The sequence below is a fragment of the Aythya fuligula genome, chromosome 23, assembly GCF_009819795.1.
Source record: "Aythya fuligula isolate bAytFul2 chromosome 23, bAytFul2.pri, whole genome shotgun sequence".
Taxonomy (NCBI): domain Eukaryota; kingdom Metazoa; phylum Chordata; class Aves; order Anseriformes; family Anatidae; genus Aythya; species Aythya fuligula.
This window is the reverse complement of record NC_045581.1, coordinates 979,978-1,049,556: the sequence shown is the minus strand read 5'-3', so window position 1 is coordinate 1,049,556 and position 69,579 is coordinate 979,978. Positions and strand designations below refer to the sequence as shown.

Sequence of the window (69,579 nt, the reverse complement as noted above, 5' to 3'; positions counted from 1 at the left end):
GGGCTAGCATGCTACTGCCTGGCTCTGTGGTCACAGCGAGCCCAGCCCCAGTGCCAAGGCCATCCCTCTGCCATCAGTTCCCATGATGCAGATACCCTGGGTGGGACTGAGGGCTGAGAACGCAGTGCTTCCCACCCGAAAATGATCCCGGGCAGTGACTCTGGCCAGGCCGCGTGGGAAGGCACGGCGTGGGAAAGGCTTGGGGCACCGGTGTGACCCCGGGGATGGGGACCCAGACGGGATGTGAGCAGCCTCCCTAGCACCGGCTGCAGTGACAGCAAGAAGAAATGACAGCGCCAATTTGCAGCAGGGCTGCTGAATGCTGTCACTGCCAATCGCCATCACCACGCAGCCTCCGAGACCTCACCTGGGCGGTGGAGAAGCTCGTGGTCTCCTCACCTCATTAGGAATGTTTCCATCGTTATCACCGCCTTTGCTCCCCCCAGTTCTGTGCAGGGCTGCTGTGGGGATGAGGTGCTGGAGGAGATGAGCTGCAGGGTGCTGGGGTGTCCAGGGGTGTCCTGCCATGCCCAGGGTGCTCGGGTGGACAGGACCAGTGATCTGGGAACACCACATTCTGCTCCTTTCCACCCCAGCTCCTGGCATGTCAGTTCTGTGGTGCACAGCCTGGATCCCCCCTGTCTTCTGGAGGACAGTGCCACCACCACCCTTGTCCCACGGAGCACAGCCAAGGCTGCCTGGTGTCCCTGGGGGTGCAGCACGTGTCCCTGCCACCAGCACTGGTGTCCTGCCATGCTGCCCTGCTGTGTGCCCGCGGTGGGAGATGAGCATCTTGCTCCTGGCATTTCCCAGGACCTGTGGAGCTTGTTGGGGCCCTGCTCATGGTCAGAATGGTCTGGGACAGGCTCTCCCCACGGACCAGCAGCCTGCCTGTCCCCAGGGGCTGGTTCTGGTGTTCCTGTGCCCTAGAAAAGGGCCCATCTCCCCTGACACCCCCTGCCCTGCTGGCACCCTGGATATGCAGGGGACACAAGGATCTCAGTTCATTGTCCTTCCGCTCTGAGCGCATTGTCTCTCCTTCACCTCCACTTTACCCTTCCTAGGGCAGGGCTTTTAATTTCCTTTTAAGACCAGAGCAGCAACCACTACGTGACGCCAGATCCCTTGGTGCGAAGCCAGGGGATCCCCCAGCCTGTGCCTAAGCCCTGTGTGAGCGACAGCCCAGTACCTGCAGGTCGCAGACCTCCCTGGTGCTGCTGACAGCTCTGCTAAAAGCTCTTTGTTCCTCAGCCCCCAAGGCCCCTCTAAATGGCAAACAGCATGGAGAGCATCTGCGGCGCCCATGAGGAGCGTGCCCTGGAAGGGGGATGCTCTCTGGGCAGTTTTCCTTGCTCCTCTGAGCAGCATCGTGGCTCACCCGTCCTGGCTGGGGGCAGGAAAGAGATTTGTCCACCAGCAGGCTCAGCCCATAGCTGTGTGCTGTGCTGAGCGCAAGCACTGGACCTGTTGATTGCAGCTGAGAGCCCTGCACATCGCTCCCCACCACCGCCCGCCTCGAGCTGCCCCTGGCTGGGGGGAGCCGTGACCCACCACCCAGGCAGGGCTCCTTCGGTGGGCGCCTGCACCTTTAAATCAGGGAGAAAAAAAAATAAATCCTTCGCCTAGAGGGCAGTGGAACAATTTTGACTTTAAAAAGAGAGCGAGACAGAGAGAGCGAAGTGAGCGTTAACAACTCCTGATCCAGTCCCTGGGCATTCATTAATGTTTCATGGCGCTTTCAATTATTGCCTCCTCTGCCACTGCCGTCATCTGTCTCTTCAAATCGACGGTATAATAACCACTCAAGCAGAAATCCACTCTGCTGTCTGCCCGCCGCTCCCTCCCAGCCTCCACAACTCCCTGTCTCCCAGATTTTCAGCTGCATCTTGCACTGCTTGCCCTGGCGATGCCTTCGCCCTGTCCCCATGCAGCACAGGTGGCCTCAGCTGGGGACAACACTGCCAGGGCCAGGGGCTGTCTTGGACCCACCCTGTTTTGGAGCAGGTTTTGCTGGCCCCATGCTGTGGGGCTTCTGCAGGTGGTTTGGGCAGCTCAGTCCTTGCAGCCCGGGCAGGCGGGTGGGGGATGCAGAGACCCCTGTGTGCACCCTGCAGTGCACTCGGCATGCAGGGCACAAACCTCCCTCAGCCCACAGGCCCTTTATTGTTGGGCAGGGGATGCAGGAGGGCTGCAGGCACCGTGCACCACTCACCCATGCAGACGCCCAGCTCTTCACCCACCTGCATGCCAACACATCACCCCAAAGCAAGCCCCCAGCCTATGCTCACACTCCCATGGATGTGTCCCCCAGCCCTCCCTCCCCTGCAAACCACCAGCACGACTCCTTGAGGGTGTGGGAGATCCCCAAGCCAAGCGTGGGCTCTATGGGTGCCCAGGAGTGATAGCCTCGGATGCTGTGAGGGGAGCAGGAGGTGCCTCTCTGCCACCACCACCAGCAGTGGAGGAGCTTGGCAGAGGCCACGAGGCCATGCATGTCACTGCAAGGCATCCTGGCTCAGCAAAGGGAAGCCTGCAGAAGGTGGGAGATGGGTCAGGAGCAGCTGAAGCACCTACAGCTCCCTGCAGGTTGCATCTGTGTTGCACCCAGCTGTGAAACAGCACAGCTCAGCTCTGCCTCTCCCTGCCTGGGGAGTCTCAGACCTGCTGGCATCATGGCTGCAGCCTTCTCACAAACCTCCATAATCTTATGCTTGCCTTGACGAGCCTTCAGTGCTTGCAAACACAGCATCCCTGGGCCCTAGCACCTCAGGGTGAAGGAGCCAAAGCCTTCAGTTCAGGGCAAGGATCCAGGAAAGACCTAGCAGTGGGCTCCCAACTGCTCTGCTCGGCTCCCCCCAGCCTGTCTGCACACATCGTCACCATCCGGCGTGGGAAGAAGAGCTTGCGTCTTCCACCGCAAACTATGATGAACTCAAAGCACCCCGTTTTGATGTCAAAGTGTTCCTGCTCAGGAGGACAAAAGCATTTTGTTTAGATGAACTCGTGTCCTGCAGTCCCACCCCTGCAGTCACACCTTATGGAGGTGTTGGGACTCTGAGCTTTTTAACTTTTATTAATTTCTCAGAATGGAAATAGTGTTGAAATTCCCTACTTAACTGTCCTCTCTGGGCCAGGATTTATTGCTGGCAAGTGAATCACCCACATCTTGTTGCTATTACCATAAAACCCTTCTCACCCCGGGGAACCTCCCCAGCTCTGACGCCCCAGTGCTCTCCAAGAGAATGAGGATGCTCAGCGAAGTACCGAGGCCACCTGAGTGGTCAGATGGGTGTCCAGAGGCTGGTCAGTGTGAGGACATGTCAGCACCTCAAAAAGGGCTGTTTTGGACCAACTCTGTAGCCCAAAACTTGCTGGCAGAGATGTTTTGTGGTGCTGTTCCTCCCCAGGACTGGCTGGCGAGGTGAGCTGCCTGCCCCGTTGCTCATCTCCTGCCCCAGCAGCTCCCAGCAGCTTCCAGCAGCTCCAGCTCTGCCTGCTGCAGGAAGGCTGCAAACACAGAGCTCCCCGCAGCCTGTCCTGCTCCTCCCTTCCTCCCCCCGGCCCCACTGTGCTGGTGTTCCCGTTGAATTGCGCTTCTGCCTTTCCTGGAACTCCTCTGGCTGGAGGATGGCAGGGAGGAGGCGAGCGGGGACGTGGCCCTGGGGTCATGGCTGGACACAGTACGGGGTGCTGGGATGCTCAGAAACGCCCCAGCAGGAGCTTTACTCTCTCTTTTCTGTCCCTTCTTCTTCTAAGGATATTTTGGAGTCCCTCTGATGGGAGCCAGATGTGCTCCAGCTGTTTCTGCTTAGCAGAGCGCTGCCTTCCGCGCACTCCTGGAGGATGCACCCGTGTTTCGGTGACGCCACCGCAGCCCCGCTCACCACGGCGCGCCCACGCTCTCGCGCCGCTCCCCTTGAGCGTGCAGGGAGCTGCTGGCCGTGCCGCACGCACAAGCACACCCAAACGCCCTGGGACAAGCGCTGGCACAAGGGCACACATGCCTTTCCCTAGCTCAGCTCTGCACATGCTCTTACACGCACTTGGAGCTGGGATCACACCAGTGCACTCGTGTGCACATGTGCACGCACACTTTGGGTATGCAAGTGCACCCCTGTGCCCTGGGTTTGCACTCCCAGCGTGCCTGTCTGGGTGGCCCAGTGATGGCTCTGGTGGTGCAGCTTGCCCAGGATCAGCACTCACCGGGATGCAGGAGGCTGGTGGAGAGGGGTGAGGGTGGGTTTTGGCGTACCCCGCACCTCGGGCTCTGCGTCTGCCTGGGGCTGGTTCCTGCACGGAGCCACAGTGTGGCAGGAGGGGGTGCTCAGTGCCCAGCAGCCAGCACCCAGACCAGGACTGGTCTCCAGTTTTCTTTCCCATTTATGGCCTTGTGCTGCTGTTCATTGTGCAGCATAAATCTCAGTGACGCCGGGTGACATTTAAGAGCAGGCAGTGGGGTGGGAGGGGACAGCAGTGCAGTGGGGACTGAGCCCATCCCATCCGAGGACACCAAACCTCGGGTGAGCCTGGAGCAAGGTGTCCCATACCAGAGCTCAGAAGTGCCCCCACCTGTGCCAAGCAGGAGACCCAGGGCCGGTACTCGCTGGGCACCCAGGCACTGAGCTGTGAGCAGGGGCTTGGCTCTGCCTCCCCCATCTCTCCCTCCTCTGTTTCCCCCTGCTCACACTCCCCCTCTCTCTCCTAATCCCCACAAATGCTAAGATATTTAAATGTGGTATTTTCAAATCTAATCAGCGTTCCAAAGCTGTGCTGCCGCCACTCAAATTTAATTTGATCCATTTACCAGCTTTGTGGTGCATCTAATCAAAGAGAGGGAACAATTAGGTTAATGTCAGGGGTCACCCCGCAGCCTCCTGAGCCGCTCAGCAACAGGAGGCATCCGCGGCGAGGCTGGCCCCAGGGAACAAAGCAGGAGCCAGGGGTCTTGGGGGCTGGGGCTGGGGGTGGCCACAGAGGCGAAGGGCGTCCCAGGTCATACACATCACAGGGACGGCTCGGAGGGGGGCACCCAGCCAGTGAGGGTGGGATGCTGCGTCCTGCTCAGCTTCAGATGGGGCTGTACAGGCCAGTCTGGCATGAAGGTATGCGTCCTGCTCCAGCCATCACTTGACCCCATCCATCACTGGAACAGGCCATCCTGTGTTGTGCGTGACCCAGGACTGCTGCAGCTACTATTACAGCTCAGTGCCTCTTGGCACAATAATCTGGATAAAATGAGCTTCGGGCATCTCACAGCATCCACATCTGGGGCCTGGTCAGGGCTGGGAGAGGTCCAAGTAGCAAAAGCTCAGCCCAGCTATCTCCTAGCTTCACCAAAGCACTAGTATCCACGTCATGCATGGGGTGAGACCACTTTGGATCAGGCTGGCTATCACGTTTGCCAGCTGGTGTTGGGCAAACCAAGTTTAATGAGGACTGGAAAGGATGTCAGTGCAAATAAATCAGACACGCCTGATGGACGAGCAGTCCCCCGACACTGGGGCAGAGCTGCACAAGTGTGCCAGAGTCAGGGACTGGCAGCCACACCCCGAGGATGCCGGGCCATCAGTCCTTTGAACAAGACGAGCAGCCACAGCTTGGCCAAAGCTGGTCTCTCCCCCAGCCATGGAGCTGGTGAGGCAGAGCTGGACCTCTAGAGCCCTTGGTGGGGCAGGCAGCACCGGGCGCCTTTCCTCCTGCCCTGTGGGGGGTGCATAGCTCTGAAAATGAAGCTGCTCCATGCTGATGTTGTCCGTCTCTGGGGCTCTCTGTGCTCTTTCCTTGTGCCAGGGTAAGGATCAGCCCCACCGGGAAGGGCACTGGAAGGAGCGAGGGATGTGGCGTTTGTCCCCAGGGGTATGGTCTCTGGGATGATGCTGAGTGCCTGTGAAGTGCTGCCTGATCTGGGCTCAGACACAGTCAGGAGAAGGTAGCGATGAAAGGCAAGCATCTCTGGTGTCCCAATGTATAGCCCCAGTGAGGGCAGAGCAAGGAATACCGCCCGTCCTCCTCCTCCTCTCCATTCTGCCTTGCTCCTCTGCCTCATCCCAGCCCCTCAATGTCTCTTCTTTTAATAAATTCTTTCAAATTCTGGGAGAAGAAGTGAAGAGGAGGAAGGTGTGGGGAGACATTACACTTGATGCCTCTTGTCCCCTCTCCCTGCCACCAACCTGAGCCCACAGGGACACAATAAGGGTGGGAGCAGCTCCAGAGATGTTGGGTGGGCCAAGGGTGCTATCGCAGTGGGATTCCTGCCCCTGCGGTCCCTCAGCACCCAAGGGATGAGCGTCACCCTCCCGCTGCAGTGCTGGTGATGTGCCTGGTGCAAGCCAGGACAGAGGCTTAGGAGTATCAGGGATTGGGTTAGAAATGGGCTGAACTGAAAAACAAGCTGTTATTTTCCCCACCATCCATGAAATTCCTAACCCAAACTTTAATTTGTGTTGGAGAAAAACACGGATCGTTCGAAACCACAAGGAAAAAAAAAATGGAGCAAATGCAAGAACAGAGGCTGTGAAAAAGCTGGAGGAGAAAACAAAACAAACCTACAGAAAATGAAAGTAAAAAACCACCCAACTTACATGATTTTTCCAGGGTTTTCAGGCAGGGAAGCATCAATTTTCAATCAGGAAGCTCCCCAGGGACCACAAGCACAAAAGTCAGCGTGAGGCTCAGACTTTAGCACCGTCTCCCACGAATTTCCAATCCCCTCATGTCCTGAGGACACCTCCAGGCCTGAAGCTTCCCCACGTCCCCTCCGTACGCCATCCCCCAGCATGAACACCACCAGGGCAGCGCCGTGGCCCCTCGCTTATCCGTGTCCCTGCCTGCCGCGGCGTTTCGCTCCCCAAACTGTTTGCGAGGATGTTTCTGCACTGTGTGATTTAAATACACATGCTCTGCAATCTGTCGCAGAGTCGGGGTGCTTGGCACGGCTCCCCTGCCCAGGCTGTTCAGGGACTCTTGGGCTCAGGCACAGCTGGGGTTTCCCAGCCCAGCCCAGCCCCAGCACAAGCAGAGATGTTTGTCCCACGTCCCCTGCGTGCTCAGCAGGCTGAGGTCCCCTCCACAGCCCCCTGCCTCTTCCCAGTTTGGGGTGCCCGGAGAGCTCTGGTGCCCCCTCTGCACCCTGGGGAAGGGGGTGTGAGGCAGTGCCCTGGGAGGAGGTTTTTGATGGAAGCAGGGGAACACTCACCTGCTCCCCCCTCCATCCGATGCCATCCCAACCCATGGGCCTGCCCTGAGCACCCCCATCCCCAGTGGGCTGTGGCAGGGACCTGGGGTGTTGCGTTCAGTGCTGGGGGTGCTGCATTTAGCAGCCTCCCTGCTCTGGAGAACATCCCCTTTGAGCTGAGCTGCCACTCTGCTCCACTGAGCCCCGTGCAGCACAGACACAGGCTGACAACAAAAGCTGGATCTTGAGCCCATTCTCCTGCACTTCAGCATTTGAGCACGCGCTGGGCATGGGAGCACTGAGCTGCCTGTCTTCTTACGGACCACAATGGGGCTGGAATCTCTTCTCCACAAGGAACAAGGAAAGAAGAAGATTAAAAACCTGCCAACTGTGCTGGGTCCACCTGCATCTGGGACAGGTGCTTTCTCCTTCCTTGTTGCCTCCTTCCATCTCCATGGGGCTCCCTCCACCTCCCCTTCACCCATGACCTGTGCCCGGACCACAGCTGCAGCCCCCTCCCCTTCCCTGCCCCTCTCCCACCACCACGTTGGGGATGTCACAGCCTGAACCAGTGGGTGCCTGGTAGCTCCATCCAGCCTGGCTTGCAGCTTCAGGGAGCAGGATGAGAAGGGAAAAAGAGACATGAATATGTGGGCTTGGAGAAACCTTCTGGAGTAGGAAACCACTGGGGTGAACTCCCTACCTTCACAGAGCTGGGTAGCTGGGAGAAGGTGACGTGTACTGATGGTGGGGAGCCCATTTCCTCTGGCATCTCAACCCTCTCTTCATCTTCCACACCTCCTCCCCATTGCTTCTCCTACACGCAGCTCTATCATCCTTTTCCATCCCCTGTTCCCTCTCCATCACCCCTTCCCTCTCCCACCCCTCTGCCTGTCCCCCTTTCCCTGCCCTGTCCCACCTGGTTTCCCCCCGAGCCCAGTCCCCGCGGGGAGGAAGGCAACACCGAACGTGTGCGGGAGCACGCTGGGGACATGAGAACAACATCAGAGAGATGGATCCAGGGAAGCAAGGAACACAGCAAGAGTTTAAAAAGCCTGCCCCCCTGTTTGGTTGCAAGGAGTTAATACTGTGATCTGTTGCGTGAGTTCTGATGAGAAGCTAGTTGACATGCAGTGCTGGAATAATGAAACGTAATACACATTAATAGGACCTCCCTCTGTGTGATTGCTTCTGCTCCACTAGCCCCATTGAAGATTTCACTTTTCTTTTAACAGTCAGAATAACAGAATGTGACATTAAGTCTTTTACATGCAGCAATTTATTTTAAAATATTGGGGCACTCAAAACAGTATCCAGAATGTTAAATAAGATATGCATGAGATGGAAATCAGAGCAGCACTGCAGTAAGGAGACAGGAGTCAGACAGAGCCTTTCGCAGGCAAAAGCAGCTCCACTTTTATTCTTAATTGCTGTTTAAGGCACAGAGAAATAGCCAAGTTGGAGAGAGCACTGAGCGGATCCTCCCAGATCACAGGTCCAGGTGGGACGTCGATGGATGTGGGTCACAGCCAGCGCAAAGCCAGCCCAGTGCCACAGTGGCACAGCGTGGCACCCGGCAGTCCTGGGATGCTCCTGGCTGCTGGGAGCCCACATTTTGGCTCTGCCTCCCCTGGCAGATGATCCCTCCTGCTCTGCAAGCAGAAACCTCATGCTTCATCCAGGGAATGCTTCTTGGGTGGAGCACATCGTGGCCGGTGCCACCAGGGAGCTTGGAGCCTCTAGGACCTGCAGGGTACCCGCAGCATCCCCTCGCGTGCTGGGTCACTCGGAGCCTTCACCCAGCCCATCGCAGGGCCACATGGAAGACATGGCTCAGCCCAGCAGGAAGGAGTTGTGCCCCTGTGGCTCTTTGTAGCCTGGTTTTATCCTCATCAGCCACCACTGAGGACACTCTCATTAAGGATTCTGCCGCTGCCTTGGCCTGGATGCTCTCATAGCCCATTTTGTTGACCCATGGCAGCTGCTGGAGCAAGTTTTGCATTTGCCCTCGCTTGGGCTGAGCCGTGCTTTGGAGGCAGGGTGTTTTTCCAAGGAAAGGGCTTGGGCTCCACAGTCTCCCCCAGGTGCCGGGTCCCTGCTGTGCTCAGCAGCAGCGCGGGGTGCGCAGCTCCTGCCTGGCAGCGCATCCCCAGCACCCAGGGGTGTCCCCAGGTGTCCCCACCACCACGCTGTGCCCATGGCCGGGCTTTGAGGGCACAGGGACACTGCTCACCCTGCTGCAAGTGGCCTGGCACTGTCACAAGTGCCCCGTGCAGTAACAGGGAGGTGATGACAGGGTGACGGCCACCGTTCTTGGGGCATGGTGTGGGTCCAAGCAGGATGCCCAGGAAGCAGCAGGAAAGGGTCGGAGGGCAGGGACACAGCTCTGGGTGGAGCACGTCCTCCTTCACAGTGCACACAGGGTGACAGGGGGGAGACCTGCTTGGCTCCAAATCCCACAGGTCCCAATGCCAGGGGGCACAACCCCACTCCCATGCACCATGAGCTGTCCCCATGTGCCCTTGGCTGTCTTGAAGCACCACCTGGGATGTGGATTGGCCCCGCGAGTGTCCCACAGGGCAGTGATGATCTCTGAGCCCCCTCTCCAGCCATGCAGCAGGACCATCCCCGCCCTGAAGCCTTCTCCTGCAGACATTGAAGGGGGTCGGTGGGGTGTTGGACACGGGCCTGCTGCCGTGGTGCCTGGAGGACAGGCCTACCCCATGCACACCAGCCTTCAGCACTTGATTCCCTGCTCTGCAGCTCGCAGTGCTAAAAAAGAACAAGCATCCTGCAGGAGAGGCACAGCAATGCTCCCCAGCACACGTGTGTGCAGGCTCAGGCCCCGCAGCCCTCACGTCCAGCCCCGCTGACTCTTGGGGGGCAGCCCCAGAGAAAGCCGGAGCCACCACCACGGCAGGGGCCTGGGAATGGCTCACTGTCCTTCCTGCCTCCCTGTCCGCATGCCAGCTTCACTTCAGTTTTATTCTAATTTAGGGAACTGATGCAAAAGGCTGTCCTGGCAATTCAGCTTGGCTTGGACTGGGGTTATTTTGGTTTAGCTTCAGTCGTCTGAGGACAGGTCACGCTCCATCCAAGCCTGTCTCTGCACGGCCAGGGTGTGCAGGGGGTCACAGCCATCTGCAGAGCGGGTTTCAGGGAAGCTCTCTGCCTGAGCCCCACAGTGCTGGGACACACAGAGTCCCCAGGGTGCAGTGCAGGATAATTGCAGAGCTTTATCTGCGGTTTTGGAACAGCCTCAGTCCTAAATGGCCACCCGTGCTCCCCTGGGATGCTCTAGAGCCTGTCCCTGAGCTGGGAACAGGCTGACACCAGCCCAGCCGGCTGGCACCGGCGCGTCTGCTCCCCTCTGCTGCCACCCACTCATCCCCTGGGACATGCTCAGCCCTGGGTCGAGCAGAGGAGTGCTGGGGTGGGATAAAGCCTGCGGCATCCGGGGGCTTGGCACAGAGGCGGCAACAGTCCCCTATGGTACAGAGCTGCCCCAAAGTGTTTGCATGGCAGATTCGGTGTGCTGGGGGTGTAGCTGCAGGCTGAGGGCAGGAACACACAGCACAAGTCCCTGCGGTGCCCAGGAAAGTCACAGGCTGGGAACCTGTCCCCTGGGGGTGGGAAGCAGCTGGGCCAGGCAGGCACAAACTGGGGCTGCCCAGAGCCACGGCGCAGTGGCTGAGGGGCCGGTGGGGACACACTGCTCTGCTCCCAAGTGTGGTGTGCTGCTACTGGGAGACCGGGTGGCCGCAAGGGAATCAGCACTCAGACCCAAGAAACATGCTTTTCCCCAGGATTTCAGCACGAGGATGCTTCCTTCACACACTGTCATGTTGTCACGTTGGAGCAGGCAGCCGTGCTGAGCCCTGGTTTCTATTTATCCGAAGCCACAGATCCCTGCTGCTCCTGGGTCCTCAGGCACGTGTGTGCAGCAGAAAGGGAAAGGAGCCACGGGGTCTTGGCACCCGCAGCCACCCATTTGGTGCGGGGAGACACTGGAGGAGGTGCAACAACAAGACAAGTTTGATGGCTGTGGGAAGGAGCAATAGCAGTGCCATCACGCACTGCTCTGCAACGAGGCTGCAAAGCCCCCGGGAGCTGTGCACGCTGCGGTCTCCTGCAGAGCAGAATTGGACCTGCGCCTGCAGGCCTCCAAGCAGGAGCTGATACTGAATGGGTTCAGCCCATGGAAAGCAAAGGCCACAGCTGCCCGGGGGGCAGAGATATCCCTGCACCATCCTGCTGGGACCCAGCACTGGCCAGGGATGATCCTGAACAGGGTGAAGAGGGATCTGTTTCAGGGTGCTGCCCGGGGCGATTCAGTTTAACAGCACCACATTCCTTCCACCCTAAGGACTGCAGAGCCCAGGGCTGCTCCCTGGGTTAACAGTGCCCACATGCATGCAGTGCATTTTGCAAAGCTCTCCTCTAACACCCTGGGAAAACTGGGACTGAATGTTAGCAAGCACCCCATGAGAATAGGGAACCTTTCTTGCCTGGGAGCAACAGGGAGCTGGGGAGGGCACGGGGTGATGCAGGTGTCCCCTGGGGGCAGTGACCTGGTGCTCACACTGACGTCTGGCACGTGGCGTCCCTGTCCGTGTCCCAGGCAGGAGCACAGCCAGTGGTGCTCATAGGCACAGGCACGATGAGCTCCCCATGCACTAAACCCCAGTCCCCTCCCAGTGTCCCAGCAGGTGCTGATGGGGCACAGGCAGCACACAGGAACCCCAACCTAGCTCAGGGTGTTTCACAGAGATGGGTGATGGCAGGGCTCCGTAGCTCCAAGCCTGCACAGGGCAGTCCTGGCTAGCCCTGCTTGGCTGTGCACCACAGAAAGGAGTTTTGGAATGTGATTAAGCAGCGTGCAGCCATCACAGCTCTGTGGGGATAGCTGACAGTAAGGAACAAGATCAGATAGGTGCTGTGTCCCCTCCACCTGCCCAGCTTCCTAGCCTGGATTCTGGATTCAGCCATCAGCCTGGTCTGGCAGCAGTTCCTCCTGCCCTCTGTGCGGGAACGTGCTGCCCGAAGGACTCAGGTGGCTGGTGGGAAGCACCACACTGCATGTGTGTGTGTGTCCTGCCTGCTATAAATGCTTGCTCTATGCAGTCATTAGATGATATTTATGGCCCTTATTAAGCTGGAGGGGGGAAGGAAAAAACTCTGATACGTGCAGCGAGAACTTGAACTCGCTCGGATGTGCAGACAGCAGGCGCCATCCGCGCACGGAGCCTCGACTCCAGCAGCAGCCCCGCGAGGGCCGAGCTCCGTGCCTGCAGCAGCCGCACAGGCCGGGGGTGTTCCCGGCAGACACGGCACCATCCTGGGCAGCTGGAAGGGAAAATTCCTCTTTCTGTGCCTACTGACCATGTCCGGTGTCGGCATCCACAGTGGGGGACGAGTGCGTGGTGCCATCCCAAAGGGCCCCTCTTGGTGTGCTGGGCCCCTCCAGTGCCACGGGAGCAATGCTCAGCTCCTAGAGCATGAGCTCTCTGTGCCCGCAGCACACGCAATTGATTGTCCCGGCGTGCCGTGCCTTGCCTGGCTGTAACACGAGCGCTGTGGTGCGTAGGCCACCTCCCTGCAGGAGCCCTCCTGGGGGGCATGCTCAGCCCCCCTGTGCCCTCGGTGCCGGCCGTGCTGCCCCCAGCGCCGCATCAGAGCCGGGAGCGGAGATGCCCGCGTGTGCGGGAGACCTCCCTGTGCGGCTGCGACTTTGTAGCTGTGGATTTGTAGCCTGGCTGCTTCCGAGCTCAGCATGGAATACACTCTACAATTTTTAATTTGCCAAAAAAGCCCTCTTTTTAGTTTACAGGGACAGAAGGGGGACTTTTATGTGCAATCTGTACAGCTCTCCAGAAAGCACTTACATTTATGATGTTCATGAAATTTATAGCCAGTTGGCAGTGCTGCTCTCTCCTCTCCTCTCCACCAGCCACCCTGGCAGGATGGCAGACTATAATAAGCAAGCCACACATTCAAGTGGCATAAAAGGCATTTCTACAAGTTAGCCTCCTGCCCAGTCTTATAAACTCTAACAAGTCTCTAACAAGTAGGCAGGATCTCTTTATACCCAGGGAGAAAAACCCTTTTCAGAAATGGCCTTTTCACAAAGCCCACACCTTTCTTCTAATTAAGGTTAAATAGCTCCATGTTTTCTGGCCAATTTCATTCTTTCCCCTTATTCCCCTCTTAACAAGGCAGCCTTTAAAAAGACATCACTAATTGGTGTCTGCTTCTCACATACCATGCGTGCTTTGATAGTCAGTTAGAAAGCCTTCCCCATCGATCAAACTTCCCCTGAAAGGCTGCTAATGTACTCCATGTGTCTGCCGCAGGACAAAGCCAAGCGGCGGGTCCCCGGCTCCCCGCTCCTCCCGGCCCCGTTCCCACCCCCCGGCACCGGGGGTGCTCGGCCGGGGCCGCCCCCGGCACCCCCAGCCCGGCCGCCCTGGGAACCGCCCGGCCCCGGCGCGGCTCCGCGACGTGTGTGGCAATTCGGAAATTAATGGGGAGTGGTTAAATGTTAAGGGTAGGATCTGAAACGGAGCGGGTGAGAGAGCAATTGGCATGCTGATGAGGCTGGAGCGCGGCCAGCCAGCGTGCCTGCGAATCCCAGTCTCCCCAGTGCCTTCTGGGCTGTAAAGTGGGAGCTTTCCGGGGAGGGGGACGCTGCCCTTGCTGGGGGCAGAGCTCCTCTTCGGCCCCGGCTGGCTCCGGGGGAAGGCAGCGGGGCTCCTGGGCACTGCTGATTCACCCACACGGGCTGTGTCCACCGCTGGTGCGATCCGCTGCTGGCCGGTCCCGGAGGAGGTGGGGGGCAGCAGGCAGAACCCCCCCGCCCCGCTCCTCCAGCCCTGACTCCCCTGCCATGAGGCTGCTCTTTCAGCCCGTGTCCCAGGGAAGGTGCCCTGCCATGGGGTCACAGAATGGCATGGGTTGGAAGGGACCTTAAATAACATTCAATTCCATACCCCCTGCCATGGGCAGGGACCCCTCCCACCAGCCCAGGCTGCCCCCAGCCCCATCCAGCCTGGCCTTGGGCACTGCCAGGGATGGGGCACCCACAGCTCCTCTGGGCAGCCTGGGCCAGGGCCTCACCACTGTCATAGTGAAGAATTTCCTCCTTATGTCTAATCTAAACCTACCCTCTTTTAGTTTGAAGCCATTACCCCTTGCCCTACCCCTACACCCCCAACACAGAGCCTCAGCTCCCTTTAGGCCCTGTCAGGCCACTGAGAGGTCTCCCCAGAGCCTTCTCTTCTCCAGGCTGAACAACCCCAACTCCCTCAGCCTGCCTTCACATGCAAGATGCTCCAGCCCCTTGATCATCTTGGTGGCCTCCTCTAGACCTGCTCCAACAGCTCCATGCCCCTGGCCCAATGTGGCTGTCACCCACGCTGACGTGTACCAGGCTGTCCCCCAGGAGCTGTGCCCAGCCCCATTGTGCCTCCGAGCCATGGGCAGGACAAAGCTCCTGTCCTGTGCTGCTCCACAGCGTCCCATGGCACTGAGGGCTTACTTTTGGGTGTCTGGAGGAGATGCACCCCCCGCTGGGTTCCTGAGCTTGTGGGCTTGTGTCTGGGGTGGGAGAGACCCAGTGTCTTTCCAGAGGGGGTGGCATCAGCGTGCGCTGGACAGGAGCCCTGGGCAGGATCTCCTGTGCAGGAGGCCAGAGAAGCAGGCAGGGGAGACCAGCTGGGAGCAGGCTGGGCATGCAGGGTCACCCCAGGGCTTTGCCACACTGCTGTTGTGCCTGCAAACATCCCTCCAGTCCCCTGTGCCCAATAAATGCCAGGTCACTTAGGACGAGTTACCTTTCCCAGCTGTAACTCACTGCACGGCTGCCAGACCCTAGCTGAAGGCTTCACTCTGCAGGTCTGGAGGTCCCTGGTGGGGCTGTTAAGCTCAGCCTTGTCTTCCAGCCTGGGCACAGGGGCTTTTCCTGGGGCAGGAGCCAAGGATTCCCAGAGGAGGCTTCTGCGGGTGCCAGCCAAAACCAGGCATCTCGCCGGCATCGCTGCGTGACAGGCACGGGCTTGGCCCGAGGCACTCTGCAGAGCAGCAACCCATGGCTGTGCCGCAGTGACAAGGTGACGGGGTGTCCCCTGAGAACAGACACAGGGACACACACACACACACACACACACACACTCACACTCACCAAGGATTTCTCTCTGGTGATTTGTGCTACTGAAGCCAAGGAGGAGGGAGATGGTTGGCGGCCAGACGCTGGCTCCTTCCCAATGCTCAGTGGGGCTTGTCAACACCATAGGTTGTGCAGATGGAGGCTTGCCAGGCAACATTGTCCCCAAGCCTCGCAGGCAGGCTGCAGGTGTCTTTCTGCCTCTGTAGCCAGAGACATCAGCAGGTGAGACGGGCAGCGAAGTGCCGTGGTTTTGGAAAGCCTCCTGCATGCCTGCAGCCCTGCCGTTCTTCCCCAGCCCCTTGTGAGCTGGGCAAAGTGAGGGATTACCTGGCTTCTTACAGCTTCATCCCCGTTCTTCTGCCATGATACAGCCCAGGAGCAGAAGATGTTCCAGGACTTTGCTGCCCTTCCCCTTGGTGGTGTGCCAGCACCAAGGGCATCTCCCCGCTGCCCTCCTCGGCCAGCTGGAACATGGCACGGCCACTGCCTCGGGAAGCCTGCCAGGGCCTCTGCCCCTGGCCATGGCATGTGTGCTGGTGCAAAGCTCGCTGCAACAGCACTGCTGGCAGCCCCTCACAGTGGTTAAGAGGTGTGCAGGGTTATCTGTGTGTGTTTTCCACCCTGCAGCCCTTTGTTCAGTTCCCGCTGCTTCCCCGGCTCCGCTCAGGCTGCTGAGCGCACAGGTCTGCCCCTAGCAGGGCATGTTCAGCTTCCCGGCATTCAGCTCCCCCACCCAGCACAGACCTGTGGCTTGGACCAGCCCTTCTGTATCAGCTGGGATGTCTGGTGGCATGAAGTGGGGCTGGCATATTGCTACCATGCTGCTCTGTCCCCCAAAGCATGCAGAGCCCTACGAGCCATGTCAGCCCCTCGGGTCTCTGGGGATGGATGTGCCCCCTTTTGCCAGTGCTGCAGGGCACGGAGGGTGAGCACGCATCGGGAAAGCCTGGGGTGCGGGGTCCCCTGATTGCACAGCACAGGGTGACCCCTGGCACGGGGACAGTGATGGGATGCTGATGCAGACAGGCAGGGTGTCTGTGCTGCCAGCCCCAGCCAGATGGCCTGGTCGTGGTCCAGCGCTGTAGAGGACAGGAGCAGCCAAGTCCCTTGCTCCTTGGGGACATGCGGGTTGGCTGAGCCGCACAAGGGGCTGTTTGGGGGTTGCCTGTCACCCTCACGCAGACGGACAGCTCTTCCAAAGCCAGGTCCTGCTCATCAGGAAAACCAGCTTCCCAACCAGCTGTGAGGATGCTGGCAGGACATCTGACATCGGGTCTGGGGATGCCTTTTCTCCTTAATCTCTCCTGAGGCATCGATGGATCCCAACTTTCACCCCGCCAACTCCATTTTCACAGAAGAACCTGGCCAGTGGGACCCTGCAGGGCTTAGACCCCCAAGTAACTCAGGTAATGGGGCTATCTGAGCACCTACACACCTCATTGCACAACGGGCTGATCCCCCGGTATCAGCCACGCTGCCTGAACATCTGTGCTTCAGCACAGAGCCGCCACACTTGGGATGCAGGCACCACACGGCACCAGGTCCCTGGGGACTGGAGCTGGCAGGGCTTGGGATCGGAGATGTCCTCATGTTGGGCTGTTGTAATGAAGTGTCTGGGGACAGGGACGCGAAGGCGTCACCCACCTGGGTGGCGCTGGGGTTGTTGAGACAAAGTAATTACGCTGCTGATAGCAGGGGTTGCAAATGAGAGGTGCGACTCAGCCGCTCAGCGAAGGCACCTGGTGCAATTCAAGAAGCTCAGGGGGCCCCGAGCTGCCTCCTCGGGGCTGGCAGAGGTGACACAGGATCCACGGGAAACCTGCGTCCTTCTGGCGTGACAGATGGCGTCCAGGTGGGTGACACCAGGGTGCCTGGGGGTGTCACCAGCACGGCGCTACGGGGAGCACCAGAGCTCATAGGTGCTTGGGATGTGTGGCACGTAGCCAGCCCTCCCGAACCTGCACATGTGTATTTCAGACAGCTGCCCCTCCATGCCTCAGTTTCCCCAGTTGTATTAGGGGACCACGTGGCCTTGTTGTCACTGGTCTGACTGTCCCTGCAGGCAGAGCTTGCCCTTGCCTTGCTGGGGCTCCTTGCTGGGTCTCCTTGCCCCAGCGGTGTCCAGCCTCGGACTGAATCGCCCCCAGGCACCCATTCCCTCCCAGCCTGTGCTAACGATGTGCCTCCTTTCTAAATATATCTCCTGCAGCTTCTGCTTCCAGTTGCCGGCCCTTAGTCTGTCTTTCACAGCAAGATTAAGGAGCCCTTAGTATCTGGGACTGGGTTGCTCCCGGCCACTATGTGGATGGGGAAAGTGTGGCAGGGGGTGACCAAAAGGCAGCCAGAAAGCTTCTTGCAAGCTGGGAAGAGCCCCTGGTGCTCCTTTGGAGAGAGGGCAGGCTGCTCTCTCCATGTGTCCAAGCTGTCTGCACAAGCAGAAGTGGCCTCACCATGCTCGAGCCCTGCGTGGCAGCCTACCAAGAGCCCCTCGGGCAGTGCCCCCAGCCCCGAGCCAAGAGGGGCAGAAACACTGCTGGGCCAGCACTGGGCACATGGAAAGGCAACATGGGAGAAAAATGCAAAAATCCATCAATGGCAGTAAACAAAATGGGAGAGACATTCGCCTGAAGTGCAGCACTTGGAGCTAGGCTGGGCCTGAAGCCCCCTTCTGGCCCCCAGCCCCTCTCTGCCAAGCCCTGCGCAGCAGCTGTTGACCCCCAGCTCCTGCAGCACTCCCTGGCCCCAGTGCTCACTGGCCCCAGCCAAGGAAGGCAGGGACATTGATGCCACCCTTCACCTTCATCTTCCTTCCCTCCTGCTGGTCCCCCTTTTGCTGAGCCTCACCCCATTTGATCACCACATCACCACCAGTGATAAGGGGCACAGCTGACAGCCGACACTGGGGTCTGGGAGCATCGGCACCAGGAGGTGGGGGCTGGACAGGGTCCCCCTGGGGCTGCTGTCGGCCCTGACAAGGAGCCCCCAGGGCCAGGGAAGGGCCAGCTGAGGGGAGGAGAGCTGGGACTTCCCTACCAGCCAGCATAAAGCTGATTCCCCGAAAAGCACTGGAACAATTAATCAAACAAGCTATTGCAAGCAAGTGGCAGATAACAAGGAAATGGCTAACAACCAGCCCAGGTTTATCACGAGCAGCGTGTCGCACAACCTCATCTCCTCGTACAAGGGAGCAGCAGGTGGGGAGAGGCTGGGTGCCAGAGCCTGCGCTCGGGTGGCTTGGCCTGGGAGAGCCCAGGCTCACTTCAGCATGACTCAGGGCTGCCGGGCTAAAGCAAGGCTCCTGTACCGAGGTCCAGACACTCCCCAGATACCATTTTTCTCTGCCTGGACACCTTTATTCCCAAGCTGTGGGTGCACAGGGTGGAAAGGATTGCATCCCTACCCCACCACAGTGTTACAGAGTTGGGGTTTCAGCTCTCCCATGGAGAACACAAGGCAGTGCAGAGAATGAAGCGCATGCAGTTCTGCCACTGTCCCAGGGAGTGAAATGTTCAAACACAAATCTCACCGAGCAGTGCAGCCTCTCCAGGGAACGTCCATGTCTGTCTGAGCGAGGGGACCAGCGGTGACGGGCAGGCTTTTGGGCAGAAGGAGGGGGAGGACATGTTTGTGCCACCCCAGGTCGCTGCTTCACAGAGAAGGGAGGGCAGCCTGCAGGCACTGCCCATGGTGAGCCGCATTTGGTGATGCCAGGGGCTGCGGCACAGGGACAGGGAGGCAGGGGGAAGCCAGGGCATGTCATCAGTGAGCCCTCTGCTCCTTGAAATGAGGGAGGTTTCCTTCAGCCCCATGGTGCTGTCCTGGCTCTGCCCATGGGCCACGGTGACACAGCTGGGGTTGCATGGGCAGTCACCCATCAGAGCAGGGCCACGCTCGCAGTGATGGGAGAAAGCCACAGGGGAGCCGTGGGGCCAGACAGATATTCCTCGAGCATGTCTGTGCCATGTCACACCTATGGGGGTCTGATGTCCCCCAGCACGAGCGTGGTGGTCCTCGGAGAGAGCTGATGGTCTGCAAAGAGCTGATGGGCATCTTTGGGCTTCCACATGCTGCTGGAGCACCCGGCTCCTGCGGGGTGCTTTTGGAGCAAATGAGCTCCTGGTGGCCCACCCAGGCCAAGCTGAGAACCCAGTGTCCACCGAGAGCAGGACATGGACAAGATGCTGGGTGAGAAGTTTCTGCAGGAACAGGGAGGATCCACAGCTGCTGTCCGCAGACAGAAGGGCCTCAGGGTCTCCTGCACTATCAGCAGTGGCCACCCAGGAGGTCTGGCAAGCACAGGCCCTCACAGGGTGTTTGTACGGAGGGCTGTGGGTCATAGAATCATAGAATCATAGAATATCCTGAGTTGGAAGGGACCCTTAAGGATCATCAAGTCCAACTCTTGACACCGCACAGGTCTACCCAAAAGTTCAGACCATGTGCCTAAGTGCACAGTCCAATCTCTTCTTAAATTCAGACAGGCTCGGTGCAGTGACCACTTCCCTGGGGAGCCTGTTCCAGTGTGCAACCACCCTCTCTGTGAAGAACCCCCTCCTGACGTCAAGCCTAAATTTCCCCTGCCTCAGCTTAACCCCGTTCCCACGGGTCCTGTCACTAGTGTTAATGGAGAAAAGGTCTCCTGCCTCTCGACACCCCCTTACGAGGAAGTTGTAGACTGTGATGAGGTCTCCCCTCAGCCTCCTCTTCTCCAGGCTGAACAGGCCCAGTGACCTCAGCCGTTCTTCGTACGTCTTCCCCTCCAGGCCTTTCACCATCTTCGTAGCCCTCCTCTGGACACTCTCCAACAGTTTCATGTCCTTTTTATACTGTGGTGCCCAGAACTGCACACAGTACTCGAGGTGAGGCCGCACCAGCGCAGAGTAGAGCGGGACAATCACCTCCCTTGACCTACTAGCGATGCCGTGCTTGATGCACCCCAGGACACGATTGGCCCTCCTGGCTGCCAGGGCACACTGCTGGCTCATATTCAACTTGCTGTCTACCACGACCCCCAGATCCCTCTCTTCTAGGCTGCTCTCCAGCGTCTCATCGCCCAGTCTGTACATGCAGCCAGGGTTTCCCCGTCCCAGGTGCAGGACCCGGCACTTGCTCTTATTGAACTTCATGCGGTTGGTGATCGCCCAGCTCTCCAACCTGTCCAGATCCCTCTGCAAGGCCTTTCCACCCTCATTCGAGTCCACAACTCCTCCAAGTTTGGTGTCATCAGCAAACCTGCTCAAAATACCTTCTATTCCTACATCCAGATCGTTTATAAAAATATTGAAAAGTACCGGCCCTAAAATGGAGCCTTGAGGGACCCCACTGGTGACCGCCCGCCAGCCTGACGCAGCCCCATTTACCATAACCCTTTGGGCCCTGCCCGTTAGCCAATTGCTCACCCATCGTATGATGTTTTTATTTAGCTGTATGGTGGACATTTTGTCCAGTAGGATCCTATGGGAAACCGTGTCAAAAACCTTGCTGAAGTCCAAAAAAATCACATCAGCTGGTTTCCCTTGGTCCACCATACGGGTGATCTTATCATAAAAGGAAATCAGGTTAGTTAGGCAGGACCTACCCTTCACAAACCCATGCTGGCTGGGACCAATGACTGCTTTGTCCCCCAGGTGCGCCTCAATAAGTTCGAGAACCATCTTCTCCATGATTTTACCAGGCACTGACGTGAGGCTGACAGGCCTGTAATTGCTAGGGTCTTCTTTCTGACCCTTCTTGAAAATCGGCACAACATTTGCCAGCTTCCAGTCTACCGGGACCTCTCCAAATTCCCAGGATCGTTGAAAAATAATTGAGAGAGGTTCCGTGATGATGTCCGCCAGCTCTTTCAGCACCCGGGGATGAATCCCATCCGGACCCATGGACTTGTAGGGATCCAGGTGGAGTAGCAAATCCCGCACACGTTCAGGGTCAGTTGGGAGTTTGTCATCCCCACCGTCCCGGTCCTCCAGCTCAGGGTACCCTGGGTCCCGAAGCCCATCATCGGCATTGAAGACAGAGGCAAAGAAGGCGTCATTCCTATCTCAAGCACTTTCAGGTTAGGCTGCAGAAATAATGGCAGAGCAGTTACTGTGAGGAGACACCTACCAGCCAGGCAAGGACCCGCGTGTTCGGTATGGCCCAAAGAAACTGGGGCAAATGAAGGAGCAGCTATTTATGGTAGGTTTTAAAGAAAAGTTCATGTGTCCTGGAGTAGGGATGGAAGCTTCTCCATTAAGAGTCATTTATGGTGGGCCTAGGTCAGCCATGGCATGGGGGTGTCAAGCAGAGGGCAACTGTCCCAAAGGGTGCCCATGGTACAGAGTGCCTCCTGAAGGCACAGAGCCAGCAACAGCATCTTCAGAGAGCCACGAGAGCAAAGAGCACTCGGCCCTGCTAGCACGGTGCCCCAGGCAGAGGGCTTTGAGAGCTTTGCACAGGGCCATGCTCTGGGACCCTCCAGCCTCACCCCATCCCTGGCAGATGGCGTGAGAAGAATGCAGCTGTGGAGAGACAACCAAAGCCACACGAGGCCCTGCTGAGGGAAACATTCAGTGTTTGCCTGCCCTATGGCATCAGTACGGCTTTTAGCTGGGAAACTCTTTGCAGATCAGGCAGCCTCGTCATCAGGACAGGGAGGTCCCTGCCCCCAGTGATGGACCCCATCCAGGTGGAACTGGGCCTGGACACGATGAGCTCTGTGTGTGCCCAAGCAGCAAGGATGGGGAGGCAGCCTGCTCTCCTGGCCCCCAGCTTGCTGCTCCACAAAGCCGTGTCCTGGGCCAGCTCCTCTTCTTTCTGATCATGCCTGAGCGCAGCAGGAGGACAAGACTCAGGTGGTAACTCGGGGAGTGGGAAATGCTCAGGGCTGGTGAGGGAGGGATTTCTGATCTGCTCAGGTACAGGTGATGGAGCCAACACCCTGAAAAGGCTCGTTGGCTTTGGCTGGCAGGGGTTTACTACTTCATATGCATGTGTGCATAAAGCGAATGTCAGTGCAAGGAGGCACTGAAAGACTGAAGTGCTGCTGATACCAGTGTCCGTGATAACGCTGCCACCATGGGCGGACACAAGCCCTGCCAGCAGGCAGCGACCCCGCTCCCCTGTGGGTCTGGAGAGGCTCAGCCTGAGCCTGCCTTCCTGCTGCAGCTGCCCAGCCACGAACACCACAGCCACACAGCTCCCAGAGCGCTTTTGGAAGGCAGAAATTGTGTCAGCACCCCAAGAAATCCCTGGCATCAGTGAGCGCAGTGCTGTCCACGTGCACTGGTGGGGGCGAAGTCAGCCCTTGGTGCTCCTGCTCCCATCCCTCTGGCCGTGTACTCCCCTCCTGCCCCCCGCTCGCTGCCACCAGCGCAGGAGGTGGAGGCTCCTCGCTGCCGCCCGGAGCAGCGCGCTCCGAAGTTTCTTCCAAGACTCACACCAGGGCTGCTTCTCTGCATGTGTGGTCCCTTGGACTGCGCCGCGCTCATAAATAAATAAGGGGAAAAGTTCTTAATCTTCATTCGAAAGCTCCCGGTATCACAATGCTGCTGCACAAAAGCCATCTTATTAGCCCCAAGTGCAAAATGCTGCCTTTTCTTGCAGAAGCTCATTAATTGCAGGTCACCATTCAACAAGAAAGATGAGGCACTTGAGTTCTTCAGGCTCTCATTAGCCACAGAGCTGAACAGTATGTGTGAAATTAACAGTCACCTGAGTACCTCTATAATTTCATAATTATTAGGCCTAATGGGTTAGTCTCTGCCAAATGGCTTTAACTCCTTCCTAACCAAAGCAGGGAATTGCGTGAGGAGCCAAGGTTGGCGTATTTCACGAGTTTTATAACCATTTAACAGCTTTCTTGTGGAAATAATAATAAGGAGGGGAAGTTTCCAGGATCATGTACTGTTTGCATTTTTTAACATATGTTTAGCTTTTAATTATTCATATACAGTGCGCCAAGGAAGCAGATAGCCTGTATCCCGGAGAGTGGGTGAAAGAGCTTTCTCTGCAAAGGGATTTTAATTGGTTTTAAAATGTGTTCTGCGTGTGTGTTTATATTTGCGTGTGTGAGAGAGAGTTGAGCCTTTGGTTTCTCCTCTCCTTGATGATTACATTACATTATTTCCCATCTCTTACATTTTTATTTATCTTAGGCTTAAAAAGCAAAATCAGAGCCGAGATTCTGTCTCTGCATTTGAACTCAAGGATCTTGGAAATGGCACTGCCTTTTCATGGGGATTTTCTCCTACTTGAAACCGGCTTAGAGGAGAAGCCGGAGGGAAGGCTGCTCTCACCTCCACCTCGCTAATTGTTTTCCTTGCTTTCCACCTCACAGGCAGGAGTGTGGGCACCTCGTGCCTGGCACAGCACAGCCCCCCACGCTTGGGGTGAGCTGGTGGGGGCTCTGCTCCCTGTGGGAACCCCCCAGCCCTCCCCAGCACCACAGGATTTGGTTCTGGTGAACCACATGGCACCTTCCAACACCCCTGCACCCAGCGCCAGATGGGTCACACTGGGAATGTCGCGGTCTCCTCCGGCACCCTGCATATAGTTCCCTTTCAGCCTCGACAGGACTCAGCAGTGATGTGGGGCACAGGCCACATGTGGCCAGGAAACCCAGGAACCACGGAGTAGTTTAAAATCCCCTTTAGTCCCTTTTCTTTGCATGAGATGACTCAGCTCTGGAGACAGAGGGCTGTGCTGGTGCCCACCCATATTTCTCACCGTGTGGCCAGGACCAAAGGTAGAAAACAATGATGGGGCACTTGGGCTGGCAGGGACTCATACAGCTGAGCTCAGGCAATGGACTCAGCTGTTAGCCCCTGAGAAATCTGGTAACAACCTGTGGGCCAGATGTTACTGTGCTGGCAGGAGGTGGTCGAGACCTGGGGGGAACGATGGGGGACAGCCCCTCACGTGCACCTCCCCATCTCCGGGGGATTCCTGGGGTCACCCCAAAGCAACACAGGACCCCGCTGGGCACAGAGGCAGAGGACAGCCTCCCCCTGCTGGGAGGGGATGCTCCAGCCCCGACCCTCTCGTCGGGAGGTTTGGGGCTCTTCTGACTCTCACTGTTCGTTTTGCAGGAGCTGAGGGAGCCTCGAGGCTCCCCTGGGACTGGTGTGGGACCTCATGATGCCTGTGAGCAGGGGTGGGTTTCTCAGGACCCCTTTCAAGCTGGGAACCAGCTGGAACAGCCGCAGCCCATCAGAAGAGGCAGAGGCTGGGAGGGGAGCGGGGCTGGGGGCTCAGGTGGGTGCCAGCCCCAGCCCCCCGGCCAACCCCTCCATCCTGGTGCTCGATTTCTTGAGCTGCTGGCGCTGGAGATGAAGGCTGGGAGGAGGGAGGGTCCCTCTTCACTCAGGTGCTGCAGAAACGTCTCCTTCGATGATATTTCACCTTACCTCTCCTTGCCACATCTGTCAACTTCTGCTAATTACCGAGTTTGCTATCACCCTCCGCACTGATGTGAAGGGTAGGAAAAAGAGAAAAAGGAGGTTAAGGGATTCTACAATTATAAATGATGTCTGGCAGGCTAAGGTACCATATAATGCATTATAAGCACTTAAAAAGCTAACCCATTCTGTCTTCTTTCTTTGGCATAAATAATGGCTTTTTTATGAATAAATCATGCAGCCAAGGTCTCTGAAAATAGCAGGAACCTGGAGCAGAATGTCTCCATCCTCATTTTTGCTAGGACAGCAGAGAAGTCAGCAATCCACTCCATCACCGCTGATAAACTGGGGCGAGCGCAACTCCCAGTAATGAAATAGTGAGATAAAGTTTCGGGAGGGTGAGCGGGGCAGGGGGATTTTTCTGCCAAAGCACCGATCGCACCCGGGCTCCAAATGAAGCATAATGGACTCTTAGGAGATAAGCATTTTTTCCTGCCCCATGAATAAAGCAAGACCTCATAACTCATAGACAGGCAAAGCTGCCAGCAACTTAAAAGTGCTTCCTTCTGCTTCTGGTTTGTGTTTCCTTTTAATGAAGCTCCTCCGAGCCGAGGGGGGGCTTAGAAGTGGGGCTGGAAGCGCGCCCTGCCTTTGCGTGTGTGCAGTCCGGCTGGCGGCCGGCACCACCCGGCCCTCGGCACCATGGCTCGCGGCCGCGGCGGGGGGCTGCCAGCCTCCAGGGGGGCAGTGGGGCACGGGGGGGGGCTGCGGACCCCTGGCTCTCCAGGGGTGGGCACGCACGTGTCCCCCTTGCCAAGCCCTGCCTGGCTCCCTGGCTGGGGGTGTCCCTCTCCGGCCACCCGCAGGGACGGGGGCACGGCACGGTGCTGGGGAGGTCTTGTGGCCCCCTCCTGAGCCCCAGCTCGGGTGCCCAAGAGCACGCAGCCCACGAGGAGCCCCCGGGCAGGGGGACACTGGTGTGGGTCCTGCCCTGTGCCTGGAGGAAGGTGGCACAGTGAGGAGTGGTCACTACCCCCAGGATGCCGGGGGGGTGGGGACATGGGTGTCACCCTTCAGCTTGCACCCAGACAGGAGCAGCCCGCGCTCCCTTTGGGGACATTTTTACTGCTGGCTTCACCACCCCAGGACTGGGGACGTGTGTGCAATCGAGCCCTTGCCATGCAGGGCAGGGCAGCTGGCCAGGAGGAGCAGTGGGAGGGGCTGGTGCTCGCCGTGCAGAGCAGATTTGCTCCTACTGCAGGTGCTCTGCAGCTGCCAGGTGTGTTCGTGGCCAGGGGCTGTGCACCAGAGCTGCACACACACAGGGGCTGAGCACCTGGACACAAAGCTGAATGCCAGCAGAGGCCTCTGCCTCGTCCACCTGGCTTTGCCCCCCCCCGGCTTTGGAAAAGGCAATGCACTGCCACAGCAAAAGGCACATCACCAGCACTGCTCCCCAGCCCTGTGCAGGCAGCGCTCTGTGGCTCCGCATTAAAGTCTGCACCACGGCAGCAGCACAGGGCAGCCAGGAAGGCCATGAGCCCGCAGACTCACTGGCTATTAATCAGCTGGCCACAAGCCCCGAAGCCCTGCTCTCAGGTCTGTGGATTAAATTACGGCGTGGTGAGGAGCCGGAGGGCACTGGCCCCGCTGCTGTGGGAGCTGGGGCTGCGCTCGGGGCAGCGCTGAGCAACGCTGCCGCAGCCAGCACGGGCAAAGCTGCCCTGAGAGGAGGATTTGGGGTCGATGGAGGGAAGAAGCGGTGGAAAAAAAAAAAAAAAACTGTTAGGAAAATGGGTAGGGCTGTACTTAGCAGGGACAAAGCCTGGCCTGTGTCCTTGGAGGGGGATGGAGATGCAGCACCGCAAGCTGACGCTCCCCGGGGATAGCGTGGTGGGGACAGCAGAAGCCCGGCAGGGACAGCAAATGGGCACCGAGCGGCCAGACCTGACCCAAAGGCCGCTCGTGTCCCTGCATGGGTGGCCCTGGGGTGCCTGTGGCACTGCTGCTCCTGGCAGGCTGCATCTGTCTCTGCACGGAGCTGAGGGCCCCTATCGAGCCCCCCCGGGACGAGCAGCCCCCGCTCTCCAAGCTCTGGTCCCAGGGGACACCTCGCCGTGCCCCATGCCCTGCACCGCGGGCACACAGCGCTGCCGGCACCAGCTGCCAGCCAGGCTCCAGCTGGGGCTCGATGGGCTTCGAGCTGCCTCTGACCCTGCTGGGCTTTCTCAGCAGATCTCTCCCTCTCTCCCTTCTGGCCCTCACTGCGGGGGAATTCAGGTTTCCTGGGGACAGCCCAGCGGGAGGCTCCTCGCTCCTCCTCCGGGTCTCCCAGCCCGCAGCTCGCTGTCAGCAGCACTCGCGGCATTCCCATGCCGAGGAGGCGCAGGGGAGGCTGCAGCAGGGGAAGAAGCTCGCCTGCCCTCCCGCTGCCTCCTCCGTCCTGCCTGCGCACGCAGCCCCCGGGCCAGGTGGTTGGGTTGCTTCCTTGGGCTTAATTCAGCAAAAGCAGCTTGTGATGTTTCTCCTTCTCCCTGGGGTGGGCTGCTCATTTTTGCCCCATAAGACAATGCCCTCTTTGAAAAACAAAGAAATTATAAAGTACATATGAACATATGGTAACATATATTCTAGGCTGCCTATGTGGCCAATTTTCTGTATGTTACCATATGGTGCCGCGTATTTAGCAAAAATATAACTTGACTGTTTCTCTTTCCATATGGGGATTCTTTTGCCTTAATTAATAACATTGAGCAAAAACTCTTTCTAAGGTTTCCAAGATTTCTGCAAGGGAATATCTTATGACAGACACATGCTCCTGAAGGCTTTCCTCCTCGTTTGTCTCTAGCCTTCTGTCCTCATCCTCTTCCACATGCTTCGAGGGCGGCTGTGGATACATCTGCCCACGGGATGTGGATCTGCGCCCAGCCTTGGCTCTGCCCTGTGTCCCGTGGGTGCCCACAGGCACCGCTGTCCCCTCCCCAGGGCCTGGCACTCAGCCCTGGTGACAAAGCAACGCCGTGCCTGGGTCCCCCGGCTCGCCCAGGGGCTCTGAGGAGCTGAGCTGACGATGCACGGGGGTAGTGGGGAGGCCGCTGGTGCAGCCGAGCGAGCATTCGTGGCCACCCGGGGACTGCTTTCTTCACAGAGTAGGAAGCAGCACACTTCTGCAGCTCTCCAAGTAAGCCTCTCAAGTGCCAGTTATCTCATGCAATAGCAAAATGTGTCAAAGCATCCTCTCAGGACAAGCCTGCCACCAGCAATGGTGAGCAGGAACCAGTCCCAGCTCCACTGTGGCACCCTGGTTGCCTGGTGGATGAAGGCAAACCTGTCCCCGAGGCTACGTCCCAGGCACGCAGGGCCCTGAGGATGCTCTGCTCTGGTGCCCTCAGCCCGCCCCGACTTCCCCCCTCCTGGATCCACGAGGCCGATGTCCCCGTGCCACTGCCTGGTGCCACTGGGCTGCAGGGAGGGGACGGGGCTGTGGAGACCCCTGGCTGGGTGTGAGGGTGGTGGGGGCACCCAGTCTTCCTGCACCTTCCCTGCTCAGCACCCAGCACAGCCCCTGTGGAGGTGTTTTTGTGGCAAAAAAATGAAGGCTTTGGGGTCAGTGGGAAGCACAACCTCCTCGCTGGGCTGCCATGGGGCCCTGGCTCCTCACATCTCAGCGCTCTGCCTGAGGATGTGACCAGGGGCTCCTCCAAGCCCTCCTGCCCCTGCTCCATCCATTTCCCCATTTCCCACCCTGCTCCCCCCAGCACTGCCCCCACCCACCCATGGCCCTGCAGCACTGCAGGATGCCCACAGGCCCACAGAGAGGGGATGTTTTTTGAGTCCTTTGGAGGACAGGGCCTGGGCAAGGATCGCCAAAGAGTGATCTCTTGCGAACCCTTCCCAGGCTGCAGGAGAGGCAGCCGTTCTTGTCTCTCCTCGTGCAGAAGGAAGGGCTCTCATGGACCTTGTGCTTCTGACAAGGTCTCAGAGGGCTCCCTGGGTAGCCGGGGAAGATGTGTGTGCAGTGGCCACATCAGCAGGTGGGTTAGCTCCTGGTCTCTCAGCCTTGTTCGCCATCCCCAGAGCTTTCCTCCTCATGACCCTGGGCTTAAATCCCGCTCAGGCTTAAATCCCACCCAACCCACTGCCATCTGTTGTGCTCTTCATGTCCACCCCAGGTCCATCCTGGCTGAGGGTCTCCATGGTGGTCCCTGCAGACCAGGACGTGAGGAGAGCATTCGGAGCTGTGGTCCCTGCAGCCGTGGGCGCAGCTCCCCCCTGCCACAGCCGCGGGAGCCGGGCACCGCCAGCACCTTGCCTGCAGCTGCTCCCAGCTCAGGGCCGTGCAGCTGCTCGTGGTCCTCCTCCAGCATTTCCTCCCAAGCCCCAGAGCAAGACAGGGGGTGGGACATGTGCAGAGCATCTTCACAGCCAGATGGAAATCATCCATAGCCTGAGAGGGGACTGCTGTGTCCTGCCAGGGACTGTGCGTGGTCAGCGGCCCCTCCGTTTGCAGCAGGGCTTTGAGCTCCTGGCTGGGAAGGCACAGCCACAGCCAGGGCACCAGGGCGTCATCAGCTGGCTTCCTAAACCTGCGTGGTAGCTGGCTGCATCCCCACGTGCCATGCCAGAGGTACCAGGGGTGCTCCTGGGATCAGCCTTGCAGGGAGGAAGCCACCACCCAGAGGCATTGGCTTCTGCACTGCCGTTGAGTTTTGGTAAGGTGCCAGGCACACGGGGGTTTCCAGGGCCCTGGGAGAAAAGTGGAGGTTGGCCCAATATTTTAAAAGGGGAAACAGGACGACACAGGTAATTACAGGTCTGTCATCCTGACATTGATCCCAGGCAAAATAATGGGACGGCTGATATGGAATGCAATGAATAACGAATCAGAAAGGGTGATATAATTAATGCCAATCAACAGGGATTTATGGAAAATAGATCCTGTCAAACCAAGCTGATGTCTTTCTTCCTGTTTTTTGTGTGGTTTTTTTTTTTTTTCCCTTGTTTTTAAAAAACTGGGTTTAGAAGTTTCCCTGTTGAGGTAGTGGGGTTCACTGAGGACACAGGTAACAGCAGCAGGGCACCTGGGCACAGCGTGAAGTTTCCTCACAAGGCTATGAAAATGTGGGGGCTTCGGGTGAGGCAATACTGGGCTGGAGAGCTCCCAGTTTGTGTGGACACCACAGGCTGTGCATGGTCCCACGGGGGACTCTTCTCCTTGGCAGGTCCCGCTGGATGCCAGGATCCCAGCAGCGCCCGCTGGGGTCCAACCATGCTGCAAAATCCGGGCAGGGACCCTGGGGCTGGCAGCCCGAGGGTGAAGGTGCTGCTCGTGGTGAAGGTGCATCCTGGCTTCGTGTCTCTGGAGCAGCAGGAGCACCAGTGACATGGAGGAGCTGGTGCTGTGCCTCTGACACGCGCTTCTGCTGGGCACCCCTGGAGTCCCCATCCCTTGTGCACGAGTGGGAGAGTGGTGCTGGAGGGCAGCCTCACCTCTCGCAGCACGCGGAGGTGCTGCAGCACTCCACAGGACACCAGGGCAGCTTGTGCTTGGGCATTCGGTCCTGGTGGACTTTGGTTTGGATCAGGATTGAACCAAAGTTTTGCTCTGGCCTTGGAGCCCCTTGCTCCTGCAGACTGCTGAGCTCCCCCTGCCTGGCAGAGACCCGCACCGGCTGGCTCACGGCCACCACCACATCCTCACCAGGCCCTGCAACCCCTGCGGATGCCTTCAGTGGGCACCGGGAGCTGCAGTGCAGGGCTCCTCATGGGGCACGCTGGGCAGCTTTGCCTCAAGCAGTTTCCTATGGAAAGCTGTGAGAAGAACGCAGCCCCATGTGCCCCCCAGATAACACCACGGGTCTGCTCCTTCATGCCCACCCAGCCGTTCAGCCCCGTGTGACAAACGGGTCCCCAAGGTGGCACTGCGTGCTGTGCTGGAGCCTGTGAGCTGGGGACAACACCGGACCCACCAGAGCAGAGTGGAAGATGCTCAACCAGCAGCCAGTGGGGGTGGCTGAATGTCACCTGGCTCAGGGACTCGGAGCAGGGGTCCAGGAGGCCTGGCCCATTCCTTGGTCCCCAGGTGCTGCCCTCCCTGCACAGCCCATGGAGAAACCACCTGAAAATCTGCAGGAGGAGGACGGGCATGGGGTTTTGGAGGGGACCTCTCGGCTCAGCGGCAGTGTTCTGCTTTGGGCTTCTGAGAGACCCTCAGATGGGTTTAAGCTTCTCCAGCCTGCTTGGATGAGTGGTGAGGAGCCCCTCGGGTGGCTGAGTCCTGCTTTTGGGAACAGCTGAGGGGTCTGGGAGCAAAGACCCACCCCTGAACTGAGACACATTGCCCCAAGACCCTAAATCACTGCCAAAAACAGGAGCTGCATCCACTTGGGAAGTTTCAGGAATTTTTCCTGGGGCAGGAAATGAATTCACCCACTGAAGGGGACGTTCCAGCCCAAACAGCCCAGGCAGCTGCACAGAAGGGGATTTCTGGGGCTGCACCCAGGGAACCTCCCACAGGGCAGTGGGTGCACGGCGCGGGCATCCCTGTGCCCTGGGCAGGGCAGGGCTGGCCATGACGCTGCAGCTGGCCACTAGCCTCAAAAAATATTGGCACATTCAGTAAATGGATCTATTTGCAGGCTGCCAAGGAGTATCTCCAGAGGCGTTGGCCAGCGAGGATTGCCTGGACCCCCCAGAGCCCAGCAGGGGGACAAGCCCTGCTTCCGCAGACATCGCGGCTTCTCTGTGGGTGTCCCCAGGTCCCTCCGGTCCAGCAGAGTCCCCGCCATCCCAGCCCAGACACATGCAAGCACCGAAGCCAGCAGCCCAGCCTTGTAATATTTAAAACAATTTTATTCATGAAAATATGCTGTACAATGCACTATACACAGTTCTTTACATTGCCACATACACAAACTCTAATAGCACAACCAAGAAAGTTACCATTGCCTACGATAGATGCGTGGTGAGAGATGACGCCTGTCAGAGACCCTCCCCCCCAGTCTGTACAGTTATAAATACGAGGGAAAGGACGGACCGAAGCCGCCGTATGAAGCAAACCGGTGGGCCCCCCCCCCCAGCATCCCCTCGATGCCGGCTCCTGGCTCCAGGCAGGGCTGGGGCTCGGTGGGTGCAGGGCCAGGAGCAGCGGGTGCTCCTTGCCCCATGGGCTGTCCCGTGGGGCACGGACGGGGCTTGGGGGACAGGAGGGGCTGCGGGGGGGAGGGCTGGAGCTGGGCGAGGTGGGAGGCGATGGGCTGGTGCTTGGGGAGCTGTTGGTGGAGGTTCCAGAGTGAAACCCAGCCCTGATTTCCATCCGGCAGCAGCACAGGCAGGGGGGTGCTGGGAGCATCCAGGCTCGCCAGGGCTCTGCCGGCCCCATGGGCATCATCAGCTCCCCCCACGCCGTGGTCCAAGCACCCAGGTCCAGCCCATCCCCGTCCCCTCCACCCAGAGCCCCCCAGCTCCTGCCCACCCCTCCCCGGGTTGCTTTTTGGGGGCCCTACTCCCCGCCGCCTGCTGTCCCTCGCACCGCACCGCACAACGACTGTACACACGACGCTTACCAACACGATTCCACCGCACACACGACAACCCCACGGTCACGAACCACAAAGACAGCTTCGCAATGGGACCTGCCCCGGGGGTGCACGCCCGGGGCCACCGCGCCGCGGGGCAGGGGGAGGCGAGCAGGGCCGGGGCTGGGGGCTCTTCTCTTCCTGCTGGTGTGGAGGGGGGGTCCCTGGGTACGGGCACCCCCGCCTGCAAACGCCTGCGTGCCAGGTGCTGGTGAGCTGCTGGGTGTGCCCATCATGCAGACACCCCCCCCTGTTTCTCCCCTGCTCGGGGGGCACACAGGGCAGGACCCCCACTCTCTCCCATGGCAGCCCCAGTGCCTTCCCTGCCTCTCCTCGCCAGCTCCTTCACACCCCCATGCAGAGCTGGGGGGCTGGGTACTAAATAGCCATTTGCAATCGCAATTGGTTTCTGATGATTTAAATACGCCTGAAACAAGAGGTGGTGTATAAAACGAATGATCCTGACCCAAAGAATAATTCTTTTTAAAAAAGCATTCAAGAAAGATTATATATAATAGAATATATTAAATTCTGTACATGATCAAATAATGTAAACATAATTAATTAACCTGTAAGAATGTCTTTAGAGACTATGCCCGCTGTGTGCCCAGGGCGGAGGTGAGCGGTGGCACGTGGGGCTCCCCTCGCACGCTCTGCCACAGACCCAGGGCCAGGAGAGGAGCAGGGGGTGCCCACCCACGGGTCCCCTTGCCCCAGCTCCGAGCAGCCGTGCTGTCCCTGTGGCTTGGTGGGACCCAGCACCGACACCGCGGTGGGAAGGGAAGAGCCGGGCTGGGAAGACGCGCTGGTTCCGCACAGCAGCCCTCGCTGCTTCCCAGGGGCATGGTGTACCAGAGAGCCTGCAGTGCCCAGGAGGAAGACAAATCTCATGGGACAGAGCAGCGGCTCCCACTGCCCTCTCTTCCCAGCCCCTCCATCTCCCCTGGACCGTGCTCCTGCCTGGCTGCCCCCCTCCAGAAACCCCGGGCTCAGCAGGGCAGGACGCAGCGGTCCAAGGGCTCAGCCTTGCTCCATTTGAATTGTGGTCCCTGTCCCCACTGAGCACCAGCCCCTGGTAGACTGGTGCACCGGGGCTGACCTCTTGCTGACTCCTCCAGCCCGTCTGCCCAGACCACCTCTCCAGCACCAGCGAGCTCTTGGGGCAGGAGCTCCTCCTGAAGCCAGTAACGACCCCAGGAGCTCCTGTCCCAGCTGTGAGCCCCATGGCACCTCCCTGAGCACTGCCCATGGGGCCAGCAGTGTGGGTCACACTGGCCTGGGAACCTGGGGAGGTGAGGGCAGGGTGGGCACCACGTCCCCCCTCTCACACACAGACAGAAACACAGCCAGGGTGACCCACACCACGCCTCCTGCTTCTGCCCACGGCCCCAGCATCCAACACCACGGCCGAGCCAAGCCAGGACATGCGATGGGCGCGGCCCCCACTGAGCACACACTACCCCTGGCCTCTCTCCTCTCCCTAAGCTCGACCCTTCCTTCCAATGCAATAACTCAATGGCAAAAGAGTGCATGAAATCAAATAAATATGCCCCCCTCCCCGACCCTGTGACTCCCCCTGGCCTGCGCTGGCACAGGGCACGTGGCTAGCAGCACGTCCTCTGGCACAGCCACCGCGGCACAGCCCACACCAGTGACCATGGCACTGCAGCACAACCACGGCACTGCAGTGTAACCGTGGCACTGCAGCACGACCATGGCACTGCAGCATGACCATTGCATTGCAGCATGACTGCGGCACTGCAGTGTAACTGTGGCACTACAGCATGACCTCTGGCTTGCACAGTGCACATGTGCTGCTGCAGCTTGCACACCCTTCCCTCCATCACCGACCCTTCCTGTTGCTTGGTAGACAAACCTGCCAGAAGCGCAGCAGCGGAGGGGGCCTGGGCGCACGGGTAGCACTCAGGTCCCCAGAAATGTTTTGGGGGTGATGAACTCCCCAGCCCGGGGCAGGCTCCCTTCTCCTGACACTTCTACTTGGAGGACTCGCTTCCTAAGGTGGCTCTGAGAAAAGGGTCCCCTTCTGGAACATGACGCGCACAGAGCAGGTCCCTGCACCACCAGCTGCCCCTCCTCCACCACCCAGCCCCAGGACCTCCGGCACAGGGCTGAGCCAAGCCGGCACCGGTGTTCGGACCCTCTGGAGAGGGCTTCCCCTCCCGCTGCCCTGCCCGCCCTGGGACCGCCTGGCTCCACCGCTCCTGCCTGCCCCGTGTCCCCTGGCACCGCCGTGCCCGTCTGGGGCCGGCCCCTGCCCCGTCTCAACGTTTGACCCTAGGGTTTGTGTTTCATCGCAAGTTTGACCCGATGGCTCTAGCCCATCTGAACAAATAAAGGCAGAAGAGAAAGGAAAAAAAAAAGTTTGTCTCGGCGTTCCCCTCACGACGTCTCGGTGGCGGGCGCCCAGGCGGGCATCACCCGGGCACCCAGCTCTGGTTCGTGGGCTGCGGGCCCCCGGGCAACACGGGCACGTTGAGCGCGTTCTGCGGCGGAAGCGCCGAGTCGAAGTTGAAGTCCATCTCGTCGCTGTCCATGAAGTCATTCAGGATGATGGACTCCACGTCACACTCCAGGCTCCCGTTGAACATGTCCAGGTCCAGGTCTGCTGGGAACCTGTCTTGGCCCAACACGGGGGGGTGGACGGCCCCCGGGTAGGGGCCCTGCAGCGAATCCAGCAAGCTCATGTGTGCCCCTTGGTTAGTAGCGTAGGAATGCAGGTGCCCGTGGTGCGGCATGGCCGTCATGCTGCACGTGTCACTGGGCAGGCTCATAAGGCTGACAGGATTGGCTAAGGCACTGGTGTTGACCGCAGGGTGGTGGCTGGCTGGTGACGGGTGGTACAAAGCGCTGCTCTTCATGAGCGAGGCCGAGTGGGCTGGGTAGGAGGACAAGCCCTGCTCCCCGCCGCCGCACAGCAGCGGGGTCTGTCTGTGGCCACGGGCCGGCACCATGGGGCCAGCCTGCGGCAAGGGCAGGTCCCCCGGGACCATGCTCTCCTTGTGCGCGTAGGAGATGGAGGAGAGCAGGTCCTGCAGCGAGGCGTTCCTGTAGGAGCTGACGGGCGAGAAGGTGGCCTGCTTGTTCTCCTGGATGGTCTGCATGGGCAGGCGGCGCATGAGGCTCATGGCCGGCTGGCTGTAGATGGTCCCGCAGTATGTGTTGGTGGCAGCCCCCATGCTGGAGCACTTGGAGTTGAAGGTGAAGCTGGAGCTCCGCTGCCGCAGGGCGGCCGGGGGCAGCTGCTGCGAAGGGCTCATGCTGTAGCTGTCCTGCAGGTCCTCCAGCAAGCTCTCCCCGAGGCTCTCGTTCAGGCTGATGGTGCCAGTCAGGTCGGTCAGCCTGGGCAGCTCCACGGAGCAGCGGGCGCTCAGGGAAGGAGACATGGTGCTGGAGGGGCTGGGGTACATCAGCGGGGAGGATGGAGTGCCATCGTCCTCCTCCAGCTCGTCGGGCTCGTGGTTGGACATGATGGGTGAGAGGCGCCCGCTCAGCGTGCTGGCCGAGGAGTTGGCCCGCGTCCTGAAGTCCGCCCAGGCATCGTACTCGTCGCTGGCATGGGACGCGGGGCTCTCCGACCACTTGGCCTGCTGGGAGGACGGGCTGTCCTCCCCGCGCTCCTGCGTCACCTGCAGCTGCTTCTTCTTGCTGGCCTTCCCCTTGATGCGCAGGAATTTGCTGTTGTTGTCCATCGAGACCGCCCGCCGCCGGGGCGTCTTCCCTGTCTTGCCGCCCTCGGGGTTCAGCATCCACCAGGAGCTCTTGCCCGTGCCCTCGTTCTGCACGCGGATGAAGCGGGTGTGCAGGGACAGGTTGTGCCGGATGGAGTTCTGTGGGGACACAAGCAGAGGAGGCGGTCAGACGTGGCCGGGGGCAAGGGCAGCTGAGGGGGGGGGGGGTGGGGGGGATAGGGCTCCATCTCCTGGGGCTGTCTGGGCCAGAGGGGCAGAGGCAGCTGCAGCAGGGGCAGATTCAGGCCCCGCTCTGCACCGAAGACAGCGAGGTCCATGCAGGGGTTCCTCTCTTCTCCATCCCTCCTGCCCCCACCACCCACGTGCCCAGCAGAGCCCAGCAGCACTCCCAGCCCACAGGGAGCAGCAGCAGCAGCCGCCTGCTGCCCCCACCACCCCACACCCTGCACCTCCACCAGCTCCATCGGGGATGCCCTCCACCGGGTGCACACCCTTGGGTGCCAGCCCCCTGCACCCTGCCCGAGCCCGCTCCCAGCAGTGAGCTCCGAGAGGCACTGGTGCCACAGTGTGGGGGCTCTGCAAGCCCAGCTTCATCCCCACGGGCACGCTCTGCCTACATCCACAGCCCCTTGGGGTGATGGGTTGGGTGGTCCTGGGGCCTTCCTAGTGCCGGGCAGGGGAGGAGAGGGGCCAAGGACAAGTGCTGATCTTTGCAGCCCCCAGGGAGCCGCTGCAGCTCCCTGATTTCCCCAGGAGGACAGAGGGATGCGGAGGGGGAAGGAACCAAGGTGCTGGGGAGAAAGTTTGGTGCCGTCGCCAGCGTACAGTGGAATACTAATGAAGAGGCGAGTGAGCTCCAGCCTCATCTATCATATTATGTAATGGCTTACTTCTCTGCACTTCATTTATTTGGAGATTGCTCCCAGGCTGGCTCCTCGCCAGCAGCCACCAAATCCAAGTCTACAGAAATCAATCTCGCGCTGACTGATTAAGCCGTGTTTAGAACTAATTGCTCCTTCGTGTGTGGGGAGAATAAATTACGGGCTTTAATTTCACATCTTTAAAATGCAACTGCAGGTATGGGCTAGCCATTAACCCCTTCCTGCATTGCCCCACGCGCAGCTGGGGAGGGGGCAGGCGGTGGCTGGGACAGCTCTGGGACAGGCTGGGACGCGGCAGTGGCTGCCCGCACCACCCACCAGCACCTCCAGCTGCAGCAAAGGGAGCAGGGCAGAGAGAGCTCCCCCTGCCCCTCTTGCCCCTCCCTGGGGACACCTGATGGCCCAAGCTCCCCTCCGTGTAACCGCACCGCAGTGCAAGCTGCAGGGGACCACAGTAGAGCACGTGGTTTTCACCAGGTTTGCAGAGCCAGCAGCCAGCTTGGCCCCGTGGTGCCACCTCACACGCACGTGTGGACACCTGGGGACAGGGACACCTGAGGATGGGGACACTTGGAGTTGGGGAGGAGGACCGGCTGGATGCTCCCAGGGGGCCAAGAACGGCCCTGCTTCTGCCCTGCCATGCAGGTGATGTAGCAGCCCTCAACTGCCCTGCACAGAGCAGGGACAGGGACCAATTTCTGGGGTCCTTGCCTTCCTCTCAGCTGGCCATGGGGGACAGTCAGCACGGGGCCAGCCTCCTCCCCAGCTCCTGCCTGCCTCTTGCTCTCAGCTCAGGGCAGGACCCCCAGGGGCACCTGCACCACCCATGCCCAGGCTGGCATCAGGCAGGGACCTGGCTGGAGGGAGGAGGCTGGCAGGGGGAGAGGAGGTGAGGCTGCTGCCTCTTCTGCAGCAGAGCTTCATTAAGAGCCAAAAGACAGCAGCAATTAAGCGTGAGGCACAGCGAGTCCGGCTCTCTCCTCATTAGCACCCCAACGCGCCAGGCCCTGGGTGCAGGGCGCAGGGCAGGGGCAGGCAGGAGCTGATTAGCAGCGGTGGGCAGGGAGCTGCTGCCACCACCCCGCTGCCCCTGCCACCCCACTGCCACCCATAGCACCCAGCCCCGGGCCTGATCGCCTGCCCCAAAACGTGGGGCTCAGCGGGGCAGGGACATGCAGGGGACATCGCAGCCTGCAGGGCCAGCAGCCTTCATGTCAGCACCTGCCTGGGGCGTACCGGGGCTCTGGCAGGTTTTGGCAGGGCGCAGGGGTGCATACAAAGGCCAATGCCATTCGCAGGGACCCCACCTGCACTGCTCTGCCCTGCTTTGTCCTGTATCACCTCTCTGCCCAGCCTGCACCCCCTCCCTGTCCCCACATGTGCCAGCTACACCCCTGCACATCCAACACCCCATGCCCCTCGCCAAGGCTCAGCATCCTGCCCCCCAACAGCCCCACGGCAGAGGGCAGGTACCCCCCATCTCCAAAGCTCATCCACAGCATGCCAGGGCTCCCCCCAGCCACAGCAGGCCCCTGCCATCTCGGGCAGCAGCCTGGAGGAGCAGGAGGCGCCCTGGGCTGTGCACCTCGCTGCCCAAACGCTGCAGGCAGCCCCAAGCCCTGTGCACCCCGGGGGGGGGGCGATGTCAGGGGCTGCCCCAGTGCTGCATTGCCCCGAGCCCGGCTGCCGGGGCTGCTCCCTGTGCCCTGTTCCGGGGCGGGTGGGTGCTCCCTTGGAGCATCCTCACCCCCTTCTCCACCGAGCCTCATTGTCAGGGGAACAGGCAGTGTGAAATCGGTCTGATTAGCAATTAGTCCCATTGTAAAAGGATTAGCCGGACCCCATTGTCTGGATGAGTGACTCGACTGGCAATTTGCATCTAGCAGCGCTGGGAGCGTTTTCCCTGCGTCCTTTTGACCGGCCAGGGGCTGCCTGCGGGGGGCCGTGCCCGGCAAAACCCAGGGGGCTGGGGAAGACCTGGGGGGGACTCCCCTTGCAAGGACCCCCAGCACCCAGCTGCTGCCCACATGCCTGTTCCTGCCCTGCAACCCCTCCAGCCTTGGGGGGCTGCAGGCTTTGGGGTGTGGGGGTGTGGGGGGCTGACATCCCACAGGGGTGCACAGGGTATGGCACAAGTGCAACCCAAGCGAGAGCAGGAGCACACAAGGCCCAGCTGGGCACAGGGCTGGCACTGCCAGGCAGGGCCCATAGTGCCGAGGGTGCCACCCCACACCCCCATCCCCTGTCCCAGGGAGGAGCCGCTGGGAGCCAGCACTTGGCTCCCAGGAAACCCAGCAGAGACATCAGCTGCGTTGCAGCACCCTGAGCCATGCCACAGCTGTGCCAAGCCCCTGGGAAGGGCCAGATCCAATATCATTTGGGGCACCCACCCTGCAGGACCCCAACTCGCTGACTTTGGGGTCAAGAGCAGATTTTGGGCACTTTCCCCCATGGAGAGCTGGGCAGCAGGCATCCGAGGGACCTCTCTGGAGCCACCTGCGAGTTTGTGCCAAGAGCTCAGGCAAACTGGGGCTCATCTGCAACATGCTCACTTGCCCTGTCCCTGCCACGGTTCCCGCTCCTGTGTGCTGTCCCCAGCACTGTCCCTTGGCCTGCCACCCTTCCATCCATCACCTGGGGACGTTCTGAGCAAAACATCAAAAGTCCAACACCACAAAAACCCCAAATCCAGCCCTGTCCTGCATGTCCTGCACCCTCCTGTGGCCCCACACACTGGCCACATCTGCCCTGTCTGCAGCTGCAGCCCACTAATGAGCCCGGTGCCTGGCGGGGCCTCGCACGAAGGCTATTGGGAGGAAGCAGTGTAGGGCCACTAACGAGCACTCTGCCACCCGCTCTCCGGCAGCATGAGTGTGACTCCGGGGGTTAATTGATGCTTATTTACTCCTCACACACAAAAATTGCCAGTATTGGAGGAAATATTTGCAGGGGCAGAGGCTGCCAACAGCCTTGATGGTGCCCTGTCCCGGGGGGGATGCCACGCAGGGGTGACGGAGAGACTGGAGGTGGCACAGGGCGCTCGCTGCCAGGTGACAGCAGCACAAGGCATCATCCTCCCACAGGTGACAGCACAGCCCACACCAGCACTGAGGCACCGTTATGCCCTGGGCAGCCACCAATCTCCTGCCACCGTCCCCTGGGGACAGCCAAGCCCCACTGCCTGCCACCAATGTCACCGTGCCCCCCGCTGCCCCAGCGTGGGCACAGCCCCTGCGCTCAGCCCACCAGCACTGGCACCGCTGCGGTGCATCCCGCGCGCAGCCCACGCCTGCCTGGTGAGCAGATGGCAGCGGCTCAGTGCGGCAGCGCCGTGTGCCAGGGGGTGGCTGCGCCCCCGGTGCCCGCGGCACCTCCTGCCGCCGAGCACTGCTAGGTGACGGCACAAAGCAGGGACACCACCCCTGTCACTGCTCCCTTCTTCCATGAGGAATTTTCCAGCCTCTGCCCCGTTCTCCCAGTGCCCACCCGCTGGCAGCCGGCAGCCCCCCATCGGGTGGGAAGCGGTGTGGCTGCACGTGCTCCGTGCTGCCCCATAGCAGCCGGCACTACTGCCCCATAGCACCCCCTGCCAGCTGCCCCACAGCCACACAGCCAGCCCCTGATGCTGCCCCGCAGCACCCCAAGCTGTGCCCCGCAGCTGTCTCTGCAGAATCCTATAGCACCCTACAGCCACCCCCCGCAACGCCCCACAACACCCCCATGGGGACCCAGGGCCCTCCCCAGCCCGTCCTTCCCCCGAGCACTGCTCCTGCAGCCGGGCAGGGCAGGGGGGGCTCAGGGGGGAACGGGCACCCCCGGGAAGGGCACTCAGGGGGCAGAGCGAGGCCGCCAGCCTCCCCGGGGAGCCCCACGCCGTGCGGGGGCAGCCGCCCACCACGGGGGTCTCGCCGGCGGCTGCCGAGCGGAGGCGAGCGAATTCGGGTCAGCGCACCGCTGAGCAGAGCCGGGCTGACTGCTGCTAATTGAAGCAGGCGCCCATTAGAGGCGTGACGGGCCGCGGCCATCCCCAGCCCTCTGCCGCAGGTGGCTGGCATGTGAGGAGGCCGGCGGCAGCCTGGAGGCCATGAGCACGGCTGGCGTTGGGCCTCGCCTGCCTCCCGTGTTATGGGAAGTGCAAGGATGTCAGGCAAAGCCCGGCCGGCATCTTGTTAGGGGCTGCTAATCACCCCTGGGGGGAGGGGGGCAGAGGGGCAGCTGGGGCTCGGGGGGGGGCCCAGCCACTGGCCCTGCTGTGCCCCCCTCGCTACCCCATGGGCCTGGCATGGCCTGAGCCTCGTGGCTGGCTCCGTGCCTCCCTCCCATCCTGGCCATGAGCGGTGCCAGCTATTTTCAAACCATCAGGAGAAGGCACTGACCCAAACCCAGCCATGGCCCCCACCCACCCCCAATTGCCCCCCATGCCCAGCGTTTGCCCCACAGCCTCCGGCAGCAGCCTCCACGCAGCGTGGGGACACGCCGGGAGCTCCGGGCGGGTGCCAGAGCCCCCCAGGCGGGTGCCAAACCCCGGATAAACAGCACAGGCTGCTGGGTTTGGCCCTTCCCTCACAGCAGGGCTGCCCAAAGGGGATGTGGGGGCAGCAGGGGGCAGGTCGGCCTCTGCCAGCCTCGTCACGGGAGGCTCCTTGCGGCGGCAGCGGCGGCAGCAGGGGAGGCAGGCATGGGGCGGCCGCGCATCCCCCTCCCAGCCCTGGTTACCGCCACTGCCAAACAGCTGGTTGCTACGAGTTGTGCGGTGGGAGTGTGTCCGTCGCCATGGCAGCCGATTTATTTTATTTTAGCCAGCTGCTGCCGCTCCGTGCCCCCTCCGAAAAGCATCTTCCCCGTGCCCCCACCTCGTCCCCAGCGCTGAGAGCCCCCTGTGGTGGGGCAGTCTCTCCCCGCTGCCCCCGGGGCACAAGCACAGCGCCAGCATCCTCCCTGCTCGGGGATGAGGCTCAGGGGACAAGGCCGGGTGCAAGGGGACAGCGCCAGGTGATGCTGGAGGCAGCGCCCGGGTGCCCGAATGTGGGGCTGAGGGTACCTGGGGATGCATGCGGGGGTGCCCTGGGGCTGGTGGAGCTGCCCAGGAGCTGCCCAAGGCTGGGACAGGGAGGACCCAGCCTCAGCCAAGGCAGGCACAGAGGAAGCTGAGCCCACCCCGGCTGCCACCCAAAGGGTCCAAGTGAGCAGGTGACCCCCCCAGGGCAGCTCCTGCAGCCCGGCCCAGGGTGTGCTCCACTCCTCCTTTGGCTTCTCCTGGAACAGACCCAAAACCCACCAAGGGCCTCCCCAGGGCCACTTCCTCCTCCAGCCACAGCCTCTCCCTGGTGTGTTGAGGCCACGAGGGGCCAAAACAGCCCCCATGCTGCTGGGACCATCCCTACACTGCTGGGCTCTGCTGCGGTGCATGCTGAGGGAGGAACCTGCACCACCACCATCCTGCGCTGCTGCACCACCTCTGATCCCCGAGCACCTCGGGGCCGCCCTGTGCGTTCCCTGAGGGCTCGTTAGATCACCGCAGGACAGACTTGGATAATTAATGTGGTGCTCCCAGGGCGGCTGGTGCAGGGCTGGGTCCCCCAGGTGTGTCTCTGAGCCCTGGCTGTGGGTCCGTGCCCACAGGATGCAGCCCGGTCCCGCGGTGATGCTGTGGGGTGAGCAGCAGCAGCAGGGGTGGCTGCAGGTGATGGGGCGGGCACGGGGTCAGGCCACACTCCCTTTGTATCCCCCTGGCAGTGCTGCCCACCCAGTCCCACACACGGCACCAAGCCAGCCCCAGAGCAAACCACATCCTCCCCCGGCACCCCACAAATTCCACACGCTGGGAAATCCCACCAGCACTGCTCCCCCAGGGACCCAACACACAGAGCCATGCTTTCACCCCGCAACAAGACTCCCCAGAACTGGAGAAGCCCCGGTGCCTCCCTCCAGGGTCCCAAGGGCGCCGGCACCACCAGGGATGCCATGCACGGCGCCTGCCTCCTGCAGGAGGCAGCGAGGCTCCCAGCCTTCAGGGGCTGCTGCGTCCCCACCAGCGCCCCAGCCCCGGCCTGCCTGGACCCCTCCATCGCGCCACACTGGCTGGGACGCTTTGGAAAGACCCTCTCCACCATCAGCCACTTATCCAGTAATACTCTAATTACACCCCAGAGTTGGCCACCAAAATAGCTGCAGTAAATCACACGGAGCTGCCATGTAATTTTTGCATGAAATTACAGTATTTTTTCCCCTGGGTTCAATTTCCTCCACACCAAGTTCTTACCGCAGCCAAATAATTAAAGCAGCCACGCTCCCTTTTCCTCGGGTACCGTTTCAACTCCCCACTGGCTGCCCCCAAGCCAGGTACCAGGGCGCAGCTGGCTGGGGACAGAGCTGCAAACCCCCCCCCCCCCCCCCCAAAAAAAAAAAACATTTTGGGGGTTCTCCCAAGGGAACCACAGGACCCAGCCATGCGGTGTTCCTGCTTTCTGGGCTGTGATATACTCTGGAGTTGGACTGCACTCAAAGGTGGCCCAGGAAGCTGGGCACAGGGCCATGCACCAGGGCACACAAGTCTCCAAGGACCCACAGGAGGGAGCCTGCCCTGCTCTGCATCTGCCCGGCCTCACCACAGCCCCTTGGTCCCCTGGGACCCCCATGGTGGGGGTGCTCAGAGCAGCAGCAAGTCCTTGCTCCTGCGGAACCAAACCCTCCTTCTTCTTGTCCATCGAAATGTCCTCCTGCTCCATCCCTGATGTCCTCCCTGCACCGTTTCCAATGTCCTGCTCCAACCACGATATCCACCTTGCTCCATCCCAAATACCCTGCTCCATCCCCAGTGTCTTCCTGCACCACCCCTGATGTCCTGCTTCTGGAGGCGAGGGGATGGTTTGGCCATGCCAGCAGGGATTGCCAGCAAGCTGGGAGCACTGGGAGCACTGGGAGCACTGGGATCACCATCACTGTCAGCCTGCGGCAGATAGGCACCAGGCAGGTGGCTGGGGCTGCGGGGACATCCCTGCCTTGGATCCCTCCTGGTGAAACACATTCTGTGCCCCAGCCTTATTCCTGTTAAGATGACCTGGTTGTTGAAGAGCCCGGAGCAGATACCTGTGTGGGTCTGAGCCCCACGGGTGCGCAGGGGAGGGCTGGGGATGCCGAGCCTTTGGGTTAGAGGAGAGAATATTTGGCACGGGGCCTGGCTGCACGGCGCAGAAATGTGAAATGCTGCACGAAGTCCCTATTTGACAAATGTCTGTGAAGATCATGCGCAATTCCCAGCCAGTGGCAGTGCCGGGTCCCCCTGCTCTGTCCCCGCCGCCCCCGTCCTGTCCCCGCTCCCTGCCCAGCTCTGCCTGCTGCACGTCGCAGCCCCGGCACCCTGCGGGCTGGCTGCGGCCCCAGCCGGTGACAGGGCTCCAGAAAAGAGCGGTGGAAAAGCTGGAGGCAAAATGTCACCAGCAGCCCCGCTGCAGCCGGCACCCCCAGCACGGCCCCATCTGCCCCATTTCCCCCCCACCTGCACCAGCCTGACCACACATCAGCCCAGCCAGCCCCACGCCCACACCGGCACACGCAGCACCGCAGGTAGCCTCCACCAAAAAAAAAACCACAAAGTACATCCCCCCAAACCCCCACATCTCCCTTTTTTCCATCGCTACCCCCGGTGTGTGGAACATGGGGGGCACAAAGCCCCATGCCACCACCGCCGCCCACGCAGGATGGGCAGAACGGGGCAGGCAAATGTGGCACGGGTGAGCTGTCACCGAGTGCGGTGCCGCAGGGACCCGAGGGACATCGAGCGTCTCCCAGCCGCACGCAGCCCCTGCTGGGAGAGGGGGCGACACCGGGGGAGTCCCAGAGCCCCCTTGCCGCGAGCATCCTGCCGGGACGAGACAGGCGACACGCTCGGCGGGTCAATGTCACCTCGGCGGGTCAAGGCCACTGCGGGACCACAGGGAGATGGGGATGCTGCGGCCCCAGCAGCCCCGGGGAGGTGGGATGTCACCCCCAGTGCCGGGGATGTCACTGACTGGCAGCGGGATGTCACTGCGTCACCCCACGCACGTGTGCCCCTGGCAAGACCCCCACGTGGCACACCCCCCCCCCCCCGTGCATCCCCTCCCTACTCGGCCCCCCCTCGCCCACGTGTGCGTGCACAGGCGCACAGCCGGCGGTGCGTTGCGGTGACTCAGCTGCCCCCCGGCAGCAGCTTGCCTTGCACCTGCTAATTGCGGCCCCCCCGCCGCCCCCGCAGCTCCTCGCGCCGGGGTCTCGCCAGCCCGCGCTTACTCACGGCGGGGGGGGGGGCCTCCCCCATGCACATCAGCTGCCGAGCCCGGGGCGGGCGGGGGGCTCACGGCCCCCCCGTGTCCCCATGAGAGTGGGGACCTGTGCCATTTGTTGTGCAGGCGCTCTGCGCAAGGTGGGGGCAGCACCATAGGCTCCAGTTTCCTCCCTGTACAACCAGCCTGGGGCTCTGGAGGGGGGTTTGCAGCTGAGGATGGAGCCCCCCAGTGCCCTCCCTGAGGCTGCTGCTCCAGACCTGGCTGCAAGCAGGCGCACACCGGTGAACACAAAAAGGGAAACACCATTGACCCAGAGCCTTTTTTTCAGCCTCTTTTGGCTTTTCACCATTTGGGAACACCAACTCACCACAAGCCCAGCGGTGCCAGGATGGAACATGGGGTGGGACACGGGATGGACACCACGTCCCTGAGCCACCTCTCCCCTTCCACCTCCAAGCTGCTGGACTCCCAAGCACGAGGCAGAGCCGCTGCCGGGCCACGTGCTTCATCTTCCCCCCGGGTCCCAAAAACACAACCCTGGGGCCTGCCAGCCCGTCCCCACCACATGGCCATGGCCACCCACGGCCCCCACAGCCACAGCCCAGGCACAGCCTGGGCACTGCCCTCACCCCTTGCTCCTCACCCCTCGGCCCTCACCCCTCACCCCTCGCCCCTCGCCCCGCTTTTGGGGCTGTGCCGGGTGCTCCCCGCGCCGCCCGCCCGGCTGCGGATGCTGGGTTGCCCGGGCAACGGCTGATGACATCGCGGGATGCAGGGGAACTCTGCTCGAGGTGCTCGGGATGCCATCGCTGTTGCCAGGGAAACGGCGGGGCCGGCGACATCCCGCAGGTACCTGAGGGTGACAGGGGGGTCCCCCTGCACGAAGCCCCCCAGCACCAGTGCATCCCGCAGTGCCCGGCCAGGGGCTTTGCTCCCACCCCCCAGCATCCCTGGACTGGGCTCAGAAGTACCAGGAACACGACGAGATTTCCCCAGATGCCCCAAACTTCCCCAGCTGTAAACCCCAGATGCATGTGGGTGGGGACATGCCATCCCCCCAGGCAGGGTGCCACCCCCCAGATGCTACAGGGTGACAAGAAATCCACGGGGAAGTCTCTGGGCTGCACTCGCAGCCACACAGGGACGCAGCAAAGCAGAAGGGGCAGGGGAAGAGCTGTGCACAACACTTGCTCCCCCAGAGGAGCCCCCGAAATTCCCCTCTGGGGTGAACCTACAGCATCAGCAGCGCGAGCAGGATGCGGACACACCTGGGCAGGCGGCAGCATCCCCGCGGGATGCTGCAGAGCAACAGGAGCACAACAATTCCCCTCCTGCCGCTCCCGCAGGAGCTCGGCAGCGCTACCTGCCACGGCAAGAATTGCATCAGCCGGAGCCTGCCCGAGCCACTGGCCCTGCCCCAGGCCCGTGGGGCCGCCCCGAGCTCTGCCGTGGGTGCTGCAGTGGGGCCAGGTCCCCCTCGCCTACCTGGAGGAGCCAGCGCCCTCGGGGCTGTTCCTGGTGCAGACAGGGCTCTGCAGAGCACAGTACCCCAGAAACCTGCCCGGCCTCTGTGTGGCACAGCCCGCCTGCCAACCAGCACCAGGGGTGACAAAATGCCTGGCAAAGGGACAGGAGGAACCAGAACGGGGCCACGAGGAGCACGCAGGCCCCGGGGTGCAGGGAGAGGCAGAACCACGCAGGTTTCAGCCCCATCCAGCCCTTGTGGTCGCTAATTTGGGCTTTAGGGTTCTGCATGGTGGGGCAGGAGGGGGGCGAGCGCTGCAGTAGGGCTGGGGGGCAGTTGTGGGGCAGCTGGGGGCTGGAGAGGGGAAGGGCAGTGAGGAGGAGGAAGATGAGGCTGGGATAGGGGGGGGAAGCCCTGGAAACTCCCCCAGCACTGCGGGGAGGCAGCTGCCACCAGGGCGATGCCACCCACTTGCTCCTGCCCAGCGCGCACCAGGGGATGGCCGTGGGGGGACACGGGGACCCCGACCACTGGGGGCTGGGGGGGAGCCTGGTGACATCCGGGCGTCTCCCGGGGGACCTGGCAGCCCTTCAGTCGGGCTCCATCCCCGCAGGGGCCCCCACCCGCTCCCACGCGCTGCCGGCCTCCCGGCTGCGTGACACCGAGCTCTAATTGAATTAGACGCTGCTGCCTGGGCAGAGCAGCCTGCAAACCATCCTCGAATTCCTGGGCACGGCGCCCGCTCGCTGTCTGCGAGCCACCCCCCCTCCTCCCCCTGCAGTGACCCAGAAGCGAGGAGCCTGCGGCCCCCCAGGGCGGGTGGGAGAAGGGGTCCGGCCGGCCTCGGGGGGGGGGCTCATTAAGCAGATAATTAGCATGGTCGGAGGGCGCAGCGCCCGTGGCCCCGCCGGGGTCAGATGTGCGGGGCTGGCCGGCGAGGCAGCGCGTCCCCGCGCCAGCTTCCTCCACTACAGAATGTACCGAGGGCTGCGGCGGCCCCAGCCAGGGACACGATGTGCTCCCCGCTCCCGGCCCTGTTTTTCCTGGCCGGCCTCCTGCTCCGCTGCCGGCGGGGCGGCCAAGCGCCGGGGCTCAATGCAGCCTTTGTTCGCCCGGCCGTCGCCTCCTTTCACACCTCCGGCCCCCCGCCACCTGCCCCCCGCGACCATCCCCGGCCACTCGTCCCCTTTCCGAGGCTCGGGGTGGAGGTGCTGCCGCTGGGGATGCTCGGCATCTCCAAAAATGCGGGCAGCACCGCACCGTGCCAGAGCCCAGCGGCTGCAGCCCCTGCGGGGGAAGGCAGCACCGGGCCCCTGCTCCTGCCCACGGCCTCATCCTGCTCCAGGCCCCCTGGGTCCATCCAAAAGTCGCCCACCCGCAGCGGGGACCAGTGGGAGGCTGGGTGCACCCTGCAAGCCCCCAGACCCACATGAGGTCGTGCACAGCAGCTGGTGCAGCTCCAGGCTCTCTGCACACTTCCTGAAGTCAAATCAAAGCGTGGCCCCAAACCACCCCCATCCCATCCAACCCCACAGGGGCTGCCTCCTCTCTGCCCTTTGCCACTTTTCTCTCTCTCTCTTTTTTTTTTTTTTTTTTTTTTTTTTGCAAATGGGCCAAATTTGACCCAAATTTGCTTTTCCTACTCAGAAAAGCCTCCCCACCAGCAAAGGGTCCCCAACTGGCTCTAAACCCAGCTCCACACCCCCATCCCTGCATCTGCCAGCTGGGCACAGTGAGGCCGGGCACAACCCCACCAGGATAAAGCCCAAACACGGGGGCACAGCTGCCCCACGGGCCCTGCCAGGGGTGCAGGGGTGGCGACGAGGAGGACCCACACCCCCGTGAGCACCCCGGGGCACGCCAGTGCAGGAGGTGCAAGGACACGCTGGGCTCGTGTGGCACCAAAATCTTCATGGGGCTGGCACCAAGCATCCTCGCCAAGCCTCGCAGACAGCCTGGAGGCATCCCTCCTGCCCCCCCAGAAGCCCCTCTCTCCCCATTTTGCTGCTGCCGCCCCCCTGGCAGGGGGGGGCTTTCCTGCAGCCGTCTGGCAGCTAAGCCCCTGTCGCCACGGGGGCATTAGCAGCAGCGCTGCAGGGAGCTCCCCGGGGAGGAGTAAGTGGATCAAAGGGTTTTAGCAGCAGACGGCTCCCAGACAGATCTGGATTGTCTTCAAGGCGGCCACTTGCGGCTACAAATGCACTTTCTGCCTGCAGCTCCCGAGCCAAAAGTTTCACACCGGCTTTATTTCATTTAACCCCTGGCGGCTCCCAGCCTCGCAGATGCTCGGTGCCAGGAGCCCCCCCGGCCCCACAGCCAAAACTCAGCTTCAGCCTCCCCCCGGCACAAACCCGGCCCTGCAGGGGCGGCTCAGGGTGCTCAGTGCTTGTGCCAAGACCCCCAAAGAGCCCAGTCCCTGTGCCAGTCACCCCGGGGACTGTCAGCAGCACCGTAACAAGGAGGAAGGGAGGAGAGGGGACAACCACGGGGACCTCTCTGGGATGGAGACAGCCTGGGGACATTGTCCCCACCTCACCGCCCTTCACAGCACCCCCCGGCCCCAGCCGGTGCTTGCCAGGCGGTGTAGGGGGAGCTGGGGCAGGGAGAGGCTTTGTTGGGAACGGCCATGAATTATTCAGAGCGCACGATAATTACAGGAGCCCCCTGGTCCTGCTCGCTCAGGCAGGCAGGAGCAGGATTTGTGCCACGGGGAGCGCAGGGGACAGCATCTGGGACCCCGAGGCCATTGCTGCCCCACGCCTCCCCATAGCAGCAGCACCCCACACTTCCCAGCCCTGCACCCCACACTGCTTGGTGCCGTACCCCAAACCTCCCCATGCCGTGCCCCAGGTGCCACAGGGTGACCCACACCAGTTGGTACAGGACCATATCTCCCCAAGCCCCTAAACCCAGACCTGCACCCCCCTGCCCTGCACCCTGTGCTGGGGGTGCCCAAATCCTGTCCCCCCTTCCTCTGAGAAGCCACAGGCAGAATTGGGGCCAGGGCCAGGCCACGTGCTGGGACACAGCCAGGACTGCACTGTGCACCCTGGGGACCCCACATGCCTCTGTCCTCAGCCCCCCACCGCTGCCATCCCCATGGCCCCACAACCAGAGCAGGGCCCTGGGCGGGAGCTGCCCCACGCAGCCACTTCTCAATAGTGGGCTCAGGCTCCACCACAGAGTGAAAACAAGAGCAGGACAGCCACGAAAAAATGCGGGGATGGTGAGCAGAGGCCAGCGCCAGCATCCCCACGCAGCCTGGCCGAGAGAGCGGGGAGGACGCCTGAGGACACGGCGCCTGCATCGGGACTGCATGGGAATGGGGTGGGGGACGCCCCTGCACGTGGGGTGAAGGCAGCCTGGCCACATGGGGTTGGCCCCTCTCCAGGCAGCGCCGCAGGAGGGCTGGGGGCTGCCCCCGCCGTGGGTCAGGGAGGGCACATGGCGGGGCTGGGTTCGCCCCGAGCAGCCCCAGCTCTGACGCACCCGTCTGGCATCTTCTCATTACACTGAGGGCTTCTGTTCTGCTGCCCGCGTTTGCCACAGCGGTGGAAAAGCTCTTCTGCAGGCCTGGCAGTGCGCCGTGGGAGCACGGGGTGAGCGGGAGCGGCAGCAGCATCCCCACAGCACGGGGCCCCCCATGGTCTCCAAACACATCGCACCCACTGGGGCTGTGGGCAGGGGTGTTGGGGACCCTGTCACACCCTGGGGGTGGCACCGCACTCCCAGGTCCCTGGGCATGGTCCAGGCCAGGAGCGATGGGGTGCAGGATACAGCAGGCATGGGGGGACAGGAGCTTGCCCCCAGCTGATGCACCCCGCAGTGACCCTGTGCAACCAAAGTGTCCCAGTCACATCCCAAGGTCCCAGCTGTCCCCTCCAGCACCCCCTGCACCGGGAAAACAGAGCTATGGGTGGGCAGGAGCAAGGAGCAGGTGGTGGGAGATGAGTTCCAGGTATGGGGTGTGCTGGGTATGGGTAGGAGGGTGGTGGGGTGCAGGGACGGGGTGCCCAGTGAGCACAGGTGGGTTTCGGGGTGTGTGGGTTTAGGGAATGGGGTGTACAGGGGGGTTCAAGGTACGGGTTGCACGAGGGGCGTGGGTACAGTTTGCAAGGGGCAATGGCTGGTTGGAGGGCTGGGCAGGTGGGGTGCGGAGTGTGGGGTGCAGGGTTCTGGGTGCTGGGTTTGGGGTCAGGGTGCACAATGCAAGATGAAAGGTGCAGGATAGGGGTGCACGATGCAAGACGAAGCATGCAGGGTGCACGCAGCAGGGTTTGGGGTGCAGGGAGTGGGACACAGGACAAAGCATGCAGGGGGCAGAGTCTGGGGTGCAAATTTTGGGGCAGGGGGTTCCAGCACCACTCCACAGCTTCCCCACTGCACTGCTACAGCACCCGCTGCCCGTGGGCACTGCAGCAAAAAGCATCGGACGGGGCTGCTGCCGCGCTTCTCCCGTCTGTCTTAAAGGTCTGCAGCCCAGCGGGCAGCTGGCCCCACTGTCCCCTTGCCACCCGGTGCCCCTCGGAGCTGGCCGAGTCCCCCGGCACCGCCCGTGCCCAGGCCAACGCGGCCGGGTCAGACTGAGCTGCGATGTGCGTGTCCACGGCACGGCGTCCCACAAGAAACCTAACTGATGGGACCTGCAATTAATACCTGCAACATAATAGAGCTGATTACAATAATTGGCGTGATAATTGCGTTACACCTAGGGAAGGGTGTAAGCAGAAAGCCCTACAGAAGAGACTCTTTGTCTTTGCTTTTTTGTTTTGTTTTGTTTTTTTTTTTTTTTTGTTTTCTCTCCAGCTCGCAGGTAATAGCCAGGAATGGGCAAACCCTCTTTTAATGGACTCTTAATAATGCTGTAATTTCCCTTTGCAGGGAAAGTTTTCCAAACAGTCAAAGATTCAAAACAAAGCAATGATTGTTCCTATTAGCATTAAATTCTACTCTGGGAGAGAGAATAAATCAAGCAAGGGGATTCAATTCAAAACAGAACTATAAAAAATCCAATAATGATTTTTTAATATTAATAAGAAAAATATATTGTTATGCACCCTTAGCATTTAAACTTCTAATCCAATCAGCGCAAAGTGCAGAGATAAATCACGGCAGCGGAGGAGAAGGGAACAACCATCAAGCAGGCAGCAATAAAACGCTGTCTTACATCCCTGGGACAGACATAGGTTTGACAGACTCGGGAAAAAAAAAAAAAAAAATCCAAATTTATGAGCCTGTCGCTGCTCAAGCCTGTTAATTCCCTGCCTGCTTCTCTGTACACACCCTGCACCTGGGGCCGGAGCACAGTGCTGCCAGCCCAGGACGTGGCACCAAAAACCCCCGGACCCAAGCACGGCCAGGCGGCCCCGCACCAGGGATGCTCGAGGCCTCGCCGGTGCAGCAGCAGCAGATGCACGGCCCTGATCTGCACACGTGGGGTGTGGAAGTGCACAATCCCCCGTGGGGCTGGCCGTGCACTGAGCCAGGAGGTGTCCTGTCCGGGTCACAGCCCAGGAGCAGCCCCAGTGCCACCCTGCTTGAACTCATTACCAGCAACAGCCCGCGACTCCCCGCCGACGCACCGAGCAATTCCCCCTGATTTATCGGCCCCGGCAGCCAGAGCACAGCCACGTGGGCCAGCACTGAGCCCTGGCGAGCGGCGGAACTCCGTGCAGCACACGGGAAACGCTGGATTTTGGCATTCCCGGCCCAGCAGGTCCCAGCTCCCCCTGGGTCCCCTCAGACCGTGCTCCGCCAAAAACCCGAAAGCAGCCATGTCCGGTGGCCGCGATCCCGGCCACGCGATGGCCGAGGACAAAAGGATCTCAGAGCCGCAGGGAGCTCCGGCACAGCTCGCGAACTGCTGACAGCACGAAGCAGGGTGAGGAGAGAGTGGGGGCGTTCAGGGACAGACGGACAGACAGGCTGCTCCCACTCGGGAGCACCCCGAGCTTCCATTCGCACTGGCTCCTTGCGGCTGAGCCCCTGGCAGGGGAGGCTGAAGGGAGACAAAGTGCTAATTACAGCTCTCGCCTCGCTGGTACCCCGTGGGGGGTTCTCCTCCTCTTTCCGATGCTCCGGTCAGGGGCTCGGGGAGCAGGTGCCAGACTCATCCCCGCGCTCCCTGCCCTGCCGCCAGCGACAGCTCGGCTCCCCAGCAGAGGAGCAGCCCCGTTGGTGCTTTGTGATACATTTTAAGCTAAAATAATAATAAAAAGAGCTGAATTAAACAGTGCCTGTTTTTCGGGCAGCCCCACCACCAATGGGTCTCCAGCCCCACAGAGCACAGACCCCCCTGCGAACCAACTTGCGGCACTGGGCACATCGGGCTCAGTAGCCGGCCTAGAGGCTCAGCCCCCACCATGAGGGCACACCACGAGCACGGGGGGGACCCTGCAGATGGGGACGGTCATCAGCATCCCTGCACCACCCTGACAGCCTGCAGGTCCCCGGGGGGGCACCGCTGGGTGCTCCCTTGCACCCACGTGCACCTGGGGTCGCAGCCGCCTCCTCTGCTGGCAGGACTGGAGCCAGGTTCTGGGGGCATGGCCCAGGCTGCACGGGGGGCACGGGGGGGCCTGGCCATGCTCCGGGAAGGGGCCACACTCTCCAGGAGCCCCCGGCTGGTGGGCAGCAGTGTGGGGTGGGTGAGCTGGGGGGGGACACGGTGGGGCTGAACTTTTGAACCAGCAGGCTGGAGATCAGTGCATTACCTTAACGCGAGTTAAAAATAACCGTCTCGTCTCTTGAAATGAGCCTGTCTGCAATTACAGCTTGGCATGTCTGCTCCGGAGCGTCCCCGGGCTGGCACCGCGCCAGGTGGCAGGCGGCTTCGAACAACCCTCGCCTTTCTTTTCTTTCCTTTTTTTTTTTTTTTTTTTTTCTTCTCCCCCCCCCCCCCTCCATTTTTTTCTTCCCAGCAAACCAAAGGTGGCTTCTCGGCTCCCAGCTCAGCTCCCCATGCCCACCGAGACACAGCCGTGACTTCAGAGAGCAGCCCGGCCTCCGCCACCCAACAGCGAGGCCCTGACCCCTCCCTGTCCCTCGGGGACACGGGGACGCTCCCGACAACCCCAAATCCCAGGGGGCCGGGCTCTAGGGGTGCCCTCCCAGTCCTTCCCTGCGCTGCCCTTGCACGCACGACGCGTGCCCGACTGCAACGTGCGGGCGTGCACGCACATGGGAGCGCACGTGGCAAGCCCTGCGCACGTGCACACGCGTGGCCGGGGGACAGCGGGGCTGCACGTGCACCACATGTGCACGCACATGGGTGTGCAAGGGAGGGTGTGCAAGCTGAGCTGCTGCATGTGTGCTCAAGCATGTGGAGATGCAGCGGGCACCCCACAGAATCGCTCACTGTGCCCTGGCCATGCCGGAGCCCAGGCAGCAAAACCAAGCACCCATCCTGCATCACCACGAGTCCCCACTGCCAGCACCCCTGGGACACCTCCTCTGTCCCACAGCCACGGGAGCTGCTGCGTCCCTCCTGCAGTGGGCACAAAGTGCTGGAGGTGGTGGGGACTCTGGAAAAAGCCCCCCCTACAGACCCCACTGCTCAGCCCCACTGCGGCAGTCCCAAGGGCCCGGACACCCCCATCCAGACCACAGCAGGGGGCAGCTCAGGACACCCCGGGGCTGGGCAGGGAAGGGACCAGCCCGCTCCGGGGGTCCCCACCCGGCACCCACGTCGCCGCCGCGCCCCCTCCCAGCGCCGGCCGCCTCCGCCCCCCTGGCGGGTGAAAGCAATCTTTGTGCCGTGCTTTCAGTTCTCCTTGCTGGCGGGCGGCCAAGGCAGCACATAATAATGAACAGATGCTGTCCAAAATGAGCTTCAGCGGCAGACAGGCAAGCCTCTCCGAGTGTCCTTCCGTAACCCAAAGTGCCTTTCACCTCGGCACTAATCAGGCACCTTCAGCGGGAGAGCAGAGCTGGCGCACAGCGTCTGGCTAATTAAAAGTAATGCGGGCGGGGAGACCCCGGCAGAGCCGTGCCTGGCTCCCGAGCATCCCCGTGGCCACGTGTGAGCCGAGGGAGGCAGCGGGGCTGGGGGATGACAGCGGGGATGGAGAGGTCAGCGTGGGGCTGGGGGTGCCCCCATGCGTGGCAATAGGCACGACGCAGAGCTCCCCAGCCAAAAACTGCACCGAGGGATGGGGGCCAGCGTGCGAGTCCTGCCCCTGCCTCCACACACTGCAGGGAAGAGGCTGCCATGGAAATCCCCTGGGTTTTAGCAAAGCGTCCAAAGCAAAGCTCCTGGTGGCAGCACCCTGCCCAGGCCCCCCCGGGGCAGAGGAGCTCCCGTGGCTCCAGCCCGCTCTGCTGGGGCACGGCGTCCACACAAAATATTTATGAGGCCTTTTAAGTACAAAAGCCAAGCACCAGGAAATTCGTTTCCCAGCCCAGGAATCTGGCACTCACGTCACAGCACCGGGCTGCGGACAGCGAGCTGAAGGGAGGGACGCACGCATGGACACGCACGCGGGGATGGACGGACGGATAGACAGACAGATAGCAGGCGCCGGGCTGCGAGTGCTCATCTACTCCGCAGGATCTTAACTGTAGTTTATATTCCAGCGGTTATTAAAAATAAGGTGGGGGGGAGAAGCTAAGAGCGGAGCAAGCTGTTCATTTGGAGCCTTTCCCTTGGGTTTAATAAAGCCCCACTCACTGCTGTAGTATCATTTTTATGCTATCATAAAGCCGGACCATTTAGCAGGTTTGTGTTACTTCAGCAGTTAGCGCTGCGTGAAAAGCGATTCCAGAAGAGAGGGGAAAAAAAAAAAATTAAAAAAATTAAGAAAGGGAAGGAAGATGAAAATCTCCAGAAAGAGATAGAAGAGCAAGGTGGGAAGGAGGAGCGGATCCTGGGGGATTCCTCGTGGCCGTGCCCCTGGCACTCACCGTGGTGCACGGGAGCACATCACCGTGGCTCGGGGCTGAGCAAGCTGTCGAGCTGGGGACAGGGGCAGGCGAGGAGCCCCCGCTGCATCCCTGAGATGCTCAAAGGGTTTGGGGTCCCCCATGTGTCGGGGGGAGCCTGGCCCTGTCCCCACTGCGGGGGCTACAAGGGAGCTATGGGCTCTGTGGAGAGGAAGGGACCGGGAGCCAAGCCCCCTGCACACCCTGACCTCACAGCACAGGGCCCCTGGGCCATCCTTGCATCCTAACGCCCTTTCTACTCCTTTTTCTCCCCATTTCATTCCCATTGCACCCCACGATGGGGACAGCAGCACTGGGGGTCTCTGCAGAGGCCCCGTGCTCCCCCAGGCCACCAGGACCCCGTGTCTCCATGCCCCTGCCTGCCGTCACGCTGCAGCCCCAGTGCCATACAGGAGGAGGTGGAGGGGAGGGCTGGGAAATTAAGGTTTGCAGCACTGTCAGAGCCGCATCAAACAGGCATCCACCAGCTGATTGCTTGATTGTTATATTTTGGATGTCAAACCGGAGCGAGCAGAACCTTTAAAATGCATCCGTGCCGCTGCCTTTTTGACGGAGGGTGTTGGTTTCCCATTAACAAGTGGAAAGCGTGAGCTGGAGCAGAAAACTTCAAGCGCTTTGGAATTGATAAAATAACAACTCCCTAATTAAGCAGAACTGTCAGTCACGGGCGCCTGCTGCCCTGCATCGGGAAGCAGCAGCAGCAGCTCCCGGCGCACGTGCCCGCGGCGCCAGCCCAGCCGCTGCGGCACTCGGAGCCCTGGGATCCTCCACGGGGCCGGAGCACCCCTGCCCCATAGGGTCCTGGTCCCACTGCTGAGCACAGACAAGCGTTTAGGTGCTGTACCTCAGTTTACCTCACAGTAAAATCACGAAACACACCCTGTGCTGGCATCCTTCCCCTACGAGGTACAGAACCAGCCCGAGGGAGCATGGCCCTGATGGACACATCAGACACCTCTGCCGGGTGCGGACGCAGCGTCCCCATGGCCCGCTGGATGTGGGATGGAGTCCTGGTGGCAGAGCCCACCCTGAGGCCCCACAGGGAAGCCAAGCCCTCGGCCTGGCTCTCCGACCTCCACGATTTGCTCTCCCCAGCATGGGGAGGCTGCGAAGGAGCTAATTAAAGAAGCAGCCCATTACCCGAGACCCCCCTCCGATGCCACTGTGCTCGGTAATGAAACGCTTTAAATCCGTGATGCTTCTCCCAGGCCTGGGGCAGGAGGGACGTGGCATCTCCAGGGGCTCTTTAATAAGCTTCGAGCAGCTCGTTACTACAAAATTGACTGCCCAGCGCTGCAGGTGCTCCCGCGGCTTCACCGAGCTGCCAGCCTGCCCTGGGCAGGGCACAGCCAGCAGGGACACGGGTGCTTAACCCCTGGTGCAACGGTGTCCAAGGCAGTGACAACCAAGTGGGAGGGTCCCCACACACTGCTCCAGTGCCAGGACGAGGGAGGCAGCACCGCAGAGTGGTGGGGGGCAGTGGGGGGACAGTGGCAGAGGCACCGTAGAGCCACTCTGGCTGGTGATGGGACTCCTCAGGACGCGTTGGAGAGCGCCAGGTCCCCGTCCTGCAGAGCCACCCCAGCACACAGCTCATCCCTCGGGCACATCACACACCGCGAGCACAGCCCCGGGTCCCCACACCCCCAGCCCCACGAACCAAAGCACCACCATGCCCTGACACCACCACAGTTCTGCAGTGTGGGGCCACGCATTTGGCCCCCCTGGCACACCCACACAGCCCCTCTGACCAACACAGCCCCCACACCAAATCCATGACGCCCTGTGCAGGACGAGTGGCTCGGTTGGCACCAGACATCGAACAGCCCAGCCGCCATCCTTGCCCCATGGGACAAGGGACACCAGGAAGGGTGTGGGGGACAAGGGACAGAGCTGGGCACCCGGCATTGCTCCCACATGCTCCCTGCTAGAGGCTTCCCTGGGGGAGGCCCATGACTGGGGTGCCGGCACTGCTGGTGGCCATGGGATGAGCAAGGGCACAGCCAGGTGACAGCTGGCAGAGGGTGAGGCCACACCACGAGGGTCCTGCCTGCAAAGTCCTGCCTGTCCTTGCTCAGAGGCCAGAAGTCAGAGCTAGTGCCAGTGGGCACCGGACGGGCAGCCCCGGACAGGCAGCCCCCACCGCCTCGCGCACCCACACCAACACACCCACGCATCGCCACCATCCCCTTGTGGCCCTGTCTGAGCCCCTGCACGCCCAGAGAGGACACCGGTCACCCCTCTGCAGGTGGCTTGAGCCCCAGTGACAAGGGACAGGGAGGGCTTTGCCAGTGTCTCCTCGACGGCACTTCCCACCTCCCGTGTGCCAGCACCAGCCCCGAGAGGCAGACGCGGCCCCATCCCCATGTACGGCTCGGCACATGAACTTGTTTCCACACACGGCCCCGTCCCCTCATCCTGCTCCTGGGGCTGCCCTTTGGGGACACCCAGGGGACCCCCACATGCTCCACACCCCGGTGACTGGAGCTGCTGCTGGGAGCCCCCAGCACACCCAGCACTCCCTGCCACCAGCCCAGCACCCTGCTGCGCCCCAGGCCCGCTCAGTGCGTGTCCCCCACGCTGTCCTCAGCGGGTGGGAGCCCTGGGGACACCCAGCTCCCCCCACACATGCCCGAGGCCATGCTGGTTTCTCCAGAGGCACAGGCTGGAGCAGAACCACAGGACCAGTGCCTCCTGCTGCCTCCTCCACAGCTCCCGACAGCGCAGGACGGGGACACGGCTGCTCCGGGACCGCTGCCCCTGCACACCCAGCAGGAGCACAGCCTCCACCTGCACCAACAGCTCCCACAGCCCAGCTGCAGGTGGCACAGACAGACAGCATCTGGCCTCGCTGTTTCCAAAAGGGCCCTGTTTGCACCCAAAAGAGCCCCCCGAGCGGCCGAGCCAGGCTGGGCCACCTGCAGGGGACGGGGGCGCGTGGTGCCAGCACAAGGTCAGCCCACCAGCGCGGCAGGGCAGCATTAGAGCCCCCGAGCCTCGTTACACACTAATCACGCTGGAGGTGACAGGGCTTAGGGGAGGGCTTAAGAGAAACCGTCTCCTTTTTACTGACACCATCTGGACACAGGCGATCTCTTCCCCTGCCCACCACGGAACCGGAGAGCAGCAGTGTGCCAGGGGGGTGGTGGGGGTCAGGGCAGCCCCCCCAGCCTCCGGTGCCCCCAGTCGGCTCCGGTGCGGCACAGCCAGGGGAAGGAGGCTCGCAGACACCGGTGGGAGAGGGGTCAGGGGACGCGAGCGTGGAGCTGTGGGGTCTGCGAGGGGCAGGGGACGCAGCCCCCGTGCTGCCACACACGGGGCGCGAGGCAGCCTGGGGACACCTGCCCGGGGACACCAGAGGACCCCGTGTGCTGCACACCCCGGTGGGATGGGAGCAGGCTGGGAGCCCCCAGCACCCCCAGCACCGCCGGCCTCCATCCCGAAGCCGTCCCCTTCGGAGCTCCCGGTGCAGAGGGGCGCTGGGATCGCCCCTCGCCCCGGTGCCGCCGTGCCCTGTGCGGGGAGGAGCGGGGCGCCCCGGCCCTGCCCGGCACCGGCCCGAGCGCAGCCGGCGAAGCGGGGCCGAGGCGCACGGAGCCGGGGCACGCAGCGCTCCCCTGCCCGCAACCCGACCAAGCCGCGGGGCCACCGAGCACCGGCGGGGGGGGGCTCCGGGAGCGGGGCAAAGTCGGTCAGCGGGGCGAGTGGGGGTGGTCGCGGGTACCTTCCATCCGGCGGAGCTGTTGCTGTCTCCTTTATCCTTAAAGTAGGGGACGTATCGCACCATCCAGTCGTAGATCTGCGAGAGGGTGAGGCGCTTCTCCGGGGAGCTCTCGATGGCTTTGGTGATGAGGTCGGCGTACGAGAGGTTCCCCCAGGCGTTCCTGCGGGACGTCTTGGCCTTGCGGAGCTGTCCAACATCCGCACCGGGCGGCGGCGGGGCGGCGGCGGCGGCGGCGGCTGCTCTGCGCTCGGCCGGGGCCGCCGCCGCGTTCTCGGTGCCCTCGGCTCCGCCGGCCGCCAGCGCCGGGGGGGGCCCCGCCGCGCCCCCATCCTCGTCCTCTGCCGCGAAGTCGGGGTGCGGGAGCGGCCAGGTGCAGGAGCGGGGCCGGCTCTGCGGCTCGAAATCCGGGTCGATCTCCACCTGATGCGCCTGGAGCTTTTCTTCCATGGTCCCCCCTCCCCGCCCCAGCTCCCGGCGCTGCGCTCCCACCCCCCCCACCCCCCGCCCCCCGCCCCAGCAGCAGGTACGGTCGGTTTCCACCCAAAAAAAATTTTAAAAAATCTTTCAAAAAAATAAAAATTAAAAAAAAAAAATAAAAAAAGAAAAAAAAAGGGAGAGGAGCGCGGAAAGGGCTCCGGGGCGGGGGGAGACGGGCACGGGGGCGGGGGCACCGGTCCGGGTGCGGGTGCGGGGAGGCACCGGGTCCGTGCGGGCTCTACCGGGCGGCAGCGACCGGCTCTGCGCTGGGGAACGGGCGGCTAACGGGGGCGGCGGGCCGGGGGGGGCGCCGCATATTCCTCGGGGGCCGCCAGCCCGGGGCCAGACGGGGCTTCAGCAGCCGCGGGGCGGCTCCGGAGCGGCGCTTCCCGGGGCCGCGTCCATCGGCTCGGGCGGCGGCGGCGGCGGCTCCGGTCCCCGGTCCCCGGTCCCCCCCCCCGGCCCCCCGGTCCCCGGCTCAGCGGCCGCGCACCGGCCGCGCACCTGCCCCCCGCCGCCGCCGCCGCCGCGCTGCCGCCACGGGGCGGGCGGGCCACATGCTGGGGCGGCCCCGCTCGGCGCCCGCTGCCCGGTGCTCGGTGCCCGGTGCTCGGCGCTCGGCTCCGCCGCGAATGCGGGCGCCGCCGTGACACAGGGGGAGGGCCCGGGGGGGGGCGGGGGGAGGGCGGGGCGGGGCCGGACCCGCTCCCTGGGCCCGCGCCCGGCCCCGCCCCGCCCCGCCCCGGCCCCGCCGCCCCACGTGGTGCCCCCCCCACTCCTCCGTTCCCCCCCCCCCCCCCGCCCGCCCCCCATTGTTGCCCCGCGCCCGCCGCCGCCCCCTCATTGGCGGGAGGCGCCCCGCGGCCACGCCCCCTCCCCCTCCCGCCCGCCCATTGGCGCGGCGCCGGCGGGACGCCGCCGGGGGTCGCCCCCCTTTTCGCTGCGCCCCGCCCCGCGGGTGACGTCACGGAGCCGGCCGCATCCGCGCGTCGCCCCGGGCAACGCCGCCGGGCCACGCCCCTTTACTACGGGACACGCCCCCGAGCCCGCCGCCGCCACGCCCACGCCGGAGGGGCCGGGGGAGACCCCCGCCGGCAGGCCACGCCCCCGAGGCCGCAAGGCCACGCCCCCGAGGGCTCCCCGCGGCCTGAGCGCAAGCCACGCCCCCCGGGTCGAAGCCACGCCCGCTGCGCGAAGCCACGCCCCGCGGGCTGGGTGGGCGCGCCACGTGCGGGGCCCGATCCGGAGCCGGGATCCCCGACCCCGATCCCCGATCCCCGACCCCCTGTGCCCGAGCCTTGGTCCCTGATCCCACCGAGCCCTGAGCCCCAGTCCCCAATCCCGCACCCCTCTCCCCCTCCTCCCGCCCCGTTCCCAGCCTCCCGCTGCCCCCCAGCTCCCATTCACGTCCCCATTCAGCCCCGCGGTGCCCCCATCCCTCTCCTGGCACGGGCAGACCCCTCCGTGGCTGCAGGACCCGGTGCTGGGGTGCGGTTGCCGGGCACCATCGTGGCTCCTGGCACCTTGGAGCCACCCGAGCTGCCCAGCGCTGCCCATCCCGGCGTGCCCGGGGTCCCGGCCCAGGCTCGGCAGCCCCCAGCCCCACGGTGACGGTGCCCGGGGCGCAGCCCCTTGCTGCGGGGTGGAGGCGCAGAGCTGGGGGGGACAGGGCCGTGTCCCGGGCAGGGGCAGCGCGTCCCAGCTGAGGCTGCTGGCACCGGCAGCAGCAGCGCAGGGCTGGCTTCCAGCATCACCTTCCCCAGCACCTGGTTAATTATCACTTAACCGCCTGGCACCAGGCGGGAGCATCTCTATTAAGCCGGCTGCACGCTGCCACCAGCCCGTTAAGCAGCAGGCCTGGCTGCTCGTGCATTGCTGCGTGGCGAGAGCGGCTTCGGGAGCAGGGCTGGGGGCACCCGGTGCCACCATCCCAGTGACATCGGGGCCGGCAGTGGGAATATCCCGTGGGCATGCCCTGCTGCCGGGGGTGTTGGCACCACGTGGCCGTGCTGGGGGAAGCAGGGGGGTGAGTGCTGGCATTTTGGGAGGCCCTCCCCAGCCCCGTCCCACGCCGGCAGGTTCCCAGCCCCGCTGGAGGTGGCAGCAGGGCCGGTTAGCTCAGGCTGTGCCGGCGTCTCCCCAGATTGCACAAGCGGCCGGTCTGGGATCACGCAAACCTGTCACCCCAGCTGCCCTCCCGTGTCCTAACCACAAGGGTGACAGCACCCTGCGGCACTGTGTGGCACCCTGCGGCACCACAGGGCACCACCCCAGCTGCTGATGCAGCTCGGTGGGACCAGGGCTGTCACCGCCATCAGAGCCAGGTTTGTGTCCCCAGGGGCCACCCCACCACCTGCCAAATCTGTTCTTTTCCTGCCAGCTTCCAGCAGCATTTGGGCAAACCCTTCCCACTGGGGTGTGGTGCGCCCCCCAGCTCCACTGGCTCCACCTTTCTCTGGGTGTTGATGATCATGATGAAGATGACGATGAAGATGATGATGATGTCACTCAGCAGCTTGGGTGATCCCATGAAGCTGAAGCTCCAGGAGAGGTGTCCTGCGTTTCTCCAGCCTCAGCAAGGTGCCTGCCCTCTCCAGGGTGGGAAGAACGAGGCTGAAAGGGGACACAGAGCTCAGTGGGGACAGGGTGAGCAGGGCCAGCTCAGTGACCTCCTGCTCTGCACACGTGAACTGCCCCTTGCAAATGAAGGTGGCAGAAGGTGGCTGTGACTGCCCTGTGCCAGCGCTGCCCCCAGAAAGCACCAACCAGGCCTGCAACAGCCGCCAGCAATGGGACCCCCCAGTGCCAGGGGGCTGCGGGGTGCTCCGGGCCTGGGCACCTGCAAGGCACCTGTGAAGCTGGACTGAACCTGCAGCACGAGGACCCCCGGTACCCCCAGGACCCCCAGGATCTCCAGGACTCCCAGGACCACGCTGAGCCCTGCAGCGTTTTTTCCCTGGGGACAAAGCAGGGCAGCAGGGCTTGGGCACAGAGCCACCAACAGCCAAAGGGACAGGGACTGTCTGCGAGGCAGATAGGGGCGTCTGCCTGTGCAAGCAGCCCGCCCTGTGCTGAAGGGCAAAGCCCGGCATTTGGCACTGGCATGCCCTGCAAAATGAAGGTTTGCCCAAGTGCTGATCGGGGCCTTTGAAGAGTGGGTGTGTGATGGGGAGATGTCTCCTCGCCGCGTCCCTACATTGCGGTGCTAAAGGATCTCAGGCGGCGCGTATTAAAAAATGCTTTCACGGAACATAAACTGGGAGTTAAGCGAACGAAATGATAAAGTCAAAATGAAATATTTTTACTTTCCAGAAATGAGCTTGGTGTTTTGACATGATCGGAATAAACATTTTGACACTGCTGAAACAAGAAAGTCAAAGTGATTCCGCTAGACTTCTTCCTGGAGAAAATGGCAGCAAAATCGACAAGTTCCCAGGAAAAGGCTTGATTTCAATAAAAACCTGTTTTCTGATGGAAAACCACTCCAGGCAGTGTCTTCCTGCAGCCCCACTCAGGGCACAGTGCTCCAGCAAGGCTCCCAGTCACCTCCTGGGATGGAGGCTGGGGGCTCCCCGGGGCTGGGGTCCCACAGTCCCCTGAGGGCTCTGCCAGGGCCGGGGTCACCCCAGGGTGCAGGGACCGTCCCCATCCCTGCCCACGTCCTCTCCCATAATCACATTGTAGCGGATGGTACATACCTCTTGTCAAGGGGCATGTCAGGAACAAAAGTTTTCAGTGGAAAACCCAAATCTTCATTTTCAAAGGGCTGAAAAACCAAGCGGATAGTTCAGGAGCACGCTCGTGTAGCTGATAGCTCCATTTTTTTGTGAAACATAACTGGGGAGAACGTTTCTTACCAGCCTATGGCATTCGCTGTCGGTACTGAATTTTGCTCCAGAACGGCGCTTAGGGAGCGCTCCGCTCTTTAATAATAGCAACACTTAATAACAGTTTTCAGTGCTAATTCTTGGTACTAATTCCATGTGATTAGATGTATCTTTGCTCGATAGAGACCCGTGTTATGTCATGCAGCCAGTTCAGGAGCCCTCTAACCTCCCCTCCTGGCCCAGCTACCGTGTCCCAGCACCGGGCAGCGAGAGCTCCCGGCACAGCGCTCGGCTCCCCGGCCCCGCACCGGCACCGCCCGGATCCCCCGGCACAGCCTGGTGCTGCCAGCTCCCTGCCATGTGCCACTGCCTCCTCAGGGGATCCCCATCCAAAGCAGGGACCATTTGGCAAGAAACCTGTGTGAGATGTGGCTGGCTCCTGGTGCTGGCTTCCTTCAGGTAAGGGCACAACACCCACCCTCGTTTCTGTGCTCCCTGGTCGGGCTTTGCCCTGCTTCCAGGCACGACTGCACCCAAACCAGGGCCTGGGTGCCCCTGAAGCTGCCAGCCCGACTCCTTGGGCTGAGATCAGCCACGGCTTCTTCCATAGCTTCAGCCCCTATTTGCATTTAGAGGTGAAAACATCCCTCTCGGAGGGTGCATGTTAATGCAGCATCCAGGAGTCCCTGCATGAGAGCTTCCTAGTTAGTCTCATCTGCCTGAGTGAGCTGAAAACTGCTAAACACATTGAGTGTGTCAGAGCAGATATTATCAGAAATAAGACTACCTTTCGCTGGCACCCACGGCTTGCAGACACACAGCTACGAGCTATTTAAATCTTTTCCAGCTGTCTCCCCTGCTTCCAGAGAGTCTCAGCCCTGACGGGCCGTTTAACCCTTCCCTTCCTCCAGGTGATGTGACTTCGGCTTGGTTCTCCTCTGCTGGCCCTCAGGAACCGTGGAGCTCCCAGCGATGTGGGTGTCAGCATCCCCGTGGAGTGGAGGCAGGGAGGACATGCCTTCCCCCACCTGGCACGGGTCACTTCTGGTCCCCACCACCAGCCAGCAGCCACCTTGCCCGGCTCCCCGAGCTCCAGGCAGGGGAGCTGCCCTCAGCCGGTGCCCGAGCTGTCCTCCACCGCCTGCAGCCTCATTCACACAGCCCCAGCTGGGGACAGTGAGCTGCAGGGGGCGTCTAGCTGCACCCCATCCCCTCCAGACCCAGACTTTGCCCTGTTCTTTGCTCTTCCATCAATGACCCCGAGGCCTCCCGTGCTGGCACACTGTGCCGCCCGTCCCTGCGCTGCCCGGCCAGAACGGCTGACAGGGGCCATCTGCCTGGGCTTGGCGTCCAAGCCAAATGTGCCGGGCGGTTTTGAAGGTCACTGAGCTTGGACTGAGCGGTATTTTCATACTTCTGTGTTTTCACACCGAGATACCCGCATCGCCAAGGCGGGGAGGAGGAGCACCCGCCTGCGGGAGGGGTGTGGGGGCTGCGTGCACGGCCCCCGCCTGGCCGAAGGGGAGGTGGGCAGGGTCCCAGGTGGAGACAGAAGGCGATAGGAGGTGGCCCAGTTGGACGTCCCAGTGCAACCAGGCTGCGGGGAGGTGGTGCAGGGATGAGCACGAGCATGGGTCTTATTTGCTCTGAGCATTTCTCTGCAGGGGTTTGCTGCAAGAGGGAAATTACCTCCACCCAAGGCACAGCCCCTGGCTCCTGCAGTGACCGTGGGCATCATGGCCCCGTCACAGCCCCAGGTCCCGCATAGCTGAGAGCATCACTGCTGGGGGTGCGTGAGAGCATGGGGCTGGGCTGCACTGGGAGCCCCCCGGGAGATTTGGCAGCACCCTGCACTGCTGGCTCTCTGCATCCTGCTCCCCTCTGTGCCCACTCCAAATCCCCCCCGGCTCCTACCTGCCCCAGGCAGCCCGGCAGCGGGTGAGGGCAGGACGGGGCATGCAGGGGAGCCCAGCTGGAGGCAGAGGCAGCTGGACAGGCTGCAGCCTCAGGCAAGCCTGCGGAGATGGGGCTGAGCTGGGGCAGTACAGGGGGCTGGGTGCTGGGAAGCTGGGTGCCCCAGGGCCCCACCACACCTGGGTGAGACAGAGGGCTGCACGGCAAGATGGGGACATGCACAGCTCGGTGCCTGACCCGGGAGATTTGTGGCCCTGCCCCTCCACTTTGTGCTCACAGCTGGATATCCCCAAAGTGGGGCCATCCTCATGGACTCAGGAACCTCCTTCCCCTTCCAAACCCCAGCCGGGGTCAGGCATCCCAGCCCGTAGGAGCCCACCCGAGTTTCCCCGCTGCCTCCCACCCCAGCGGGTGGTGATGTTGTGCGGGACGAGCACCCAGCTGTGCCAGTCCCTTGCTGGGAAGCCCTGGGTGGGTGCTGGCTGCACCCTGCAGGAAGGCAATGCTCGCCCCCGCCCCAGGCTCTTGGCCCCACGAAACCCTGGCTGCAAGCCCCGAAAGGGTGGCCAAGGGTTGGGGAGGCCAAAAATGTGCCTTCATTCCGTGGAAAATTACAGATGCTTTTATTATTTTATTTTTTTTTCTCCTGAAGGGCTTGGTGGTATGTTTTCCCCGGCAGAGGCTCGCTGTTTGTGCTGGGGAGGGAGGCAGGTGCTGGTCAGAGGATATTTTTACCCGAGCACAGCGCTCGCAGCACGCCATCCGACCGCCCCGCGCTCCTGCTGACCCCGAGCAGAGGGCGGCTCGGGGAGGACGGCCAGTTCCCGGCCCCTGCCCGCAGGGAGGAAAACCCTTTCCAAGAGCGCCGCAGGAACGCGCGGCTCCTCGCGACGCCCCAGGCTGCCGGCTCTGCCCTGCGGCTGCTCGGCCCCGTCCCGCGGGTGCCGGCTTCCAGCAGCAGGGCTGGGCCCCCCGCCCCGTGCGCTCACCCACGGCACCTCTCCAGCGGCTGGGCCGACACACAGCGCGGGGCCCTCCCTGTGCAGGGTGGATGCGGTCACCTGCTGCTGGCTTGCCTTGGAGACAGACAGGTCAATTGGTGCTGCGTGTATTTTACTTCCAGTGCTCCCCGGCTGCGGCAGTGCCTCAGTTTCCCCTGAGCCTGGTGCAGCATGTGGGAGCTGAGCTGTGCAAGGGGCAGTGCACAAGGTGCTGCTCCTGGACCAGCCACCTTCGAGACCTCGGCCTCAGCCCAGGCATGCTCCACACCTGCACCAGCACACGAGCCCCTCGCAAATTCTGCACAACCTCAGCCCCCAGGCTTATGGAGAAGTCCTGGAGCCCCTTAGGATGATCTGGAGCCCAGGTTCTGCTCCCCACCCATCCAGCCCCCACGCAGCAGGACATTGTTGGTTGTACCTGGACAAGGACCAGGAAAGCTTTTCCCAAACGGTGGTGGAAACCCCAAACCCTTTGGTGGCTGGGCTTTACGTGCCATGTCCCCAGGGCTTTGTCTTTCTGCAAGGCTCATTGCAAAGGCTGTGCTTCCCTGCAAACACTCCTCTTGCCCATCATGGGTTCATCTGGCTTTGGCAATGAGCTAGGGAGACTGTGTCAAAGCCTGTTCTTGTTAGCAAATGTGGACAAATTATCTAATCTTCTGCGGGCCTACAACAAAATATATGTCTCGAGCCTCCGATGCACTGCAGACATGCCAATAGCTCTGCAATTAGCTGCTTAAAAGCTGGACAATCTGCACAACTCTTTAAGCACCAGCGAATACAGGATGGAGAATTTCAGTGCCAGGCAATCTGCACTCAAACACTGCACGCACCACTGCCCCGCCACGAGAGGTGGGGACGGGGCTGCTGCGCACAGGCTGGTGAAGGAACGCTTCGGCGATGGAAGCTGGCAGCGAAATCTTCACAAAGTGCACCGAAACTCTGCCCCAGCACTGAGTGCCCAGAAGAAGACCTGGCCCTGGACGGAGCAGGACAACAGCAGCGCTGGGTGCCTCACTTGTGTCAGAAGACGTCAGGATGGGAGCCCACAGGCGCACCCCGGCCCTAGAGCAGGGTTGACACGAGCCATGTCCTCGCTCTCGGGGAAGCCCACCAGCTCAGGCACGGGCAGCCCCCTGTTGGTGGCATGTCCCAAGAGGCTGGCTGTCCATCAATGGAGATCTGACCATTTTTTCTATAGAAAAGTCCCAGAAACACACATTTCCCTATTTATTGTAACAGAATGCATCTGATGGTGCCAATGCAACCTCATTTATGGTTGCTCAACACAGCGGAGGAGGAACTCTACACCGTGCAATTACTACCCCCTTGCAAGCTGTATCACACCTAAGTAATGTCCAAATGCAGCAGGACCTGCCCCGTGCCCAGGCGGTCCCAGCAGTTGGTGGGTACACGCAGAAATGGGGGCACTGGGAGCAGGGGGTGTCCCAGAGCCCCATTGTGCTGTGCATTGCAGGCAGCACAGACAGAGGGGCCTGAAGGAGGTCAGTGGGAAAGCTCAGCAGATTTGGGCCTTCAGCACAGAGAATACCTGAGAGGAAGCCACCAAGGGGTTATGCCTGCTGAAGGTGGTGTTTGAATCTCCAGGCAGGGCTACACAGTGCCCTGTGTTTCACCCTGCAGGCACGGGGTGAGCTCTGCACAGACCCTCATCACCATCATTTCCCCCTACACGGGACAGACTTACAGGAACCCCACTTTGCACTGGTTTAGGGAGGTTTTGCCACAGTTGCTCCATAAGGATAGATACGGTGTGCTGGGGTGGGAACACTTCATCCCCCAAAACCACTTCTACAAGCCCAGCACTGGCTATAAAGCCACACCGAAGGCTGCTTATTGACACCTCGAGCACTCCCACCGCAGCTGGTGCACGCCACTGGTCCTCTGCTCCCCCAAAGCACTGAGGGGTCACCCCATATGTTTCCTTGGAGCTCGGGACCGTGGCCACCACGGACGTCCCAGGCCGACAGGCAGCAGCTCAGCGCGTTGAGCAGCGTCCCTGCAGCACGGGGTGTGCTGCCTGCCGGGGCAGGACGCGCTGGCCCCGTGCCCGGCGCAGGGCGGTGCTGCACTTTCTCCTTTCCACGGGGAGGCTGCAGCCAAGCCGACTTCCCCACCCTGAGCATCCCCACCCTGCCCGGCATCGCCTCCTCCCACCTCCCCGGGGAGCCTTCGGGAGGGGTGGCAGGCGCTGGGGCTTCGCTGCTGCCCCACAGGGGACGAATCCTCCCCCTGGGCTGCTGCTTCCTTTGGAAATGGTGGTGCTGCAGCACCAGCTTCGGTTGCTGGTTTGCCCAGCGAGCCCCCAGATGGTGATTTTGATCCCCTCCTGCCTGGGTTTTCACTGTTTGTCCTCAGATCCCCTGGGTAGCCCTCGGTGGCCACCTCCCCGTGTACCCAGCTCTGTCTGGATGGCTGAGGCCGTGCCCGGAGATGCAGGACACACGGTCAGGGTGTTTGGGAAGGAGATGTGCTCCTCTCTGCACAGCACGCATTAGACTGCACCCAGAGACCCCATGTGTGTTGGGTCACGTTGGGCACCACAAAACTGGAGGCAGTTCAGGGGCTGGCACCACGCAGCTCCAGGGGCTGGAGGGTGTTTGGGGAGAGGCGGAAGGCAGCGGGTTTGTGCAGCCAGGAAGCTCTGGGGAGCTTCAAGACCACCTGAGAGGGGGGCACTGGGAGGGTGGGAGGATGAAAGGCAACAGGCACAAGCTGAATGGGGATCAGTTCGGACTGGATATGGGGAAACACATTTTCATCACAGGGACGTCAAACATCGGAGCACGTTGCCTAGGGAGGTTGTGCAGTCTGTGTCCTTGGAGGCGTTCAAGACCTAACCGGTCTTGAAAAAAGTCCCTGAACAGCCTGGTCTGACCCTGCTTGGAGCAGGAGCTTGCATGTCAGACCTCCAGAGTCCCTTCCACCCTGAATTTTCCTATCATGCTGTGTTGCTGCAGGTGGTGGGGTTTTCTTTTCCTGTACAGCTTTTCCCTTATTACCTCTTCTGTCTGAATTCCTTAAAAAGCCATTTTGCTGGTGAAGGAATGTCTTGGGAATGGC

The 69,579-nt window shown here is 61.6% G+C and overlaps 1 protein-coding gene across 1 annotated transcript; it reads right to left on the bottom strand.

Moving 5' to 3' along the window:
• Positions 1-32,202: 32,202 nt before the first annotated feature.
• FOXO6 (forkhead box O6) lies at positions 32,203-59,807 on the bottom strand. The gene is made up of 2 exons (XM_032202386.1): positions 59,277-59,807; positions 32,203-36,137 (listed from the first exon to the last, which is right to left on the bottom strand). The coding sequence occupies exons 1-2, from the start codon at positions 59,721-59,723 to the stop codon at positions 34,725-34,727; spliced, it is 1,860 nt and encodes a 619-aa protein (XP_032058277.1). The 5' UTR covers positions 59,724-59,807; the 3' UTR covers positions 32,203-34,724.
• Between the last annotated feature and the right edge of the window lie 9,772 nt (positions 59,808-69,579).

Coding starts and splice junctions, on each gene's coding strand:
- FOXO6 (XM_032202386.1), bottom strand. CDS start 59,723: ATGGAAGAAAAGCTCCAGGCGCATCAGGTGGAGATCGACCCGGATTTC. Junction 36,138..59,276: donor ACAGCTCCGCCGGATGGAAG/GTACCCGCGACC, acceptor GTGTCCCCACAG/AACTCCATCCGGCACAACCT.